The sequence below is a fragment of the Lygodium microphyllum genome, chromosome 2 (assembly GCF_053477565.2).
Source record: "Lygodium microphyllum isolate KBCC chromosome 2, Lygodium_microphyllum_v1.1.10, whole genome shotgun sequence".
NCBI lineage: Eukaryota > Viridiplantae > Streptophyta > Polypodiopsida > Schizaeales > Lygodiaceae > Lygodium > Lygodium microphyllum.
The window spans coordinates 113773790-113845878 of NC_141136.1; the positions used below are offsets into that span (position 1 = coordinate 113773790).

General features: G+C 42.2%; 1 protein-coding gene and 1 long non-coding RNA gene across 2 annotated transcripts; both read right to left on the reverse strand.

Moving 5' to 3' along the window:
- Positions 1-37933: 37933 nt before the first annotated feature.
- LOC148040201 (uncharacterized) lies at positions 37934-41980 on the reverse strand. The gene is made up of 5 exons (XM_087663295.1): positions 41797-41980; positions 41177-41677; positions 40997-41102; positions 38234-38368; positions 37934-38111 (listed from the first exon to the last, which is right to left on the reverse strand). The coding sequence occupies exons 1-5, from the start codon at positions 41978-41980 to the stop codon at positions 37934-37936; spliced, it is 1104 nt and encodes a 367-aa protein (XP_087519421.1).
- Positions 38874-39344, reverse strand: LOC148040202 (uncharacterized). The gene is made up of 3 exons (XR_015688575.1): positions 39241-39344; positions 39094-39166; positions 38874-38989 (listed from the first exon to the last, which is right to left on the reverse strand). It is a non-coding gene; the product is annotated as an uncharacterized LOC148040202 (long non-coding RNA).
- Positions 41981-72089: the final 30109 nt, after the last annotated feature.

Here is a 72089-nt window from a genome sequence, read left to right on the forward strand (position 1 = left end):
TTATGATATTCACATGGCCACTGACTTATCACTTATTATATTTAGTTTGTTACACCTACCTAGAGTTGGGAAAGATATAACACCAGTCGATTAGTGTAGTCAGTTATGCATTGTTTGACTTAGAAGGCCACTTTACTTTATGTTGTATCTTATCTACACTTTATGTATATTGTATAGTGTGTGGAAGAAGAAGAAGAAATCAGCAAGAAAACGTTTTGGTTTCTGTCTCTCTTCTTGTGTTCTTGAGTGAGCTTCCTCTTATGTATACAGTGTGTGTTTGGCGCAGCAGCTCAAGCACATCCCCGCATCATGCGATTCTTGACACACAGGGCACCCCATCGGCTTATTGTCGTGGCCCTACTACAGCTCTCCTACATCTTGGAGATTGGCCCCTCGATGCACTGCTTTCACATATAGACACATTTGAAACAAAATCCCCTCTTAGTGTCGATATATTTATCATTCCAGGGATGCACTGATTCTCACTTATCCATCCCCTTAGACCCACCGTCTAGACCTATAGCCGGGTTGCTCACTCTCTCTACGTGGGTCAAGTCCTAAAGAAACCAAGTGCTACGCATCCAGGAGCTTGTATTTGATACCTTTTAACGATGCTTGATGCAAATGTCTATATGATTAAGTGCTCAAAAATTGAAAAAACAGCCTCGTGCATTGTGCAAATCCATTCTTTTCATGTTTTTATACACTAACGCATAATTGCTGCAATGAGAGAAGACACTGAGTCTTACACTCGTGCTGTACTTCCCTTTATTTAACTTAACATCATCCTATATGAATAATGCAGTAAATACATCAGGTTTTATATTATATTTCAGCACTCAAACTTTCCCCCTTCCCTACTGTTTAAGGTTTTGCCTCGTTGCATAGGTAAATGGGTGATTTCATGTGTATTTCACACGAAATAAGTAGTAAGTACTCACAAAAACATATAAATGGAGATAACCTGAGGCAAACCCTCATGCTTTATCCTCATTATACACTCACAGACACATCCATAATTTTCCTCGTCCGTTCTCTATTTTTTCCTCTTTTAAAAAGTATTTTTTTCCACTTTTTCTTATTTTTTCTTATTTATTATCAATAAAAATGGAAGAAAATTAGCATTATTTTAGAGCTATGGCTCTTGATTCCTTGAACAGCAAACATGTAGATTTTATTGGTGTTTTGTTTCATGCTTTTCCCATTTTAAGCCCAAAAACCCCATTTTTTCTCTAAAAACCATGCTTTTCCGATTTTTTCCATTTATTTTCCACACTTTAAGTGTATATTTTTTTATTTTTTTAATTATAAAAGACTAAAATCAGTAGCAACAAACATGTCCATAAATTTTCAGTCCATAAGAACATTGTTAATCCCATAAAATGCGAAAAAAGAGCCATTTTCTTTGTAAAAATGCCATTACCGTGTATTTATTATTATTTTGGGTTTCGAAGCTTGTTGCGGGTCTGCAAACAAGGCCCCATTTGATCCTCAGCCTGCCTCCACACTGCCATCTTTAGCCCACCTTCGGTTTGGAAGCAATTCAGTTCTGCGCCGGCGGACGAGCATTCACCAATCGGGCTTCATTCTTCTTCACACACATGAACTGCCCCTTGTAGGAGAGAGAGAGAGGAGAGAGAAAGACTGAAATATGATCTCCATAATTGGAAAGCCATTTGACGAGCGGTCTGGAGCAATGGGGAGTGAAGATCAAGTCTAGATCATGTATCAAATCGATTAGGGGGGTTGCTTACAGCCCCCATAGCCTCCCTCAATCATCAAGAAGATGGTGCCTTCATCTGCACGGTGCGAAAAAAACGGGGCCCCCCCTCCCCCCCTCAAAATCGTTTTTTTGGTTGGGCTCCCTAAAGGGAGCCCCCAAGACTCATGTCTTTTGGACTTATTAAGTCCCTTCCCACTTGCCTTTGGTCCTTGGCCTCCCAGGCACTCCCTCTTCCGCCTCAGGTACCCGAATTGAAGTCTGAAAAAATCCTGGGCATTCGTCTTGAAGTCCTCCACTATTGAGCATCTCCTAGGGCCCCATATAACATGCCTAATAATTATGAAAATTCATCAATTGTCATCTAGTGGGTCTTTTAAGCCTTTTCCGGGGCATTGCCGCTTAAAATCGTACTGTTTGCCACCGCCGCCTTCGATGAAGTCTATTTTTTCCCTGAAATTCAAAATTTTGGGCTATTTTTAAGCACTTCTTCGAATCAAAAATCATCTGTCATTGGTGACGACGGGATAGGGAGACTCAGTCTATCGAATCCCACGAACAAATCTGCACATAAACACAACCACAAAGAGCATCAAGCTAATACAAAAAAGATACACAACAAAACACATCACAACTCTCACCCTACCCCCTTGTCAACACCCATATCTTGATCGCCTCTTGACATATCTTGATTCACTAACAACATGGCAGAGTATAAAGTACTGGTTATGGGATTGAATATTTCCTGCCCGCCTTCTGTTTCTTCTTCTGAATTGCCTTTCCTGTAACGTGTCCACCTATTATCTTCAGGACATGTCTTAGCAGTCCATCGGAAAGGATATCTAGAAAACTCCGCCCAGCACAGCTCCCATGGAATGTTACGGGGTTTGCAATCTAGGACTTTCTGCATCTGCCACGTAGTGGAAGTATTCTGGCCGTTCCCACTTAGGACCGACCTGAATTAGGATTTTTCCTAATGGTCATTTCCTAAACGGCAACTAGCGTCGAACCTGAGCGAACTACTTTACGCAGAAACGCCAGGTCCAAAGCAGATTCACGCTGCACTTGGTTCAAGGAGAATGGGAAACGAGAGGGATACAAGGCTCGACCTCTCTGCCATAAGGTATAGTCCCATTCCGTTCCCCTAAAACAGTGTAAACCGGGATTATTGTAACTTAGATTCTAGGTCAACTCTCTTGCTGTTCGTGTTCTTTGAACGATCTTTTTGCTATCCATCATGATTGAGAAAAGTTTCCGGCCAACCGGGACCACCCATCCATAGGGAGGACCCATGGCCACATCCACTGCACTTTCCTCAAGTTGTTTTAGTTATTTAATTACCTCCTATATTTAGTTGGACATGCATCAATCAACTTCCTTAATTAGCCCGTTAGGCACTGGTTCCTTCACGTGATCATAACACTTAACATAGAAAAGCAATGTCAAACAATTTCCTTTTCAACAGCTTATCATATTTATCTTTGGAATACATTTATAACATCCAACCCGTAGGCTTATCCATAATCTACCCAAAGGCTATCCAACAATCCACAGGGATTACTAATCCAACATTCTGCCCATAGACTAGTATGCGGGCCTCGAGATCCAATCCCGAGTCACATTGGCCTCTTGTGCAGGGCCCGGAAGGCAAGGGATTTATGGCCAGAGCCCCCTCTGGCACCCAAGTGTCCTCCTGCTCCAAGTAGCGCTCAACGGAGAGACCTCTCGCGGCGGATTCGGTCCACCTTCCCCCAGTGCGGTTAACAACCCCCTTGGTTAGGGTCAGGCATGTAGTTGGGGGTAACTGAAGCTGCCTCTCCCTTCAGGCCTTCAATCTGAAGCATTAGATATCTTTTCATCCTTTAATTCCTTGAGTAAACAAAGCAAACAGTGCTCTTTAAACTGTACAAGCACAATCATTTCCATTGGTCATTATTTTTGGCCAACTGCTAAGGAGTGAATCCTTATCTCCGAATGCATCTAACACTTGAACCGTGATCAATTGCGACTTGGCAAGTTTCCCAAGGTTTGTTTGTTAACCCTTATATCCTTGGGTTAGGATTGTACCCTAATAACCCAACTTAACCAGTACCTTAAGTTCTATTAGTAGTAAATATGTTATTCCAATTTATTGATTGGTCCTTTGCTTCCAAGCAAATATCTAATCCCCTTATCTTGGTCACTTTACCCAAGAAAGGTACTATATCAGGATGATTACTCATCCTCTTGCAAGATAAACTTGCGTAAGAATCTGCCAATCTTATTCAGAGAAATTGGCCATTCCCTTGTGATCAAATCACAAGATCATGTGATACTGCAACTTGTTGCATGAGTGTCGCATAAAAACTATGGGACTATTTTACCCATCGGATGGTGTCTTCTAATCATGAAATCATGATTAGATAGGAAATAGGGTTAGGGTGTCTTCATAACAATCTGTTCATGATTGCATTAGGCCGATATTGTCGGTCCTAAGGTTTCAAATTCAAATCGAGTTTCATCCTTTTAGCGAGCGATCCTTAGGGTAAAAACCCTAGATCGTCTCTCGCAAGTACGTCCTATTGTCCCTACATTCCGTGAATGTGGGCAAGTCATTAGGTTTAAGAGTTTTAGCTTTGGCAATAAGAGCGATTAGGCCATGTCTTCAACGTGCTAAATCCTAGTTAGCACTTGAGATAAGTTGCATTGATTTAACCATTTCCAACGAGTCCCTTGTGGTTTAGGTGTTTAGGTTAAATAAATTTACTTGTCTACTCTTGAAGATAATTACACTACCATTTTCATAACCACATGATTATTGCCTATGTATTGAGTAGATTTTTCAAACCCTAACTTTTCTGGTTAAGATCAAAGCATATGCTAAGTTATGGCATAATTCCAATTGATCCTTTTGTAACATGCATTCAAGATTCATGCTACTAAACTTTAGGGTTTTATGTGAACCATGCAGCTTTTTCTAACTTATTTTCTCAATGAGATATTCGTATGCTGAATGAGCATTACACAATCTTTCGTAACTTTTTTTGAGATTTAAGCCAATTGACTAGTGTTTAATCTACTTCATGCAGCTCAAGAACCATTTCCATGCCTTGTAAATTCCTACGGATTATTAGTGACCTTCTCTTAATCGAAGTGTACATCAGTAATTTTTGTTTTGTTTTTTTTTTAAAAGATGGGCCTTAGTTAATCTGAGTTCGTTACTTTGCAATGCATAATAACCACTTGCTAGGAATGCATAGAGATCTTATGCTCTTCATTTTCATTTGTTTAGTTGCAAAATACCAATGACCGAATTCTTCCATCGTAGGCTATTTCTTTTCCATTAGTCAAAGTATTTTAATCAAGAAAAAAAATGCATCCTATCTCTATAAATGATCCATGCAATTGAGTTATAACGATGTAAATCAAAATTAGGAAGAAAAACCTAGGCTTCTGGTGAAATGTCCACATGGATGCTAGGAGATGATCCTCTTGTGTTTGCGCCTTGTGCCTTCTTAGGAGCCATCGCGAATTTGTTCTTTTCATCTTGGATGCAGATTTATGATCTTGGTCGATCTCCTTTGAACGTGAAACTGCCTTTATGACCGCTTGCACCATCTTTCGGAGTCGGCTTTAGAAGGCTTTGTAGGTTTCCTCCTTAAACTTCAAGGAAAAAGAGGAAAGGTCGCTTTGGGAAGGCAAATAAAAGGGGATTTTAAAAGATCCCAGGGTAACAAGAACCCGCTTGAGAGGGCAACAGGGAAGGGGGTTTAGAACCTCGGCTAATGGGAGCTTGTGGGAACCTAAGGGGCAAAAGGGCTTAATGAGCTTTTTTAAAGGCCTCGGATAGGACTCCACGAAAAAGGGGGTTCCAAATGGTCTTTAGTGGGTTGAAAAAGGGGGGCAAGGGGTGTAAAAGAACTTTAAGAGAGATTTTTGTTGGGGGGGCGGGGGGGGGGGGGGGGGGGGGGGAACCCACGGGGGGGAGTTTAAATCCCAGGGAGGGGAAGGTTTTAAAATGCACATGGTGGACAAAAAGAGGGGGAAAGGGGGCTTAAAGAGCCCCCTTAGAAGCTTCAAGAAGCTTCCATAAAGCTTCTGGTAACGTGGAGAGCCCACGTGGAGGAAGAAGATGATTTCGGCGGCAGCTATGTGGACAGCGCTGGGGTGGCATCAGCTTCAGGTGCGACGGCGTGGTAGCCAACTGGCAGCTTTAATTCTCCCTCTCAACGGCAGCGTCTGATTGTCACGACCTTTTTCTCCTCCTCTCTCCTTCTCCGTCAGCGTTTCACTGTTCCCTCTAGCTCCCTTGGCCATGGTTTTTATAGGGAGAGGGGAGGGAAACCTCCCTCCCCCACACGGCCTTACACATGGCCTTTACCCCTTCATGACTTCCAGCATGGTGCTTAGTCATCGCGCCTCCCCTCCCTCTCCTCCAGCACGACTATCGACTGGGGGAAAGGAGGGGATAATTAAGAAAATTTGCCCTTATTGCACATTATTCTTTTGGCCTCCTAAGAGGAGGTTCTTATAAAGAATGTAGTTTTAGGAATTGGAATTATTGCATTTCCAGTGACCTCCTTTCTTTTTTTTCGTTCGGATTGAGCCTCCCGCTCCTCCTTCTTTGTTTCGATTTCTATCCAATCGCTCGATTGCTCAACTTTTTATGGGTCAATGACCTGTCTAGGGTCTCATCTACTCCTTTGCTTCCCTGTTGGGCCTCTTTCACAGCTTCCTAGATGATGGCCGTTAGTATGCTTCCATACCCGATGAAGGAGGCTTTCAAGGAGGGTTTCTTCCTCTCGGTATTCTTAGATGAGGGGGATTCTCCACCTACCTGTTTGTTGCTCAAGGCTAGTGCTTTGGCCGTTTGGTCTATTGTTTTGCACACATAGCCATTCCAATCCACCTCGTCCAAGGTGCGGGCTACCACATTCTCTAGTATAGGTACACTGATCCAGTGCATAAGGGAATTGTAGTGTTGGCTGGAGAAAAGGGCATGCACCAACTTTGCCTGTAGACAAATCTCAGCATCGGGATGTCTTGTAAGCTGATGCCATCGTTTGTCAAGACTTCTTCCCTATTCATCTTCAGTAGGGCATACACATCCCTTTTATGTTTTTTCTCCACCCTAGGTTCCAGTCCCAATGCTTTCTCCACCAAGGCCTAGGTTAACAGTACCTACACTTCCCGAGCATTGTCCCCCCTTCCCATCGTCACCATTCTACACTCTCGGTCGGCGTTGTATGTTCTCAAGAACTCCACACACTTCGTGTGGTCAGGTTCCTGTGCAAACTTCTCTAGGTACTTGTGGAGGTGGCACTATTCCACTATCCTCCTTGCGGCCTGCTCCTTGGCCACCATCTTCTCAAGGTTGTGAATGTTGCGGAATTTTAGCTGACTGCAAGCTCAATTTTCTAGGCTCATGTCGTACTGTGCTCTCTCTTCTTTTGTGAAGGGGAGTTAGTGGGCCCCGTCTTGTTGTGACATCTCTCGTTCCTGTCATGAACCATACTTCCACTTCCGCCCATTTCGCTAGGTAGTCTGTCACCACAATAATATATTTGGCCTAGGAATACTGTGCCGCAGGACTAATGGGTCCTACAAAGTCGATTCCCCATTTTTGAAGGGTTGTCATGCAATGATTGGGGTTAATTCCATTTGATCCTTATGAATCGGTACCTTTGTCCATTGACACTCGTCACAATGCTTAACGAATCATGCTTCATCGCGAAAAAGCGTGGGCAACCACAGTTGAGATTGCAGCACCTTACGGGCTACCATGTCTTTGCTAAAGTGTCTTCCAGCAATTTTGCTATGCGCCTCTGTGAGCACATCATGCACCTCATGCTCACATATGCATCTACGCAGTAACCAGTCTTGCCCTAACTTATATAGTTGGCATGCTAACTGATAGGGCTAGATTTTGAGGATGACTCGCCTAAGTCGGGCCTTTTCTATTGGCCGCTCTCAGGCAGTCGGTGCTCCAGTACATGGATGATGTCATCTGCCCAGTATGGTGTTAGATTAGTCTTGAATAAATATCTTTTGTTGGAAAGGTTGAGCAGATGGGCATCTGGCAATTCATCGGCAATGCCTTGTCCAACGGCCTCTCATGTGGGGATGAGTGACATGTGGTCAGCCATGTAGTGCTGCTTTCTCTTCCGTACCATATGGAGAAGTCGAATTCTAAAAGCAGAAGGACCCATCAAGATATGCGTCCTGTAGTGCAAGGTTTGTTCACTAGATATGGCAAGGCTTGATGGTCCACAAAGAAGGTAAAAGGCGTAGCCAAAAGATAATGCCGAAACTTTTTTACTGCAAATACCATGGCTAAGCCTTCTCTCTCAGTCTGTCAAGTAGTTCATTTTGGTCTCAGTGAGTTGTCTGCTAGCAAAGCTCACTGGGTAGTCAAGGTTGAGTTCGCCAAGTTGGCACAATACTTCCCCCACGATGAATTTCGAAGCATCAATATGTACGTGGAAGGTGACGGTCCAATCTGGGACTCGTAATATCGGTGCAGTAGTTTGAGCCTTTTTCAATTCCTCATATGCTTGTTGACATGCTTCCATCCATTTGAAAACAATCAATGCATAGTTCAGCACAAACCGTCGATAGTACCCCGTATGGCCTAGGAAGCATTGAACTCTCTTATAGTTAATTGGGGGCAAAAGATCAACAATAACCCTGACTTTCGAGAAGTCAGTGGCAATGCTGTTCTTTGACACAACATGCCCTAGGATGCACCCATGTTTCACCCAGAACTGGCACTTTAAGGGGTTCAGGGAGAGATGATATAGGTGACACTGCTCAAAAGCTACTTGAAGTTTGCCTAAGTGTTCTCACCAGGTTGAGTGAGCACACATTTCATCCACGAAGACCTCCAATTCCTTGTGAAGCATGTCTTTAAATATGGTGCATATGAGGCGTTGAAAGGTGTCAAGGGCATTAGTCAATCCAAGGGCATGACTATGTAAGCAAAGATGCCCCATTGGATGGCGAAGGCAGTCTTATGCCTGTTGGCAGGATGCACTTGCACCTGATTGTATCCAGAGAAGCTGTCCAAGAAGCTGTAGGCCTCTTTGCCTGCCATTCTTTCGAGCATGTGCTCGGTGTACGACGATGGGTAATTGTCTCTGTTAGTGGCAACATTCACCTTCTTGTAATTGACGCACACGCTAATCTTTCTGTTCTTCTTCATTATTATGACTATGGGCGACACCCAGTCTGTGTGCTTGATTTCATAGATGAATCCTTCTTTCATCAGCTTGTCAATCTCTTCTTTGATCGCATGAGTGTGTTTTGGATTCATCGGGTATGGTTGCTGCTTGACCAGTGCTGCGTCTGGTGTTATGGGTACGTTATGGGTCACTACACTCGGATCCACCCCCTTAAGCTCCTCCAAGGACCAAGCAAACACGTCTACATACTCTCACAAGAGAGCAACAAGACTTGTCTCCTCTTCCTTAGTCAAGTCATCGACTATTAAGATCGGTCAAGGTGCGTCCCCTTTCTGTGCTAGGTTCACCTCCTTGACCTTGGCTGGTCCCTCAATGGGTTCACTTGTTTGCCCTTAGCATTTGGCATCCAATAGGATGACTACCCTGTCACCCTTCTTGAACTTTATAAATCTCCTTGGGAGATCCTGCGGCTTCCTTTACTCCTCTGTTTGTGTGTCCCTAGGCTATTTTGCCCTATCTTCCTTCAACCATCTATGCCTCAGGTGGACAGGTAGGTCCCCCTTGGTGTGTCTGGTCTTGGATGGTCGAGGTATCTTCGGGTCACTATTTGAGCTCACTTCTGACTCAGAATTAAACTCACCATTTTTGCTAGAAGAGGTGGTTTCTCCTAGCGATCGCAGTTCAGAGGGTGACTCTGCTCTAAGCATTGGTGTCGTACCACCTGGTCGGGTTAGGCATGCTCATTCAAAATCTAAGGCTCCTGTGTGTTCCAATCATGCACGATCACATTCCATGCACATGACCCCTCGTTCCATCCTAAAGGCACCCTTTTTCTGTGGCTTGGAGTCTGCTCGTATCTGTTCTATTTCTCATCCCTCAGTGTCATATTCCACCGTGTCTATTTCGCCCTTACTTTTGTCACTAAAGAAATGATAGTCTTGGTACTCGTCCGTGGAATCATCTTTGTCCGACTGTTCATCGTCCACTAGGTTTTGGCACAACTCTTATATTTGGTTAGAGACAAGAGCTCAATTGTACATGAGGTTCAAGTCATGGACCTTGGTCCATTGCCACCTAGGTCCATCTAGTAGATCCTTGAGTGGCTTGAAGTTTGCTGTTGGATTGCCAGCTAGAATGCCAATCAAATACTCTAGAATCTCTTAGAGTTCCTTCTTGTTAATTGGCACTTGGAACGTGACACGCTTAGGTTGCCCACCAAGGGTTCCTGCCATCATAGAGATTAGTGTGGAGGGTGTGTCTGTCGTCCTGCCAACTGTCTAGATGGCTTGTTCGTATGCCTCATGATCTGAGAATGGCACGTTGATCATAGCAAGGACACGCATCCAATCTCGCTCATCCTCCGGGCATGGGATATACTTGGTCAAGGGCCCATAGGGCTTCTTGACCAAAGCATTACCCTTAAGCATTGCAGAGATGGCATTCAAGTTGACTAGTGAGGTTTTCCATGTGTCCATCTCTACCCTCATAGGTTCTGTCCTATTGCCCAAGAAGATTAAGCCGTTATGCCAATCCTCAATGACTCTGGCATTGCGCATCCAGGGTCGGCCTAATAGGATGTTGTAGTCCACTCCCTTCATGACTATAAATTCAACTGAGAACTGGACACCTCTAATCTTCACCAGCCAGTTTTTAAGTACCCCAAATGGTTTCACTTTCATACCGTTTGTTACTGTGACATTGAACCTGGCAGTCTCCACATGCAAGCTTCCCCATGTCTGAAGCACTATGTGGCTTAGTATACTAACCCCCACTCTTGTGTCTAGAATCCCCTTTCGAGTTGTGTCTCCTAGGGCTAAGACAGGTAGGACTGCATGCATCTCGCTGTCCTCCCAGAAAGCATTAATGTGCAAGGACTTAGGCATAGAGTGCAACGTCAGGCTTGGTATTTGTGTCTCTGCATCACGGTCGTGCAGGTCTACAGCAACTTGCTCTCGTGATCCTTCAATTCACTGCTTCAGGTCCTGCCATAGGGTGGAATGTAACCTAAGCAGGTCTCCCAGGCTCAGCGCCACAGGGCTGGTCACCAGCGTGGTAAGGAGATCGTTGACTTCTTGCATTTCTCCTATTTCGGATTGTCCTAGCCAATGGCCATGACTGATTTTTTGGCCTACAGCGTCGAGGATTTGCCTAAGCGATATCGCTTGCGGCGCAGTTGCATCTCTTGCTTTTGGTCGAGGGGGTAAGAATGGCCTGCTTATGCTGGAGAGATCCTTGATCTCGTCCTCTAGGATGGGCTCCACATCTTTTAGGTGCTCTTGGGACTCTCTTATCCATTCCTTCACTTTCTCGATAGCCTCTAGTTGGCGCTTAGGATGTCGGTAATCCCCTACCCTAGCACTTCCCTTTTCAGTCATCTTAGGATGTCGGTAATCCCCTACCCTAGCACTTCCCTTTTCAGTCATCTTAGGATGTCGGTAATCCCCTACCCTAGCACTTCCCTTTTTAGTCATCTTAGGGCTGAGGTTTCTGCCTCTGCGTCAGTAACCTTCTTTCCCACATGCAAAGTGGTGGCAGTCTCAATTTTTAGTGTGATCTTAGCTTCGGGTTTCTTATTTCTCCATCTATGGCTCTTCTTCCCGATCGAGGCTACAGCGAGGTTGCTCGGACCTAGCAATGATATGTTGGCATACTTTGTCTGTGCTCAGGTCATGACACGCAATGGGATAGGTGTAGCCTCCCCATCAAGATTCTCAATGTCGAACAACCCCAATGGGATAGATGGCATGTTGGCTGAACTTGAGGATGGTTTTCACTTGGGACAGTCAATGAAGAGGTGAGTGATTCTGCACTCTAGGCATCTTAGGTTTGCCTTATCTCTATTTGGTTGCTCCCGTTCAGGGGAATGTGATGAGAGGTGCCCTGGATGACTACAAGTCCAACATATGATTGGATCCTGCGTCTGCCCTCCTAGGCCTCTACCTCTGCCTCTACCTAACACCATCATCGGCACTAGCCGATAGTCCAAGTTGATAGTCCATAAGGACTGCATTTCCCTCGTCGCCGTGCGAAACGTATGGGTATACGTAAGTCTCCTCCTCATTTGGCTCCTCCACATAGTGGACTAGCATGTCAATTGGTGGATGAGTCACGTAGGGACCAGACGGTCTTGGTATACCTGTAGGATTTATGTACATTCTAGGAATAGCCAGTTTAACATCATTAGGTGCGGGAAGGGCCAATGGGGCCGCCCTTTTGAGTTGGGGTCTGCTCGCTAGGTATGGCTGGCTGTAGGGTTGTGAGTAAGGGAGTCTTCTTGGTAATCTACAATGCTCAACGTCGTGACCAAATCTACTGCAACTAGTGCAAGGTCATGACCTAGGGTCCTAACACTCAGCCGGCAAGTGGCTTCCGCCACAATACATGCATTGTATGTGCGGGTGCATTGGTCGTCTCAACATGTCCTGCAATTTGGCTATCTCCATTTTCACCTCAGTCAAGTCTTGGTTTGTCTCAGAGGCCTTCCCCTTGTCCTAGGTTGTTGGACCTAATCATTCGCTAGAGGCTGACGCTCTCTCCAAATTTTGTGAGTTGGTTTCTTCTGAATTTGAGCTCCTAGAACTTTGCTCTTTCAGCTAGTCATCCACTCGAATGGCCTCTTCAAACACCCTAGCTATTGAGTCTTGTTGCAAGCTTGAATTACCTACCAAGGCCTTATACAACTCCTCACTCCGTATTCCACTGATAAATACGGTGGACACCGCTCTCTCAGTAGGCCATTTGCCCACGGGGATTCTCTTGAAGAGGCTACTTACGTGGGTGACATAGTCACAAATGTCCTCTTTCTCCTTATGCTTGACATTCATCAGTTTCACTAGCAAATTGTCAGAGTATCCAGGCTCGGAGAACCTCTTGATGAACAGGTCTTTGAAGCCGTTGAAAGGCATCTAGACTCATGTAGCAAGTCCTACCCTTGTCGCCTAAGCAAAGCCCGAATTCTTGGGAGCATTGAGTCAAGTTGGTGAGGTCGTTGGCCTCACAAACATGCTCGAATTGCTCCACAAATCTGTATGGGTTGTTATGGGGTTGGTACTTGTCGAGTTGCTTTGCAACAATTGGGATTCTAGACTGGCCCTTAGAGCCTTGGTTTGTTCCTAATCCTGTTAGTAATGATGTCACTAGTGTTGCAGCACTTTGCTCTGCTGCGGTGTTATCGAGCAATCGCTTCATGAGAAGCTCACTCAATGTCAAGTCTCCTTCCAGGGCTCTCTCATGATCGGTACGATTCCCACCTGCCAGGTTTAGCACCCAATGTACCTCTCGCAATTTTGTATTCTACCTTAAGCTCCTAGCACGTTAGTCCTGGTTGTATTTCACTATGCCTTGCAGTGCCTTGTGGGCTAGCTTCCGTTCCTCCTCCAAGTTTGTTGTGATGGCTTTTGTTGTTCTATCATAGTGCTCATATCAAGCGTGTGTATCATAGCTACTTACCAGCTGTTGGATTGCCTTTGGAAAAGCTCCTAAGTCAAGTTTCTCATTCGGCTTGCGGTCTGAGCTTTCCTCTAACATGATCGCATTCTTGTGCTCCACCAAGCTATCGATCAAGTTGCACAAGATGGTGAGATCCACTTCTCTAGTGATGCTTGCTTGGTCCTACTCTGTACCTTGGTTGTCCGTCTATGTCTTGGGATCTTCTCCTACTGGTGGGTTCCTTGAGGTGCTTATTTGAGTGAGTTCCTTGACATATTGCATCCAATCCTCAATTTACCCCTCCTCAATGTGTGCGTTCTTTCCCCCTGCACATGTGCTCAATCAGGCTTTCCGCTATCCTTAAGTGTACTTCACGTGTGGAAATTCAGAGTGAGTGTAGAAAGCAAGTGTTTAAATGGCTTATGTATCCTCTCGCTCTGTTTTAGGCCTAACAGGCTCTTGGACCGAGGGCGGAATGAGGTTTTAGGCTGAGTGAATTCACTTGGATGGAATGGTAACTAGCTCGAATGGGCCGAGGGCCGAGGGCTGAGTCAAGAGGGCTGAGGCTAATGGGCCAAGGGCCGAATGGTATTGTAGGCTGAGTGGCCGAGTCAAGTGGGCCAAGGGCCAAGTGGTCTGAGGGCCGAATGGTGAATTCATCGGGCCGAATGTCAACTTGTTCGAGTGGGGTTGGGCCAAGTCAACAGGGCTGAGGGCCGAATTTCAAAGTTGGTCCGAATGCTTCACTTAGAGGGCCGAGTGAAAGGCGTCCGAGTGTAGTGGGCTGAATGGCCTAGTGGTCTGAGGGCCAAATGGTCAAATGGTTCGAGGGCCGAGTGGTCCGAGGGTTGATTTTGGGACTTGGCCCAAAATTTCCAACATTCAGACGTGCCAAGTCGTGCGCGACGATGGCCGCGTCAAGAATGATTTCGTCGAATCTAATGATCCTCACAACTGCCAAGCACAATGCCTTCTAGATCACAACAAATACATAGCAGAGAGATCCTGACGTACCTGAATCGCATGGAGAGCTCCTCAATGGCAAGATCAAATCAAATCAATGCTGGAAGCACACTCTCTTTCTCTCTCACTCTCTCTCAATGTCAGGGCATGAAATGAGCTCTTCCTAGTCCCCTTGGCTCTTAAATCCCTTGTTGCTGGGTAAGGTTTTGGTGTCCCCAATCACTCACTTGCTGACATTAACATCCCAAGCACTCTTTTTTCCCATTTTTGCATGACTTGTGTCCTGTTTTACCCTGTTTTTTAGCAACAAACCCTACGCTTTTCCTATCTAGTTTCATAATCCTATCCTACTCTAAATGCAACAACAATCGAAGGTAAAAAACTAAAATGATTTTTCCATCTTTTCCAATTATCAAATCAGCAAAATAACCCAAAATACTTACTTGTTTCGAAGATTAAAAAACCCAAACTTTCTATACTTCAAGCTCCGGTTCGGGGATGAATCCCTTACTTCGATGCTCGGTATGCAGCGTGTGAAGGTTCAAGCTTGAATTCGTTGGTCCCGACAACAAATCCAAAATGTGGGAGCTTTTGCTCAACTGCTATGACTCACGGACCACTTATTGCTTCAAGTGTTCCAAGAGAGCTCTCATGGCTATCTCTCACCTAACTGATGCGTCATCGATCCTCTTGGGGTGTAGTAAGCTTACCTTGATGCCAAAACGAGTTGCCTCCTCTCTCACACAAGCCAGTAGTCCCACGATCCTAGATGCTAGCTCAAGCATCCTCAAGCCTCCTCCATCTCGAAGCTCCATTCTCCATAGCCATGTGCAAGGTAAGTGAAGGGAAAGGACGAGAGAGGAAAAGAGAAGAGGAGATAGTGAAGAGCTTCACCCTCTTGATCCTCACTCCCTCACACTCTCACACTCCCTCCCTCCAGAGCACACACACTAGTAAGAAGAGGAGAAAAAGAGAAGAAGAGAGGACTCTTGTTAGCCACACACCAAAGAATGAGCTTTCATTCACTTTTTGAACTTTATATATACAAACCCTAAAATCCCCATGGGCACCCATCCCTTGTTACATGACCGGCCATTGTGGCAAGATCCCTTTTCCTAAATCCCTCTTCTTGCTTCATGCCTATACCCATCTATTCCTTTACAAGTGGCATAGGAGGGAGCCTGGCGCTCTTTTACAAGAGTTTTTAGAGTTTTTGAGGTGCCTTTTCTTTAAAATTGCTCTTTTTGCCTCAGTTTAGTTTTAGAGGCCACCTCTATGCTTTTGCTCTCTTTTTGTTCTTTTTGCACTTTTTCCTTTATTTTTTTTCCATTCCGATTTGAGGTTAACAATTCCCATTGCAGTCGAAGAGGGTACTGGTTCCGTAAGAACGGGAATTCAATTTTAGCAAGCTATTTCAACTCCTTGATTTGTTGGTCATGACAGCAGAAGTAGCTCGCTTATCATATGATGTAATGAGACGTTGTTTGATGGCTTGCTCTATAGACATCTCACTGTGGAGCAACTCTACATTTGAGTGGGGTGCTTTGACAAATGCGAATTCAAGTGTGTCCCATGAACAAGGCATTGTATGAACTTCTGTCACAAAGGACTCTTGCAATAGGTCCAAGTCTAAGTGGTCAGAGCTCAGAGCCAGCGACATGAATGTGGAATCTAACTATCTCAGACAAGCAATCACGTCATCCCCTATGTCTTTGGCTAGATCTACAGCCAGTGTCAAGAATGATTTCCTCTCATAGGAGGGTCTAATGCCTGTGCGGGTGGTTGAGGTTTGACAGAACTAGAGAGATTGGTAGCAGATGGTTGCGGGCTTGGTTGTTCCTGAGATTGTGGCTGGGTCCCTTGCACAACAGGCTGAGATAAGACTGCTAATGGGGCACCACTACTTGCAGATGCGGCGTCCTGAGTCTTGGTAGAGCTATGTGGCACTGATTCAAGAGAAGCAGGTTGAGATTTGGGCCGATAGACCTAGTCGGTCTTCATGGGCATAATCAGTTGTGAGTTGATGGACTTGGTGTCTCGAGGCTTCTATAGCTTTAGGCCTTGACACGTCGTATGGTTGGCTATTTTAGCCTTAGGGATACATATCCAGGAATTACCCTCATAATAGCCTTGCGCCTGTAATAGGGTCTTAGGAACCCATCACGGTTTGACCACACATCGCTGTTTCTGTAGCTTTCTTTTGGCCTCCTAGGTTTTCAGGTTGCGTTGTTAGCCTTGTGAAAGCATGACGGATTGCTTTTTGGTGGCAGGCTCTGATGTTTAGGTACCCACCTTAACTGGGGTTCATGAGCATTGACTTTGACCTTAGCATGTTGCTAGCATAGAGGCTTGGGGGGTTGTAACAAATCACAATCCCCCTCCTTGGATTTGGCTGAATGTATCTCTATCGATGACTTTGCAGGTCTTGTAGGAGTCGCACAACTCTTGCTGAAAGTTGCCACTATATGCGGACATTGCCAATGGCTAAATGGATCTGCTGCGACTCATAATCAACATTGCAGTGAGCTTGCTTTTTAAAGGTTCGACCCAATAGCAATTTTGTGCCTGCATTTTCAGCATTTGGCAACACATAAAATATCATTGGTATGCTCTCAAACTCGATAGAAATTGCGGCCCTGCATTTCCCTAGGAGTGCGTATGATCAACCCCCATATGGGCTCATTTTGGCAATAGTGGGCTGTAGTTGTGGTTTTCCAATATGGGTCCAATGATCATGGGTTAAGACATTGAAGTTTTCTCCCTCATCAATCAAGGCATTAATAGTGCATGTTTGCTTGGTAGTGACCGTGATGTGGAGATAAGCAAGTTCTATGGCTTCCTCATCTTCATCGTCAACCTCCGTGATTGTGGCTACTCATACTTTGACTAGGGGTTCTAACATTGGTGGTTCGTGCAAAGGATGTGTGGGAGGGTAGTACTTCTTTATGTGTCTACCATTGAAGAAGCCTATGCCCTCGCCTTCCAAAGTTTCGAGTTTAACATTAGCAGTTTGGTTGATGGCATGAACCTTGAAAGACCCTAAACCTTTAAACTTCATTTTCTGTTTATGCTCCTTAATGGAGTATAGGAGCACTAAGTCGCCTTGTTCAAAGTCATGCTGCTTGACATGCTTATCAAACCAGCTTTTGCATAGTGCTTTCTTACATATGAGCGCCTGGGTAGCTAGAAGACAAGTTTGCGAGAGACATTCAAGTTCAATTAGACGTTTTGTCCATGCTTCCTTTCCTTCCCATCATTCGTGAAGTGCAATCCTCAAGCTAGGAATGAAGAAATCTAAAGGTAGAATTGCTTCAGTTCCATAGGTCAACCTAAAAGGCGTCTAGACTATAGCCATTTGTAGGCTGTGTAGTAAGCCCACAAGGCTACCATCAGCTTGTTATCCTAGCCATTGCGCGAAGTAGAGACTAATTTGGTCAGGACATTTACTAGAATTTTATTTGTGGATTCCACCTTGGCCGTTTTCCTAAGGGTAGTGTGGCAGGGATTTTCAATGGATAATTAGAAAGGTGGATAGAAGATGTGTAATTACTTCATTAATGAAGTGTGTGCCCCAGTCGCTAACCAATTTGATGGGGTAGCCAAATTGTGAGATCACCTACTCCCATAGGATCTTGGCAGTCGTTCTCGCATCATTCCTTCTCTTAGCCCTTGCTTCTGCCCATTTCGTTAGATAGTCAGTGGCTACAATGATATACTTGGCTTGAGAGTATTGTGCCGCAAGACTAATATGTCCTATGAAGTCAATTCCCCACTTCTTGAAGGGTTGTTGTGCAATTATCAGGGTTAGCTCCATCTGATTCTTGCAAATCAGGACCTTTGTCTATTGACACTCATCACAGTGCTTAATGAATCATGCTGTATCACAAAAAAGTGTGGGCCACCACAGTTGAGACTCCAGCACTTGCGGGCTAACGTCTCTCCGCTAAAGTTTCCTCCAATGATTCGGCTATGCGCTTCTGAGAGCATTTCGTGCATCTCGTACTCGCATATGCATCTACGCAACAATCCGTCTTTCCCTAGCCTATACAACTGACCTACTATCAACTGATAGGGTTGGATCTTGAGGATGAGTCGTCTAAGTTGAGATTTCTTTATTGGTCATTTAGGTAGTCCATGCTCAAGCACTTGGACTATGTTGTTTGCCCAATATGGCGTCAAGTTTGCTCGAAATAAATCTCTCTCACTAGACAGGCTAAACAATTGCGCGTCTGGCAAATCATCTATGATGCCTTGTCCAATAACCTCTCCCGTGGGGATGCATGACATGTGGTCTGCCATGTAGTGCTACTTTCCTTTTCGTACAACCACGAAGAAGTAGAATTCTAAAAGTAGAAGGAGCCATCGAGCTATGCGGCCTATTTGTTTACTAAATATAGCAAGGCTTGATGATCCACAAAGAAGGTGAAAGGCATGGCTAACAAATAATACCAAAATTATTACGATGGTGGTGTAGAAGATTAGAGATAGGATATGAGAAAAAAGAAAAAAAGTCCAAAACCTCTCAAGCAAAATTTATAAGTAGGGCAATATATGAAGTGAGAAAAGTAAGATATGAAAACAACACAGCTAGACAATGCCACACAGAATGGTTGGAAACCCAAGAGAGAGATGGCAAGAAATGGAGACCTAGATAAAGATAATAATTTTGATGCATTTAGAGTCCACGAGAGAGCACATGTACTGAGGATATGACACATCAATACTCCTATCTTTAACATGAGATGTCTTGTAAATTTTGTTTAAATTTCGAAGGTTTGTCACTATGTTTTTCAAATTCGCCATTTTGAACTATGTTTTTTAATTATGAAAAGTTAATTTTGAAATCATAAGATAAAGATATGAAAATTCCAAACCTTGGAATATTCACTAGCTTAGAGAAAGAGGGGCATGAGGGGGGTGGTAGGAGACAGAGAGAGGCAAGATGGGGTGGAGAAATGAAATGAGATGATAATTTTAATGTTCATGTACACCACAATGAGTTTAAAAGTTTCATATTTAAGTAAAGTCTCTCCTTTTATTTTTTCCCATTACTCTTTACTCTACCCTCCACCTTTTTATCCTTCATAATCACAACCATGGCACGTTCCAAGCTTCCTATCAAGAAGGCACCTGCAAGAGTAAGAGCTCAACACTCTTTCGAATCTAGTGAGCATATTGTGAGTGACAAAGGTCCCCTAGTGGACAACAACGATGGCCCTACTGCAATTAATAATGGTGGTGCTACTGTGGCCAACAATGGTGGTCCTAGCATGGTCAATAATGATGGTTTGCCATTGTCCATAAATGGTGGTCCACATGCTCCAGTTTTGCTCCACCTCCCACTACTGCTCCAGCTAGTAATACATGTCCTCCAATACATAAGAAGCAAAGATGGAGACTAGGCATAGCTGTGCTATGTGGGATAAGGAAATTCTAGAAGAGTGCCAACTTGATTATTCCTAAGGCACCGTTCTCTAGGTTGGTATGAGAAATACTACAAAATCTGCAGTAAAGGCATCATCACAAGTTCTTTTCAAGGAATCAGGAATGGAAAATACCATGGCCAGACCTTCTCTTTCTGTCGTCAAGTAGTTCATCTCGGTCTCAGTGAGTTGTTTGCTAGCAAAGCTCACTGGATAATTGAGATTGTGTTTGCCAGGTTGGCACAACACTACCCCCACAAGGAATTTTGAAGCATCAATATGCACGTTATGCACGTCTAAGGTAATGGTCCAATCTGGGGCTTGTAGAATTGGTGATGTGGTCAGAGCCTTTTTTAATTCAACATTTGTGTATTGGCATTCTTCAATCCATTCAAATATAATCAACAGTTTTTACAAAGGTCTAGCAATCAATGCATAATTTAGCACAAACCACCGATAATACCTCGTATGGCCTAAGAAGCATTGCACTCCCTTATAGTTGGTTGGGGGTGGAAGATCAACAAAGATCTTGACTTTTGAAAGTCCATGGCGATGCCGTTCTTTGGCACCACATGCCCTAGGATGCATCCATGCTTTATCCAGAAGTGGCACTTTAAGGGATTCAAAGAGAGACGATATAGGTGACACTATTCAAAGACTGCTCAGAGTCTGTCTAAGTTTTCAGTCGAGTGAACACACAAGTCGTCTACGAAGACTTCTAACTCTTTCCTAAGTATGTCTTTAAATATAGTGCACATAAGGTGTTGAAAGGTGGCTGGCGTTAGTCAACCCGAAGGGCATAACTATGTAGGCAAAGACACCCTACTCAATGGGGCGAATGCAGTCTTATGCCTATCGTCAGGATGCACCTGCACCTGATTGTATTTAGAGAAGCCGTCTAGAAAATTATAGGCATCTTTCCCCACCACTCTCTCGAGCATGTGCTCAGTGTACGGTAATCGGTAGTTGTCCCTTTTAGTGGTAGCATTCACCTTCTTGTAATTGATTCACACCCTAATCTTTCTATTTTTCTTCATTACAATGACTATGGGTGATACCCAGTCTGTGTGCTCAATTTCGTAGATGAATCCTGCTCTCATCAGCTTGTCAATCTCTTCCTTGACTGCATGAGTGTGTTTTGGATTCATAGGGTATGGTTACTACTTGGCCGGTGTTGAGTCTGGCATCATGGGTATGTTATGAGTCACTACTTGAACCTATGACTATTAGATTAAAAGTCCAATGATCTACCTCCTTGAGTTCTTCTAAGGACCAAGCGAACAGGTCTAATACTCTCACAAGAGAGCAACGAGACTTGTCTCCTCTTCCTCTGTCAAGTCGTTAGCAATAAAGACAGGTTGGGGTGTCTCCCCTTCCTGGGCTACATTCACCTCCTTGACTTTGGCAGGTCCCTCGATGGGTTCACTTGCTTGCCCTTGATGCTTGTCATCCAATAGGATCACTACCCTATCACCCTTTTTAAACCTCGTAAATCTCTTAGGAAGGTCCTCTGATTTTCGTTGTTTGTCGTCCGCTCTTGCATCCTTAGACTATTCTACCCTTTCTTCTTTCAACTGTCTGCGCCTCAGGTCGACGAGTAGGTCCCCCTTGGTATGTCTAGTCTTGGGAGGCCTCAGTATTTCTGGGTTGCTCTCTAAACTCACTTCTGACTCAGAATCAAACTAATTTTATTTGCTAGATGAGGTAGTCTCCCCCGGTGGTCACGGATCAAGGGTGACTCCGTTCTAAGCAGCACTGGCGTGGTACTACTTGGTTGGGTTAGGCCTGCTTGTTCAAGATCTATGGCTCTTATATGTTCCATCCAAGCACGATCACAATCCATGTACATGACCCTTTGCTCTATCCTAAAGGTGTTCTTTCTCTGTGGCCTAGAGTCTACTCGTATATGTTCTATCTCTCGTCCTTTGGTGTTGTATTCTATGGTATCTATCTCACCCTCACTGAAGAAGCAACTGTCCTTGTATTTTTCGTCGAAAGCATCTTATCTCACCCTCACTGAAGAAGCAACCGTCCTTGTATTTTTCGTCGAAAGCATCTTTGTCTGACGACTCATCGTCTCTCCTAGGTCCTAGTATGTCTCGTGTCTTTGATCAGGGACTAGGGCCCAATTGTACCTGAGGTTTAGGTCATGCACCCTAGTCCATTGCCACCTTGGTTCATTTAAGAGATCTTGGAGTGGCTTGAAATTTGCTACTCTGGATCGCCAACTAGCTTTCCGATGAAATACTCTGAAATCTCATGGAGTTCCATCTTGTTGGTTGGCACTTGGAAAGTGACAGGGTTGGGTTTTCTGCAAAGGTTTCCTCCCATCATGCAGATTGGTACTGAGGGTGTACCCTTGGGCTCCCTGATCATTTTAATGGCCTATTCGTACTCCTCATTGTTCGAGAATGACAAGTTGATGGTAGCAAGGACATGCATCCAATCTCTCTCATCTTCAGGACATGGGATATACTTAAGATGAGACCATTCCCCCAGTCTTCTATCACTCTGGCATTGCGCATCCAGGGTCGGCCCAATAGGATATTGTAGCCCAATAGGATATTGTAGCCCACTCCCTTCATGACTATAAAGTCAACTGAGCATTGGACTCTGGCGATTTTCACTGACCAATTTTTTAGCACCCCAAATGGCTTCACTTTCATTTAGTTAGCTAATGTGACATTGAACCTAGCAGTCTCGATAGGTGGGTTGCCCCAAGTTTGGAGCACTGCATGGCTTAGTACACTAACTCCTACCCCTCTGTCTACAACCCTTTCCTTGTTGTGTCGCCTAGGGCTAAGACTGGTAAGACCACATGCATCTCAATGCCTTTCCAAAAAGCATTAACTTGAAAGGATTTAGGCATGGAGTGCAGCATCAAACTCAGTATCTACGTCTCTGTATCATGTTCTTGTAGGTCTACAACAACTTGCTCTTGTGACCCTTCAACCCACGGCTTCAAGTCTTTCCATAGGGACATATGTTGCCTGAGTAGATCTCCCAGGCTTAGCATCACAGGGGTGGTCACTAAAGTGGTAAGAAGGTCATTGGTTTCTCGTCTTTCTCCTATTGCAGATTGTCCTGGCCAATGGCCATGATTGGGTTACTAGCCCGTAGTGTTAAGGCTTTGCCTATGTGGTACTGCTTGTGACACAGTCGCATCTCTCAGTTTCAGTGGAGGGGTTGAGACTGACATGCTAATGCTGGAGAGATCCTTGATCTTGTCATCTAAGATGGGCTCAGTATCTTTCAGGTGTTCTTGGGCCTCCTTTACCCACTCCTTCAACTTCTCGATGGCCTCTAGTTGGCACTTTGGGTTGGGGTACTCCCTACCTTAGCACTTCCCTTTTCAGCCATCTTTGGGGCTGATGTCTCTGCCTTAGCATCAGTGACTTTCTTTCCAGCAAGTAGTGTTGTGGCACTCTCAATTTTGAGCATGAATTTAGCTTCAGGTCTCTTCTTCCTTTGCCTATGGCTCTTCTTCCCTATCAAGGCTATGTCAATATTGCTAGGACCTGGGAGTGATATGCTGACCTACTTTGTTTGTGCATGGATCATGACATGCAATGGGATAGGTGTAGCCTCCCCATCAAGATTCTCAACACCGAACAACCCCAATGGGATGGATGGCACGTTAGCTAAACTCGAGGATGGTATTCGCTTTGGACAATCAACAAAGAGATGAGTGATTCCACACTCAGGACACCTTAGGTCAACCTTGTCTCTATTTTGTTGCTCCCTTTCAGGACAGCATGGTGAGATGTGTCCTGAGTGACCACAAGTCCAACATATGATTGGATCTTGGGTCTACCCTCCTAGGCCTCTACCTCGTCCCTTACCCAATGCCATCACCAGCACTGATCGATAGTCCATAAGGACTGCATTGCCCTCATCGTCCTGCGAGACATCAGGGTATACGTAAGTCTCTTCCTCATTTGGCCCTTCCACGTAGTGGATTGGAGCATCACTTGGTGGATGTGTCACATAGGGACTAGGTGGTCTGGGTATTTCAGTAGGATTTATATCCATTCTAGGAACAAACGGCTTAACATCATTTGGCGTAAGAAGGGCCAATGGGGCTCCCCTTCCAAAGAAGTGTTACGGCCTATTCGATAGGTAAGGTTGACCATACAGTTGTGAGTACGGAAGTCTTCTAGGCAATCTACAATGCGTCATGTCATGACCAAACCTACCGCAATTAGCACAAGGTCGTGACCTGGGGTCTTGACACTTGGCTAGCAAGTGGTTCCCACCACAGTATATGCTTTGGACATGTGGTCGTGTTGGTTGTCTTAGCATCTCTTCCATCTTGGATATTTCCATTTTCATGTTAGCCAATTCTTGGTTGGTGTTTGCAATCTTTCCCTTATCTTGGGTACTTGCGCCTGATTGCTCGCTGTATGCTAAAGCTCTCTCCAAACTTCTAGAGTTGGTCCCTTCTTGGTTCGCGTTCCTAGAGCTCCTCTCCTTCAACTAGTCGTCTACTCAAATGGCCTCTTCGAACACCCTAGTTAACATGTCTTGCTGCAAGCTCGAGTTGCCTACCAAGGCTTTAGAAAGCTCCTCATTTCGTATTCCATTGATGAATACCATCGACACTGCTCTTTTGGTCGATCCTTTGCCCATCCGGATTCTCTTGAAGATACTCCTTACATGGGTCACATAGTGGCGGATGTCATCTTTTTCTTTCTGCTTGGCATTCATAAGTCGTATTAGTAGGTTGTTAGAGTATTCGAGCTTGGAAAATCTCTTAATGAAGAGGTTTCTAAGGCCATTGAAGTTTGCTCGATCTGCGGCATCTAGACTTGTGTACCAAGTCCGACCCTTGTCACCTAAGCAAATCCGTAATGCTTGAGAGCATTGAGTCAAGTTGGTAAGACCATTGGCCTCCCAGACCTGCTCGAACTACTCTATAAAGCTGTATGGATTGTCTTGGGGCTAGTACTTATCGAGTTGCTTAGTGAAAACTGGTATCTTATGCTAGCTCTTGGAGCCTTGGTTCACCCCTAACCTTGCTAGTAGTGACGTAGCTAATGCTATAGCGCTTTGCTGTGCTACTATGTTGTCTAGCAATCTCTTCATGAGAAGCTCACTTAGTGTCAAGTCTCCTTCTAGCGCTCTCTCATGGTTAGTTTGATTCGTGCCTACTAGGTTCATCACTCACTGTATCTCTTGCATCTCTACGTTCTGCCTCAGGCTCCTAGTTTGTTGGTCTCAGTTGTATTCCATTGCCTTGCAGTGCTTTATGGACTAGTTTCCTTTCCTCCTCTAGGTCAACTATGATGGCTTCTACCATTCTACCGCAATGCTCATATCGAGCATGAGAATTGTAGCTATTCACCAACTACTGGATCGCTCCTGGGAAAACTCCTAACTCATGTTCCTCATTCTTTTGCCTGCTGTCTGAGCTTCCTTCTCACATGGTTGTATTCTCGTGCTCCACCAAGCTGTCGATAAGGTTAAGGAGGTCAGGTAGATGCATGTCTCTGTTATTGTTCGCTTAGTCTTACGCTAGGCTCCGATTGCCCATCTATGTCTTAGGATCTTCTCTTATTGGTGGGTTTCTTCATGTTCTTTTATCTTAGTGAGTTTCTTAATTATTGCATACAATCCTCAAATTACCTCCACTTAGCGAGTGTATTCTTTTCCCTGAACTTGTGCTCAATCAGGATTTCGACTGTCCTTAGGTGTACTTCAAGTGCTGGAAGTCAAGGCGAGTGCGAAGAGCAAGTGTCTAAGCGGCTTGCGCACTCTTGTCCGCATCTTAGACCTGATAGGCTTGTTCAATCAATTCTTGGCTGTCTTGGTAGATTTTAGGGTTTCTTGCTACGCCTCTTACTTGGTTTAGGTTCGTTCGGGGTCTATGCCTCCACTAGCTACCATTAAGGCGTTGACTCTCTCAGCAACCTACTCAAGCTGCTAAGTAGCTGCGTCTTGCAAATTTTCCTATTCCTTGCCCTAGAATCGAGTTATGGGCATCGGGATGGCTCAAAAAGGTTGGCGCTGATGAGATCTAGTTGGGTTTGGTGCAAACTTTCACAAAATTTGTAAAATTTTGACTTGGCTCAACTCGTCCAAATTATAGGGGCCGAGTGATGGACTCCGACGGGCGGAAGGCCAAATAAGAACAATGGCCGAATTTGTGGCTCGAACGGCCGAATGGATGTGGCCAAGGTCAGGATTAGGTTAGTGAGTCGAGTTGTCCGAGGGGCAAGTGGGCCGAATGGTTCGAGGGCTAAGTGGGCTTAATATTAAGTTCATTTGAGTGGTCGATTCAGACAGGCTGATTGGAAATGGTTGAGTTAAGAGGACCGAGTTGTCCATTCAGACAGGTCGAAATGGCCAAATGCATGAGGGCCGAGGGCATATTTTGGGACTTGGCCCAAAACCAAGCCACTCAGACAGGCCAAGTCATGCATGATGATGGCAACACCGAGGATGATCTCATTGAAGCCAATGATCCAAGCTATCACCAAGGACGCCGACTTCCAGATCACAACAAATACATAGTAAGAAGGTTTTAATATACCTGAAGCATGCAAAGAACTCCCCGATGGCAAGATTGAATCGAATCACCAATGGAAACTCTCTCCCTCTCTCACTCACACACACTCTCTCTCACTGTTAGGGTGAAAGATGAGCTCTTCTACGGTCTCGTGGCCCTTAAGCCCCTTCCTAGACAAGATCTTGCTATCCTCAATCAATCCCTTGCCGATATTAATCATTCCAAACACTCTTTTTTTCTTGTTTACCCCGATTTGTGCCTGTTTTGCCATGTTTTACAACAGTAAACCCTATGCCTCTCCAATTTGATTTCTTAATCCTAACCTATGCTAAATGCAACAAGAATCAAAAGCAAATAGTTGAAATGATTTCCCCTTCTTTCCCAATCATCGGACAACCAAAATAACCAAAATACTTGTATTGAAGATCAAAAATCCCAAACTTCTTACCTATCTCAAGCTCCGTTTCAGGGATGAATTCCTTACTTCGATGCTCAATATGAGGTATGCAAGTGCTCAAGCTTGAATCTGTGGTCCCAGCAATGGAACCAAAATGTAGAGGGAGCTCAAGCTCAACCACCAAGACCCACGGACCACTTATTGTTCAAGCGTTCCTCTAAGCGCGCTCTAATGGCTATCTCTCACCTAGTCGACATGCCTTCGATCCTACGAATATAGTAAGCTTACCTTGATGCCGAAATGTGTTGCCTCCTCCTTCACACACACCGATAGCTTCACGATCCTAGATGCTAGCTTAAGCATCCTCAAGCCTCCTCCATCAAGCTCCATACACCATAGCCGTGCGGGTGCGAGAAAAGAGAAGAGAAGAGAAGAAGAGAAGGGGAGATGGTGAAGAGCTTCACCCAATTGATCCCTCACTCCCACGTGCTCACTCCCTCACACTCTCACTCTCCCTCTCTCAAGAGCACACACACTAGCAAGGAAGAGAAGAAGACAAGGAGAGAGATCTCTTGTTAGCCACACACCAAAGAATGAGCTTCCCTTCACTTTTTGAACTTTATATACAAACCCCAAAATCTCATGGGCACCCATCCCTTTTTGCATGACCGGTCGTTGTGGCAAAGTCCTTTTTCCTATTTCCCTCTTCTTGCCTCATGCCTTAAGCCTACACCCATCTATCCTTTTACAAATGGCATAGGAGGGAGCTTGGCGCTCTTTTACAAGAGTTTTTAGAGTTTTTTGAGGTGCCTTCCATTTAAAATTGTGTTTTTTTCCTCAGCTTAGCTTTAGGGGACACCTTTGCACCTTTGCTCTTATTCTGTCCTTTTTTCACTCCTTGCTTCATATTTCCTCCATCTCAAACTAAGGTTAACAAATATCCTCAATAGATTGAAATCATTGCAATGCCTTCAATCTTGGAGTCCATCTTTCTTCAAAATGATGGTAGATAGACTTTGAAGGTTGAGAATGTTGAGATGGCAAGCTCAACACGTGTGGACATTGATGATGGATCACCTGGCTAGATGAGTCCGCACATCTACACTTAGCACGTTGGTGGTTATTATGATACTCACATGGCCACTGACTTATCACTTATTATATTTAGTTTGTTACATCTGCCTACAACTGGCAAAGATATAACGCCAGTCGATTAGTGTAGTCAGTTATGCATTGTTTGACTTAGAAGGCCACTTTCCTTTATGTTGTATCTTATCTATACTTTGTGTACATTGTATAGTGTGTGGAAGAATAAGAAGAAACCAATAAGAAAACGTTTTGGCCTCCATCTCTCTTATTGTGTTTTTGAGTGAGCTTCCTCTTGTGTATACAGCGTGTGCTTGGCATAGCAGCTCAAGCAAGTCCCCCCACCACGCGATTCTTGACAGAGAAGAGCCAAAGATTGAAGAAATTGAAGCTTTCCTATCTAAAGCTATGGCTACCCTGCTGTGCATTAGGATCTCAAAGAGAAAATATGAAGATCAGTGACTTCAAGGCTTGTTCCTACTGAATACAATGCCAAGTGATAGTTTAATGGTTATGCAATCTCTAGGTAGATGATTATTACTTATTGTAGATTGTGGTTTGTGAGAAAAAAACCAGTGCAATTTGCAGTGCATTTTTTGGGTTGTTCCCTTGCCCCAATGCTTCATCACTTGTCACTCAATGGCGCTCTATCTAATACTCAAGAGTAAAGGATCATTACCCCATGGTTAGATAGGAAGAAAAGATGATTGGAGAGTAGGATGTTGCATTTCTTGGCAAACACCATGGAAGCTTCAGCCAAAAGCTTGAAAGAGAAGGAGAAGAAAGCTCTACTCCAAAAAGTAAATGAGGTTAAGCCAGTTTCTAGTCTAGTCACAGTACCTATTTTACCAAATATCTCCAAATTTTGCATGAAAGTTTAATTATGACTTGTTATTTTGTCCATCCACTGTCATATTGTCTCAAGATCTCCATATTTAATATATTTCCATCTGTGGATGTCTTGCAAGTCATTGCTAGTCATTGTCCATGTCTTATACCTATAGTACTTGTCTGAAATTGGTTTTTATTATGAAAAATTGGAATGAATATGAAGAAAATTGGAGAAAAATGGATCAAAGACTAATGATCTGATACCACTTGTCAAGGAGTGTACTGAAGAGAGAAAGAGGAGAGAGAATACTGTAGAAGAGAGAGAAAGAGAGTAACAAGGAGAGAGAAAGATAAAAAGCGGTGAGAAGACATAAAAGCTATGAGCAAGGTAATGAGGAAAGAGACAGTAATGTATTAATGTTTCAAAATATGTGAAAATTTACATGTCTCTCCCTTTCATACCTATGTGAGTGTGACATGGTATTACTATTATTTCTATACTAAACGTCTTTTCTTCCCAGCTTCTTACATATTCTTCGTGGTTCAATAGTTTGAAATCAAGTGATATGCATCCAAGAGATAGTTCTATTTATACCATGTTGATGCAATGGAATGCAAAGTGGATGACTATGAGTGTACAAACACTTTACTTAAGCAAAATCAACATTGTGAATGTGCTCAAACATTCTTTCCATGATTTTCTTTCACTAACAACTTTGCTGGGATGATAAGTGCTAGACTACTCCGTGCCACTATACCTTTTAATGCTTTAAATAAGATCAAAACCTATATAAAAAGTGCACAAAATATATCACATTTTGAACCATATTCATTAGCAAATAAAACCCCCTCTCTCCCTACCATTTAGGGTTTTTCTATACCATATAAAAAGTGCTAGACTACTCCATGCCACTATACCTTTTAATGCTTTAAATAAGATCAAAACCTATATAAAAAGTGCAATAAATATATCAGATTTTGAACCATATTCGACAAATAAAACCCCCTCTCTCCCTACCATTTAGGGTTTTTCTTACGATGGGTAGGTTAAGAGGTATTTCCATGTATATTTATTCATAAAATGAAAGCAATAAATAGACACTAAAACATACAAATAGAGGTAAGCTGAGACAAATCCTCATGCCTTATCTTCATTATAGTTGCACAACATGGCCCTAATTTTCCATAATTTTTCACATGTGATATCTAAGTTTTTCTCAATTAGGCATATATATACCTTGATGCACTACATTCCCCCTATGTCTCTATCCCCATGTGGCTTCTTCTAACCTCACTTTTCCACCTTCAAGAAAATTGGAGGAGGCTACCTTTCTTGATCTCATATAGCTACTACTACCCTATATCTTATGGGCCAATTTAGGCTCTCGTAACCATCATTTTGTTCACTTGCATTGTGTGATTATCAAAAGCATTCTCTAAGGGTCCCTCTTGCCATCTCTATCTCCTCCGCATTCCTACCTACCCTTATTGTTGTTGGAACATCCCAAATCATGGTCTTATTGGGGTGGTTTAGGGTAATCTTGAATAAAAACTCATTTTTTCTCTATTTTTCATATCTATTTGTAATTAAAATTCTATTTTTTTATGTTTTCTAATGTGAAACACATAATACTAGTGAGATTCATATTTTCTCTCCATGGAAACACAATTTACCCCATGATGGAACTCATAAAATTGACGATTTAGCATAAAATCGCACTTTTGCTTAAGACTTATTATTCGTGTTGATATTTAGGGGCAAAAAAGCTCAGAATCACAATCTAATTGGACATGTGACGTTTTGGTGTTAAAATCTATCACGCCTCTGTCACACATGCTTTTCGGCTTTTGGATCTGGTAGCTTCATAACACAAAACCTTCTGGGCATTAAATGGGGGATCACAATGACTTCAATTGACAAACAAATGCTTACATTGGATTTCCAATGTCGAAATGCATAAAGAGAAACTCTATCTCCTTGATACACAAATATCTCATTTTCCATGAAAATTGCCTCTTTTACAAGTCTCGTGGTCTTTTGTACTTACATCTCAACTTGAAAATTTGCTCTCATTGGCGACCATAGGATAGTGTGACTCAACCTATTGAATCCACAAACTAATTTGCACATATAAAATCCATACAGAGCATCAAAATACTGCAATGAAAACACACAATAAAACACAAACATAGCTCTCACCCTACCCTCGACAAAATCAAGGCATGAAGATCCACAATGAATAGTGAAGCATAATCTGAAAAAAATCTAGAGCTAGTCATGGACCAACTTCTCCAATAATTAATAAAGCAAAAAAAAGAATTTTAAATGGAGAAAAATATCTTTTATACACCAAAAAAATACACGAAATTCTAAATGTGTTTGTGGATGTATGATGGGCCTAAGGTATGAGTTTTAGCCTAAACTTAGCCCCATTTCCACGTTATATTATGTGATTTATTGCTTTTTGGATAAGAACATGGCATGAAAACATTCTTTACACCTACCATTGCAAGCATAACATTAAACGATAAGGAGAGAGGGGGATTTATGAGTGTTGATCATGGTTTTAAATATGTCTTATTCATTGTATTTTGCATATGTGCACTGTCATGATGCTATTTTGAATCAATAAAATGGTTCAGCATGACATATCATCCATTCTTGCATTGCATTCATTACATGGTATTGGAAATACACATCTTGGATGCATAGCACCTGCTTTTATGAATATTGACCCACATTGAGGGTGAGTCCCAAGCTATAGGAATAGTGATCTATTTCCTTTGGAGAATTTATTCAATGAGGATTATACTTTATCTCTTGGAACAGTTGATGATAAGAGAGGACCATGTATCACACGTGTTGTGTGTGAATGGCACATCTTGGGGCCAATCCCTAAGGTGTAGGAGAGTCGTAGTCGACTACGATGTCGTGATGCTGCGCATCCACCATTGCAAATCTGAGGGTGAAGTTTTTCACCAAGAATTTGATCATATTAGTCACTGTCATTAGGATTTTGTTTTCTATTGTGTGTGTATCTTTTTTGTTTTCATTTGGATGACGCACGAGCACTTGTAGTTAGGCTAGGAACAATTTCTTCAATGCATTCTTTTTTTTTTTTGTGGAAGCATCACTCGATTGATTGCATAGCATGGATTCTAATTTGCAAACTGCATGAGTGATTGGGCACGAAGTTCTTTTCCGAAGCATGTTCTTGATAGGCACAATTCATGGACAATTGGTTCACATGAAGATCTTCGTTTTGAAGACTCAAGGACCTGAGGAAAATATTGCAAAGTTGGTCCTTTGCTTTGGTCTTTTCCCATGTGATTTTTAATTCGAATGTTGCCAGCATAGATAGTCACTTCAAAAGTGAAATTTGTTTGAAAGTTAAAAGTTATTACCTTATATCATGGTCATTTAAGCAAAGTATTGCTACATCCGACATTTGCATTCTTTGTATACATCCAAGTATTATCTTCTTGGAAAAGTTTTATACAAGCTCAAGAGGGCCATGTAAACTCGGAAGTTATAGAAAATGCTTGTAAATCAAAATTACTGCTACAATTTATCAACATCAAGATTTGATGAAATCTCCAACAATGCCTTTGAGGAAGCATGGGCTGAATAACTCTTCTACTGGATGAACGTATTGAGAGGCCATGACTTGTGCTGTAGCCTAGAAGTTGAGCAATTGATTTATCATCAACCCTTGCTGCACCTGGAAATGATAATCTTCCAAAGGCAGAGGAGACTATAGACCCTTCTTCCAAACCACGGAAATAGAATCCTTTTTGGCAAAAAAAAAGCCACGGGAAAAGATACTAGAGGAGTAAGGGAAGGATTGGAGGAAGCTTGATGCAGATTTAGAAACAAAATCTCTTGACAGGGTGGACACTGAAGAGGAATTATCTCTCAAAGATGAAATAAAGGCCTTGCAAGCAGCTATAAACTATAAAGATGAAGGAACTATAGAAGAAGTGGAGTCACAATCATTACAAAATTTGCAAGAGAAGCTTGTTCAGAAGAAACTAGAACTGGAGCACCTAATGACATCATTGAATAAAAAGGCACGTTTATCTAGAGTATGGAATGGAAGACCATCCTCTCGATCCGGAATCAAAGAGATAGGCAGAGCTTGGGGCAAATCTCATGGTAATGGCTCACTAAGAATCGAGAGAAAGGGAGGCACAATGGAACCATGCATAGTGAACACTGCATGGATTGGAGCCCCAACAAGAGCACTTACCATGAACTCAATGAGATAGCTGAGCAAGCTAAGCACCGTGCTGAAATTGCAAGGCTGAAGGAACTCCACACTTTGAAAAGGCATGATGAGTGTGCTGTGAGGTTGAAAGGTCTGAATATTGATACTATACAACAGTCATATGCAGTGTGAGACCAAACGAGGAGTAGGCTGAGGGCACATGCTGAGGGCAGAAGCAATAGTCTGTAGGGTAGCCATTCGCTTCCCAGATGGTAAAAAAGGTCAAAGGAAGTTTATGCGTGCTGATCCTATTTAGCTATTATGGTTTTTTTTTCCTACTCCCAGGTCAAGGAAGCTGCTAATCGGAGAAATTTTCTTCTCACACAACCGATCCCAGGCCTCAGAGGTGGAGTACCCAGTTACAAGAGGAAAGTCAGTAGATATGATAACGGGATGAATAGCATGCAAGCAGAGTTAATGGCTTATGATGGTAGCCTAATAGGGGAGTTGCTCGACAGTTCTCAAAATGGCCTAAACATGATGTAGATCGGCGGCACGATGATGAAATCTTTGAAGTCGTTTAGAGATGCTTTTTATAAGCTTTTTGGAAACGATTTGATTGATGGCGCTCAATACCGAACACAGCAAAACATCATCATTTACGATTAAAAAATGACACTTTTCCTAAGCTTTTCTAAAGCTGTGATAATTCAAGGTGGAATATGGTTATAAAAGTGAGCAGGAGGGGAGCGACGAGGGGGGGAAATGACGATCTCAGCAAAAGATGCTAATACACAGAAGGTGACACAGTAAACGACGGAGAAGAAGCTATGAAGTCTAAGGGATCAACATGCAGTTGAAGAAGGAAAATGAGCAACGATGAACATGCTGAAGGAGAGACCGAGAAGAGCGAAGCTGAGGAGTTACATGAAAGTCAAAGGTGACGAGAGGAGGGCGACTTCTGAAGCGGCTATTCACAGAGCTCGCAACTATGCAATCAGGCTCGAAACATGGAAGGGAGTGAAGCTGTAGTTATCTTTCATAGCCGATATGTCATGAACTTGAAGGAGGTCTACTACTAACTCATGTAGAGAACATCATGACCAGCAAGCTTCTAGCTGTTGAAGGGTTTTGGCTACATTAAATAATCATGATTCTTCTGCAAACGTGTTTCCACGTGGTTTGACTTCTTGCTCAGCACCCTCCTTATCATGTTTCGATATAGAAGCATAGTGGTTTTCTCCCCTGAACCTTCAAACTTGGGAGTTTCATATCTACTTTACCAAAACACTTTAAATCACTTTTCTTTTCATGAAAAATATGCTCTCTTGTGATCAAACCTTGAAGAACTCTTGATTCAGTTATTTTCTTCTAATCTATCCTTTGCATACGTCAATCAAATAACCTATGTTATGATGTATTTCTTGTATTTCCACTTCACTTTTTAATGCCAATGTACGTATTAGTTCAATTATGAAACCCAAGCATTCTTTTTTCCATGTATTAATCTGAAGAAGAGTACTCTTCATCATCTTTTGCTCCCATCTTGCTAAGCGTCCCTATGACGAGCGACTTTCACGAACCCCCTTGTGCATATTCTAAGCGACACTTAGTGAACCCGACGTGAAATGTCACTTCTGATTGTCGAGATGGGAGACTCTTCAAATAATCCACCCACTTCATCATCGAGTGCTTCTTTCTTTTTGATCGATGAGATGAAGAATTTATTGCAAACTCTTTCTTCATCCATTATGATGTAGGATCAACAGATGTAGTTATCAATGCAGCAGCAACAACAGTTACATTGGATCAACAACGAATGTTGCATCAAGAACAAGAGCATATGCATGGTGCAACCAAAGCGACCGAGGCTATGGTAAGTGAGCGTAAATTATTTGAAAGCCAGAATGTTTCAGCCTATCTTAAAGCTTGTGAAATCCAGATGTGCTTCTTTGAAGTTCCTACCAATTGGAGCAACTATTTCCCACGGCTTGTCACGCCTGCCTTGCGGGTTAGAGTGATTGATTTATTTGTGCAAGACTCAAACTAGAATTTTTTCAAGAAGGCTCTCAAAGATGAATATTTTTTGGAGGATTATGGTATTGCTATGCAGAAGACATTCAGAGAGTGGGTCTATCAGCCCAATAAAGGACTTGTTGCTTCCGAGTTATTGCGGGAGTTTGAAGAACATTACAACTAGTTGGATGCACTAGAGCAAAGAACCCTAACCTCGAAGAAAGTGGAGTTATTCTTGCAAGTGGCAGATCCTGCACTTCAAGATTATTTGAGAGAGCTCCTTGAAGACCATACACAGCCTACGGGATTGAAGACTAATTGGCAAGATGCTGTGGATGCGATTTCTACACCGACAAAGAGGTGAAGATGGAAGGCTTGCTTGTAGAACGGCATGCAAACACCTCTAGCGATGTCTTCTCCTACCTGGACTTCTCCTACTTCTCATGTTGCTCCTTCCACTTCTTCCTCTATTACTCATCCTATTTATATGCCTACTTCCATACCTATGCCTATTCCTGCTTGTCAAGAATCGCGTGATGGGGGAATTTTCTTGAGCTACTGCGCCAAACACACACTGTACACACAACAGGAAGCTCACTCAAGAACACAAGAAGAGAGATGGAGGCCAAAACGTTTTCTTGCTACTTTCTTCTTCTTCTTCCACACACTATACAATGTACACAAAGTATAGATAAGATACAACATAAAGGAAAGTGGCCTATTAAGTCAAACAGTGCATAACCGACTGCACTAATCGACTAGTGCTATGTCTTTGCCAGCTGTAGGTAGGTGTAACAAACTAAATATAATAAGTGATAAGTCAATGGCCATGTGAGTATCATAATGACCACCAATGTGCTAAGCGTAGACATGCGGACCCATCCAGCCAGGTGGTCCATCATCAATGTCCGCACGTGTTGAGCTTGCCATCTCAACACTCCCCCTTAAGCTCAATTCTATCTCTGCAACTCCAAGTAAGCTTCGGAACTTTCGAAGCTTCTCTGCGCCCAATGCCTTTATGAAAATATCAACTATCTGATCCTATGTGCTAACATATAACAAGTCAATCTGTCTTGTAAGTACCTTCTCTCTCACAAAGTGGTAGTGCACCTCAATATGTTTTGTCCTAGCATGGAACATTGGATTCCTAGCTAGTTGTATGCTACTCATGTTCTCACAATGAATGACAACTGGACCATCTCCCTACACATCCAAATCACCTAATAACTTTTGCAGCCATACCACCTCACATGCTACCATAGTATTACCTCTATACTCAGTCTCTGTACTCGATAAAGTAACTGTAGGTTGCTTTTTGCTGCTCCATGTAACTGCTGCACTACCAAGGGAAAACATGAATCCACTTGTAGATCTTCTGTCTGACATGCTATTAGCCCAATCTGCATCTGTATATCCAAAGACATGTACATCCTTACTTGCACATTTTTCTCCAATGGTAGTGAAAGAGGCTTACATGTTGTCATACCATACTTGGATAACATATCCAAGCCATACTGCCTTTGGGATAGCCATATACCATCATCACATCTGATCACCTCAATACCAAGAAAGTATCTCAGCTCACCTAAATCTTTTATCTCAAACTTCTTCTTCAAGATGTCCTTAACTTCAGCATCCCATTGTCACTATCACCTACAATAATCAAGTCATCCACATAGATGACTATGATGACCAAACTTGCATCTCCCTTTCTCACATAAAGTGAGTGATCAACATCAGAAATACAAAATTCAATATTGACAAGATACTCTTAAATCTTGTCAGACCATGCTCTAGGTGCTTGCTTGAACCCATAGAGCGCCTTCTTTAACTTGCACACATATGTGGGATGCTCTAAATCCTCATAACCTGCTAGCTGCTCCATATACACTTATTCTTGCAATTCACCATGCAAGAAGGCATTCTTAACATCCATTTGCTACAAACTCCAACCTTTGGCTATTGCCAAGGCAATCACACACCTAACAGTTGCCATCCTAGCAATTGGACTGAATGTCTCTTCATAATATATGCCATATGTTTGAGAATCTATCCAAGTGGGCTCAACATCCTTAACTAGTTTCATCATCCAAACTCTCCAAACCACTAGAATCTCCTCAACATATGGCATACATTATGAAGAGACATTCAGTCCAGTTGCTAGGATGGCAACATCCTCAAAACAAGTGGACTCAACATCCTTAACTAGTTTCATCATCCAAACTCTCTGAACCACTAGAATCTCCATCAAATCCCAAATGACTGGTAGATGCATCAATACCATCCAGCACATTCTTCTTTTCTTTATCCTTCTCTGCAACACTTATAGATCCACCTCAAAGTGTGGGGCTACTCCTTAGTCTCCCAGACCAAGGGCTCACTATAGGTGTAGTATCAAATGATATTTTTGGTCCACTAAGACTCTGTGATTCTTGTTTATCTTTCTGCACATAGCTATCTTGATCATTATCATCATCGAAAACATCACCAGCAGGTGTATACCAACTTCCCATCTCATCAAAAATCACATCCCTGCTCACTTTGAACTCACCTGTGATAGGGTTATAACAAGGATACCCTTTCTGCTCTAAAGAGTATCCAATAAAAACACATTTTTCTGCCTTTGGATCAAGCTTCTTATGTAGCTCATCTGGCACATGAACGTATGCAACATAGCCAAATACCTTCAAGTGCGATACATCAGGCTTCTTGCTAGTAAAGCATTCTTGAGGAGTCATCCCATGAACTGCAGTTGTGGGAGTTCTGTTCATAATGTAAACAGTAGTATGGACAGCCTCAGACAAAAAATGTTTGGGCATATTCTTTTCGGGGATTTTATTTTTGCGGGCTTTCATTTTCGTTCTTTTCTAATCAATCTCTTTTTTTCGAGCTTTTTCGTGCAACATATCCATTCTGCATATAAATAGTCCTACTTAAGGAGTACGACACATTGCATTTACATGAACACACACACATCAAAAAAACAAAACCAACGGAAAACTAGTAAAATATATTCGTGTCAAATAGTTGCAAGGTACACTCTTCCTAAAAACAAATCAAAGATCCCAATGCATGTAATCTCTTAGACAAAATCGGGCATAGTCACATGACGAAGTGTATAATAAACATATATATAAAAGTAGTAACAAAATGAAATGTCTAGAGTCTCTCGAAAAAAAAAACACACTCTCTCTCAGCATGGTACCGGTCCACACACTATGGTGGACAAACACTCCCCATAGAGCACATCATCTATTTCTAGACACATGCAATGTCTCATCTCCTCTGCACTGGCCCGCGCCAAACCACCACACCCCGCAAACACATCCAAAACATAGTCGTAGCGTTTCGTAAATGTAGCTAGTAACCACCTAACCATATCACCAATCACATATCACCAATCAAGATACAGAATCTTTGCGGCCATGCAAGTAGAAACAATGAAAATACCATACAAGGTAACCTGAGAGCAAAAACATGCAAGACTACTTACCGAAAGAAAAGATGAGACCTCTCTGCTCCGCCTCTGACAATGACACCATCAACGTCCATGGGAAAGACACAATCATCCATCATGTAGCTACGATACGCTGGAAACAATCTCTCTGAAATCTTCTCCCCAGCCTCTCTGTCGTAGCAAGGCACAACATGACCAGCACGATGCCAAAGACACACAGTAAGATCAAGTACCTATTCACGAGTGGAATTAGAATAAGTGATCCATGTTTTTATTTAAAGCATGTAACATAAACTTTATTTAGAACATACAACCGTACGTTCAACGTATCCAACTTTGTTATCTTACCGCCTCTCTAGTAACGGGATGTCGATAAGCCTTGGAGTCACACATGAGTGTCCAAGTGCGGTGAAGCACAAACCCCACCCTTGCTGCATCCGTAATAAACTCACCTATATGCTCTGCTAAGCACATAGTGACTAAGAATCCCTGGTCAGCCAAATACTCGCGAGCAAGGTCCATACAACCCATAACTAGACCCTTTGAGAACGTGTTCCACTTGGGAATAGTCATGCCCTCTACAAACAACATTGGTATTATGATATATGAGAAGTGAGTTTGATGTAAACCTTGTGTGATAGAAAGCATAACTTACCCAAAGGGATGGGACCTAGAGCATCCACAAGCAAGCTCGTAGGAAAATCCGCAAATATCAATCGAGCCACCTCTTGACATGGAACTCCATCTTTGCTATAAAGATGCATCTTTTGTGTTGCCAAAAACTTGTTGATGCTATACACAAAACAACATAGTCATTAATGCAAAGTAACCGATGATGCAATGCTATATGCAACATGTAAATTGATGTTCTTGCAATATGTAGTTGTCATGTCTACCTATCAAGGGCAAATCTATCAATTTGGGTCACATCCACTAATAGAGCATCGACATATGTTTGATACTGGAACCCTGCAACAATTATCTCAAAGTAATTTATTTTTAATAATCATACACGAATTTCAAGTTAATATAAGACTTCTCACCTACTAAACGGGTCATAGGTCGCCTCTCCCAATTCTCTCGACCAAGAGATGAATCTGCAACAAAGGAGGTGGTGGGTGCCATAGAGGACTCTGGCACATTTTTTCTCCCTGGATTACCTTGAGTACCCTGGGTGGCACCTTTGGTAGCCTTGGTTGCTTGCTTCTCTACAGTGGTGGGTGCGGTAAGCGGTTCATGAGTATCAACTCCCTCCTTGAATCCTACATAGTATCATTCACCCTTAGACTCCCATGCATGAGCACAAAAACTATTGCTACAAAAGCGACAAGATGTTTACATAGATTGAAGTACTTACTGTCATGCAGATCTTTCTCTTGCTTAGGGATAACCCCCACAGGGTAATCTAGCCACCAAGGGCAAACACTTGCCTCCCATGCCGTCAATTTTCTATCACGTAATGATGGAGAATACATAGTGTTCTCGTCACGAACATCAATCCACTCTCTTGTGAATTGCGGAGCTGCATCTAGCCTCTTCTCTTCTACACATTGTAGTATCCACCTGCAACATTCTTGCCAATTACGCAAGCAAATGCATGCAATCTAATATGAAAATCAGACAATCTAATATGAAAATGCATGCTAACCTATAAATCACACGTTTGGCTGAAAACGTAAGCTCCGGCATCTTCTCTGCAACATCTGAAGATTTCACTCCATCCAAGAGGTGTACAAAAGCCTACACAAGTTTCACAAGCGCTTAACATTAGCACATATACATTTTAAGAAAGAACTTAAGAAAGCAATATGTTGGCACTGCATTGAGTCAACCTGCATGACATGATTCTTCATGTTAAGCTTAAAGAACTCCTCAAATGAATCTGGTAGCTGTGGACCTTCTACTTGTATCCTATCAATCTGAAGTAGTGCCTCCGAATGCAAGTGAGCCCAATATGTCTCTTTCTTCATGTAAACCCGAAAGAGCTTATAATCACCAAAATGCGGGTATTGGGGGTCTTTGGCCTTTGTGAGACTCATAAGATGCAACAATATTTTTTTCCTGTGATGCACAACAATATACACAAATAGAAAGCATTGAAGAAAAAAGCATCACATACACACACCTTGCGTTATATATACAAATTACCTTTCCGCAGGGATTTTTGAGCTTGTGAGACAATACAGCTTGTCTCTTGTGATCTTGAGCATGCTTGCATCATCCCACTTTAGCCCAAATAACAACTTAAAGAACTCATCACCATTTTGGGGATTAGCAATGGATAGGTATTTGTAACCCCTATCCTTAAGGCGCTCCTCTTCCACCCTTGTAGCCTTCTCCAAACGTTTCTTCCTCTCTACCTCATCTAGACCAAGAGCCTCAAGCTTAGCAGTTTCTTTTGAGATGAAGACATGAAATTCATCCTATCATTCCAAAAAAAAAACTAAATTAGAGATAGAAAAGCACATCTCATACAAGTGAGCCATAGAAAGAAAATCACCTTCCATACAAGCTAAGATATCAAACCGCAAGGAGAGTTATACCATGGAGCAACACCATGATAATACCTTGCCTCTATACTCATCTCAACCTCAGCCCACTTCCTCATGGCCGGACTCAATCTATCTAGAATGGAGTCTTTGTTTGCAATACCAAACTTTTGAAACATATACACCTCATGCGCAATATTTGGAGTAACATGAGCTCTGGCAATACTATTGAAAACGAACAAAAGCATAATATGAGAATGTAAGTGTAACATATTACAAAGAGGAGCATAGTTAAAGGAAGAAGACTTACGCGTTGGTGGTGTCTAGTGCGAGTAGTAGCTCTGCTTCCTTTGCCTTGGGCACCTCAATGAATTGGCACCGTACACTAACATGGTAGTGAGCACAGTCGGAGTACTCTGTAATTGAAAACCAACAAACATAAGAATGGGATACGAACATTCAATACTTGTATGTATAGTGGACAACTTACTTTCCTTGATGCGTTTCCACCACGTTTTAAGCCTGTGGTTTCCATCCCAAACCAAGAACTTTTTACCCTTAAGGTCTTGCCACTCTCTTCCAAGAGCCCTCTCAAAATCCTCATTTCTTTGACGCCATATTGGACCCCATTCATCTAGATTGCTAGCTGTCACAGACATGGTCTCCCCTCTCGGACCTTCAACTGACACAAGGAAGTGTCCCATAGTCTCAAGATAACCAGTGGAATCAAAGGAAGGAATCAACCACTGGGCATCATCCGTAGCAAATCTGACTGCCTCATGAGCCACTAATCTGCAAAGAGGCACAAGAGGAGGTAGCGTCCTCTTTTTTATATAAAATTGACTCAGCACATCCTTCATCAGTCCTAGAGAGACTTGCTTGCCTAAGTTCCTTGAGTGCTTCTTTTCTTTTTCATCATCATTCTCCCTTTGATCACTATCACCACTCACCTCTTCTTTGTCATCTAGACTATCATGCTGCACATTAGTCTCTGTAGGAGCAGATATTAATAAGTAAAAATTAACAAAAGTAGCATTAAACCAATCATATTTAATACATAACACTGAACAAAGCGTCATATGTAAATGAAATGGACACATAAGTGACTACCTGTGTGCTCCGCAACCCCGTCAATTGTATTGGAGTCCCCATCCACTTGTGCTTCGTCATCAATGTAGACACATCTTTTTGGACCACGTCCTTTCTTTGTTGAAGGAGTGTCCACTGATCTCAAACGCGATGATGCTTCTTGCTCTAAGATCCGCCCAGGAACACATCCTGAACGTAGCTTCATACAGACTTCACGGCTACTATGAGGTGACACACATTTCTTTCTCTTTTTAAGCACTCTTTTAGGTGCCATAACTTTCTCTACACACTTACAAATAGATACACAATCAACCTCTTTAAGATTAACAACACAATCAATCTATTTAAGGTTAGCAACACAATCAATCTCTTTAAGGTCACGGGACAAAGCCACGGACGAAGCCACACGCTTGTGCATAAGCCCACGGATCGTCCGCGCGGACGCGGACGATTGGGGGGTTCAATCTCTTACCTTATTCTCACGAAGCATATGGGACGAAGCCACATGCTTGTATCCATGGGGGGTTCAATCTCTTACCTTGGAGGCCCGTCGGACGGCATACGGGATAGTTGCCATGGGGCATAAGCCCACCCATTGTCCGCGTGGACGCGGACGATTGGGGGGCTTCAAGGTGTTACCTTGGAGGCCCACACGACGGCGCATACCAAATGACGGGGCATAAGCCCACCCATCATCCGTGTGGACGCAGACGATTGGGGGGCTTCAAGGTGTTACCTTGGAGGCCCACACAACGGGACGGCATAACCAAATGATGGGACGACATACGGGACAGTTGCCATGGGGCATGAGCCCACCCATCGTCCGCGTGGACGCGGACGATTGGGGGGCTTCAAGGTGTTACCTTGGAGGCCCACGCGACGGCTTAGCCCACACGAAGCATGACCGAATTAACACAACGGCTTAGCCCACACGAAGCATGACAAAGCGTGACAAAGGTAAACCAAAAGACGAAGCTTAAGCCCACCCATCGTCTGCGTGGACGCAGACGATTGGAAGGCTCAAGATAATACCTGGGACGGACGAAGCGTCACGGACGAGGATACGAACAGTCGCGCAGTGCTGCAGGAGTTACGAACAGTCGCCACGGGGCATGAACAGTCGCGGATGCAGGAGTTACGAACAGTCGCGGATTGGGAGGCCACCGTCGTGAGGCACTGTCGTTAGTCGCTAGTTGTGGGGCTTTCCCTCCAGCCCTGTTGGTTTCTACATACACAAACACAGCTTGGTGCACTTCTAGTAGGTCATCATATTACTCTTTAACCCGGCAGGCTCTTATTGATGTACATAGACAATATTGAAACAACTTGTGAGCACATCTTACTAACGTTGCAAAAGAACTTGTGATCACGTTAATACTAAACCCTAACCGAAGCGACACAAAGATTAGACTGTTTACCTTCATGTCACCATGCATTCAACCTACCAACTAGGATATGCATTGTTCGACCTACGAATCAAGAAATATTGAAATAAACAAGGGAAAGGGCCTTCGGCCGAAGAGACAGCTAGGGAACAACCCACGAAGCGCCCCCCCTTCTCTCTCTCTCTCGGTGTTGCCCCCCCCCCCCCCCCCAAAAGAAAAGAAGAATCAGATTTGAACGCAAAACTGTCACATGCCAAAACTTCATGCAAAAATATCATGCAAATTTATAAAGAGGCTCAGCACATGCCAAAACTTCATGCAAAAATATCCCGAGATGACCCATCGTCTGCGTGGACGCAGACGATTGGGGGGCTCAAGATAATACCTGGGACGGACGAAGCGTCACGGACGAGGTTACGAACAGTCGCCACGGGGCATGAACAGTCGTGGATGCAGGAGTTACGAACAGTCGCGGATTGGGAGGTCACCGTCGTGAGTTGTGGGGCACCGTTGTGAGAGAGAGACGGAGAGAGGGAGAGAAGGGAGAACAGAGAAAGAGAAGAGAAAGAGAAGGGAGAAGGGAGAACGAGAGAAGGGAGAGAGAGAGAAAGAGAAGGGAGAAGGGAGAAAGAGAAGGGAGAAGGGAGAAGGGAGAAAGAACGGAGAAAGAGAAAGAGAAGGGAGAAAGAGAAGGGAGAAGGGGGAGAGGGAGAAGGGAGAGAGAGAGAGAGAGAGGGAGAAGGGAGAAGGGAGAAAGAACAGAGAAGGGAGAAGGGAGAAGGGACAAAGAACGGAGAAAGAGAAAGAGAAGGGAGAAGGGAGAAAGAGAAGGGAGAAGGGAGAGAGGGAGAAGGGAGAGAGAGAGAGGGAGAGGGAGAAGGGAGAAGGGAGAGAGAGAGAAAGAGAAGGGAGAAAGAACGGAGAAAGAGAAAGAGAGAAGGGAGAGAAAGAGAAGGGAGAAGGGAGAGAGGGAGAAAGAGAAGGGAGAAGGGAGAGAAGGGAGAGAGAGAGAGGGAGAGGAGAGAGAGTGAGAGCAAAGAGAGGAGAGAGTTGAGAAAGAGAGGAGAGAGTTGAGGAGAGACTTAATAACCCTAATAAAGAAGTTAGCCGTTGATTGCGTAATTAGGTAACTAGTTGGCCGTTAAATAATTAATACAACATAAATAAATTATGAGTGCATAAAGGTGAAGGATGGTGGGTGGTTGAGTCGTAAATTTTTCTATTGATTTCTCTCCGCTTGTAGTGACGGTGAACTGTTGCCTTCTCTTCATCAAATACACACTATGAGCTATATTCAGAGTTTTCTTCTCTTCATCAAATACTAACCCACCAGAGGGCACGACATGTCGAGTTTTGCTATTTTGACATGGAGACTAGCCAGTGATTGCTTAGAGCACAGGGTTTCATTAAGAAATGGGGAGATTCTTTTGAGTGAGTACTACCTACAGAATCTATTGCCTCCAACACAAAAATTCCAGGGGTTGCAAGCCGTCATAGAGAATGATGGTGGAGCAAACAATGTCACCGTGTCTCCAAGATGGGATCATCAAGGGCATGCGCACTATTTGATTGATAGTACATTATCATCCACCTACTCTATCAGGCACTCAAGTAACTATGTGTGCATCTCTAACAGTATTGAGTCAATAGAAGATGAGATTGACAACTACATTGATTGTACTCCAGGTTGTAGCAAATCAACTCCAGTGTGTCTTGACGTACACTCAGATAACAAGAAGGATGTTGATGACACAAATGTCGGGGAGGACCTATGTGTGGGCAGCCAAAGCGAGGACTTATCTTCCTATGATAACTCGATTGCAGCCTTCATTAAGGAGAAAGCTAGAACGGGTAGATTGAAAAAATTACTAGCGCTCTGTGGACCTCCACGAAGGGTGGATGAGCTCCCAATCGAGTATAATGGCACAATTGCTTTTGAGCTTCCAGCCACAGATAGCAAGAAACGAATGATGGGTATGGAACAAAAATATGATGGTCACCTGTGGTCGCGGCCCTCACAGACAAATATGGCAATTGAGTGCACTGTGCGCTTGAGCTATTGTCTTGGAAGTCTTCAATGTCTTAGGATCACTTGTCCTTACTACATAACAGAGGGAAAGTACAATGATGTTTTTTTCCATGGTCACTTGGATAGAACCGTGAGCATGGGTTATCCTGCAAGTGAGGGAAACTCCAAGATAACATGTCACTATTGTCTTAATGTTGCTACTTGTGTAGCCATTTGCAAATGCATGATCTATTATGTGTTGCCGCTGGATCCTACAATGACACGTTTGGTGATCCATGTTGGGGAGCATGCTCACAGTGTTCAACATGGCACTAAGAGGGCAACCCTTGACAAGGTGCGGAGGCTTGTGAGCACGGTCCTAAAGATCGAAAAGGGAGGCCCACGAAAAATACAGATGCTAGTCGCTCGGCAGATGTTGTTTGAATCTTTAACAAAAGAAGACGAGTCGGAGGCGACAGAGGTGGATCTTAATCATTTTCTAGAAGAAATGATGCCTCTTGTGCAGAATAAAGGGTAGGCTTGTGCATTATTATTTTCTGCTTACAATGTATGTCTTGCATTTGAAATAACCCTCTAATAAACACATAGGTTCAAAGGCATTGTTTCACAAGAAAGAGCCAAACAAGGTCAGGTGGTTGGTGATGGGTATGACAACATACTTCTTTTGCAAAAACGTTGTGTCTTCCCATTTTTCCATGGAAGTAGATTTCCAGGACAAGGTGATGCCAAGGAGAAGTGCTACTTGTTTAAAATGTCCACCAAGGGACCAGCATCAGGGGTGGACTTAGTGAATCGTATGAGGCGAATTGGGACTGGAGATTTACGACGTGCATGGGTGCACTTTGATCATACCCATAGGATTGATGGGTGGGCAACTATGTCTTGTTCAGTTTATGATCACGGGTATGTGGCAACATAATGAAAGCTTTTATTGAAATTAAATTGTTGTTGATGAACACTATACTAATGTATCAATCATGAACTAGCATGAGAGCATTGCAGGTAATTGCAATATGTGAATTTAAAGAGGAGGATGAAGAGTCTCAAATCCTGTTTTGGAGAAATTTGAATTCTGTCATGGTTCAATGTGGCCATGATCCACCTGACTTTGCTGGATTTATGTCCGATGAGGCAAGTGCGAATTGGATGGCAATAAGGGCTGTGTACAATGGAGGGCCTCATAACATAATGGAAGGGAGGGAGCGTTCTTGTCTTTTTCATTGGGAGCAAAGTTTGCAAAAGCATACTAAGAAATTAGTCCCTGTGGATAAACAAATGCACCACATTGAATTGTGTGAAGCATGGAGGCTAGCAACGACAACTCAACTAGCCTCACTTCAGGCCTCTGCTATCCGAGATTGGTGGGCACGAAATGTCAACAAGGAACACATCAAGGCTTTGGATAGGTGGTTGAAATGGTGGGAGCAAAGAATTGCCCACTGGGGAGGAATTGAATCTCATGTAAGTGTGACATTTTTTCCAGGTCCTTAATATTTGTTGCACAATGTAGCAATGGGGAGAGCTACTGATTCTATTTTTGGATTTGACTCCACAGGCTAACAAAAGTCCTTGGGAACATGCTCAAATTCCAAGCATAAACTTATCAGAAAGTGTCCATGCTAGTTGGTTAGCAGGTGAGGGTGGAAAACGAAAGATATCACTTTATGATGCATGTGTTAGTGATGTTTTGAATGCATATATTCAATGTGCAAAGAGGTTGGGCTATACCACGGGGAGGTTTATTGGATCTGGGCCTTCTATGGAGTCTTTGTTGGCTAGTGCCAGCAAAAGGGAATCCCCAAATCCCTCCTCTGTTGCACGGGCGTTGCAAGGTGTTGTAGCTGGAAGTCCTTTGTACGAGGAGCCTATAATGCAAGGTGATAGGGAGACTGTGCAAAGAAAAAAGAAGGGAGGTGGAACAACTGTAAGTTCTCATAGACCGGGATACGTGATGGAGTCAAGGTAAAGGAAAATTAGGGGCAGGCCGCGGAGTATACAGTTTGACGATGGAAAGATGGAAGAGATATGTATCCAAGAGGATGAGGAGATACCAATCAAGCCCTTTGCAAGTGGAGTAAGTGCACCAAATGCGGAAACGTCAACTCACGTAGAAGAGGTAGAAGTGGCACAGGAGGAGTGGGCTTTACGAAGGACACCACCTAACTGTGTGAGAAAGTGTTTTGGTATGGAGGGTAGAAAGAATTGCAGTAGCAAATTACAGAGTCGGCAAGTGGGGTTAGTCGCCCCATGCTTTTGGTCTGAGAGAGCCTATAAGAACAAGGCCATTGCACAATGGATATGGTTTTGTAATCATGATGTCAAGCATACAAACGCTGTGCAGAAACAAGTGATAGCATCACCAATTGTTCCATCTTTGTGGCCAGTTGATATAGGAACAAATATATCGAAGGAAGAGTGTAGCAGCCTAAGACAGGCTGGTTTCAAGTTTTCCTGCTTTAGCTTTACAGCACCACCAAGGAACGAGAAGAGCAAACCTCCTATTTCTACAGAATGTGGTTCAAGCGGGAGAAGACGCAAGTGGAGACATGGAATTTCCAAAGATGCACAAAAGAGAATAGAGGCAGCTGGTTGCATGGTTGTGACATTCTTGGAGGAGGTAGTGCAACTTGAGAGACAACATTCAGTATTTCGAGTCTTGACAGAGAGTGGTTATGATGTGCACATCAAAGAAGAGCCTAGGTGCACTTGTCCTGATTTTCAAAAAAGAGAATCTAACCAAAAGGCATTTCTTGCTTGCAAACATATGTATTATGTGTACATGCACATACTTGGCCTTCAACCCAAGGAGCACATGGTCATACATCAGCCTGCACTAACCCCCACAGACCTTGCCTTTGTGTTAGGGCAAACACGTAAGATATGCCCTGTTATGTAGGAAGCCCAACGTAAGCATGGCTCATTCATTGTTCTAGAGGACTCATCATCATGCACTTCATTAGGGTGTGACATGTCCTTTTTGTTACATGAAGATCTTGGAACCTTTCTAGATATTGTACTCCTTTTGGGTAATGCAAAACTTTGGAATGTTATTATTTGTTGTGATCAGATATTGTACTCCTTTCAACACCATTGCTCCCTTTATTGTGAATGGGTTAGTAATGCATGATGCGCAATATATTTTTGACATGTCATTTGTACAAAGCATCCAAGGTTGTTTCAAAAAGCTCTAAAAATCAATTTCAATTGCAAAAGCACGAAATCAAAAGCTTGCAAAAATAACACACCCATTCTTTTCAGCCATTAATGCCTGTGCAACTTCTACAATATGCATGTTTTTTCTTTCTGCAACACCATTTTTCTATGTGGTATACCTGCAAGTAAATTGTCTCTTTATCCCATGAGTCCTCAAGAAGCCACTGAACTCATTAGAGAGGTACTCTCCCCCTTCATCTGATCTCAAGCACTTCACTTTTAAGCATGTTTCTATTTCAACAGCTGCCTTAAAAGATTTGAAGTACTCAAACACATTACTATTTTCCTTCATGAAGTATACCCATAACTTCCTTGAATAGTCATCAATAAATGTGACAAAGTATTTGCTGCCACCAAGAGATAAATTCTGTGTAGGCCCCCAAACATCTATATGCACTACATCAAGCATTTTTCTACTCACTTCTCTATCATGCAAAAAGGGTCGTCTTGCCTGCTTACCAAACTGGCATGCTTCACAGACTTTATGCAATTCTACAAATCTAAAAGAAAGAAACCCTGTAACCAATCCTCTGGACTTCATTAATTTCAGCCAACATTTGTATGTCCAATACGTTTATGCCATACTTTAATATCTGCAACTACTCCTTTTTCTTTAGCATACATAGCAACATCCATTGCAGGAATTCCAGCATCTAAAGTGAACATTCGGCCAACTCTACTTCCTTTTGCGACCAACTTGCACTTATCATTAAAGTCTTCTACAAAACAACCTTTTGCATTGAATCGGACCTGCAACCCTTGCTCTACCATTTGGCCAATAGATACTAGATTCTTTCTAATTGATGGCACATGTAATACATCTGTCAAACTCTTTATCTGGCCATCATACAAGGACAAGGGAACCTTTTCAATGTGTGAAATTGGGTGGCATGAATCATCACCCGTCTGCACATAACCTGGGTTTTGTAAGTCCTGCATCTCTCCAAACCATTCAACATGACTGGTCATATGATTAGATTCACCTGAATCAACATACCATACATCATCATGTGTCCCCTTTCCTGTAACTGCATTCATCATATGCTGCATAACAAACAGACGCTCATTTTTGTCTTCATTCTGTCGTGAAGACGATGCATAGTTTCCTTTGCTGCAATTTACCACTGCGAATATTATCCTTCTTAGCATAACAATTGGCCGCAATATGTCTTGTTTTGCCACAATAATGGCAAACAATAGCAGAATTTCCAAAGCCTGTGTTCTGCCATCCACCTTTTCCTCTAGAGCTCCCCCTACCTCTAAAGTTTCCTCTGCCTCTCCAGAAACCTGCATTTCACCAAACTATTGATTGAACCTGTTTTGTTGGTTATTGCCAGCACATCCCATACCATGGCCTCTTGAAGAGGATCTTCCATGTCCCCTTCCTGAACTCGAGTAAATCACTTAGACCTATTCACCATTTATTTCAGATGAATCACCCTGCATATTGATCTCTTCAGTAATCATGAGAGAGATCAGCTCATCAAAATCTAGAAATGGCTTCCATACATATCTTGAAGTAACAAATGATTTCCATGCCTTCTCATTGTTCAGGCCACTTAGAGTGGATGAGACCAAATCATCATCATCCGGCATTGCATCAATTGCTGCTAAGGCATCTGCAATGCTCCTCACCTTCAAAATATACTCATTGATAGACATTTTTCCTTTCTTCAAGGCATTCGACTCTTGCTTGAGTTGAATCTTTCGTGCCTTTGTATTTACTAAAAACATGCTCTCAAAAATTGTCCAAGCTGCATGTGAAGTTTTTGCATTCCTGATATGTCCCAACATAGTATTATCAATGACTGTAGATAGCCAATATATCACATTTTTTTCTTTTGGATTCCACTCTTTCCATGCTTTTAACTCATCTGCAGTCGGAGGGATATCCAGCTCTCGCTCCTTTTCTTCACCGAAGACAAACTCATAAAGGCCCTTTCCAATAAGGAAGTTCATCACACAGAACTTCCATGAAGGGTAGTTGTTCTTGTCGAGCTTCTCAATAATTGGATTTCCACTGTTCTCTACCATTATCACAAACAAGGATACAACACAGCAAGCTAGTTTTCTGTGATCTTTCACAACAAGTGCACAATAATACACCAAGCAACCTTTTTCACTGATTACTCAATAGTACATGTAATCTGCAACCTATTTGCAAATAAACCTTATGTTTTCTTCCTGCAAATACCTCAAAATTTACAGATTGGTAATCTGTAACCTATGCACCCACTTTCGGTCAATACAGCCAAAATCACAGTGTACCCTAAAACTGCTGTCTGCAACCTTGCGGCTCTAAAACAAGGCCGGAAATTGCCTGAGACGCCCAAGATATCTACAAAAAAGGCCTAAAGGGCATATTTGCACACCAATCTCACAGCAATCTGAGATTTTTGCTCGACCCTGCTTCCAGTGCCTCCACTCGCACTATCCAAGAGAGAGAGTGGAAGAATTGGAGAGCTTCTTACCTGTTGCTTGCTTGCTCAAACCTTGCTTCTGCTCCTTCACTCCAGTCTTTGAAATCAGCCTCTCTCAGTGGTGAGGCTCTGAGACCATGTCAAGAATCGCGTGTTGGGGGGACTTTCTTGAGCTGTTGTGCCAAACACACACTGTATACACAAGAGGAAGCTCACTCAAGAACACAAGAAGAGAGATGGAGGCCAAAACATTTTCTTGCTAGTTTCTTCTTCTTCTTTCACACACTATACAATGTACACGAAGCATAGATAAGATATAACATAAAGGAAAGTGGTCTACTAACTCAAACATGTTGATGCCAGGAGGCATATTCCACGGTGGATTCCGTGAGGTTTTACGGTGGATTCCGTAAACTTAGATGACCGGGGCTCATACGCAAAGAGGATTCTTTGTGCGAGAAGTTGATGGGGACGCCTGTCCTTTTCGGGCGTTTCATTAATTTAGTGTGTACATGGGTGATTCCATAGCGGGTGATTCCGCAAAATGCATATTAAATTAATAAACGTTTATGAGTTTAGAGTGCGCACTCGTAATAAATTAAGGTTAGGATTTATTTCTAACCAGTTGATTTATTTATGTAGCTGAAGACTGCTAGGTATTCACTTTTGTCGGTTTAATTGTGTTATTTTACTAACGATTGTGAATGCTTCAGTTGATGTGTAGAGATAGCAGGAGTGGCGGAGGAAAGCATTGGAGTCTAGCGGGTTTCCGACCTTTGGATATATTTTGATAGGCGCCACGCCTATATTTTGATTATGTCTATAGAGACATCGACTATTTATTATTATTTTGTATGCGCTTATGCGCCTGGATATGTTATTTTTATTTGGACATTGAGATTGGGCGTGCCAGACTCTTTGGGCACCGTCCATTAGCTTTATTTTCCTATTTTTGGTAGAAAGCAAACTCAAAAGCTAAAAGCTTGTATATTTTTGTAATTGGGCTATTTTTGAGCAAAAAGATTGAAAATATATATTAAATACATGCTTTGTGAAGCGCTCACACAAGGCATGGGGGAGATTCAACCCAATTTGTCTCTTGTCTCATGTCGTGCTTGCTTTCACATTGATTTTTGTGCTAAAAAGTAGAGTGCTTTGTTCTTGAGGACCTTTGGGAATTCACTACGGGAGCTACCTGCGTCTGATCTGCGCACCAGTGGTATCAGAGCGGAGCAGAGATCAAGGGCTTCCAATCGCTACCAATCTCGGGCGAAGGCGGAGCTCCGGGAACAAACGGCCTCTACAGTCAATCTCGTCGCGAACCGTCGATACAGGCAGACTTCTGGCGATCAAGAACCCCTATTTCTACTGTCAGATCGCGAAGGACCACTCTCTGTCGGCGGAGGACCACTCCCTCAACTCCATGAACAAGTCGTGATCAACCAGTGAGAAATCTCTAATCTACTTCATTAAAAAGCTTAGTTTTAAGCTTAAGAAGCTTATAAGCTTCATAATCTTCAACTCGTCGCCAAGAGGAGGACCCCCGAAATTTTCGGCGGAATCAAAAACGGCCCCCCCCCCCCCCACGATTGAAAAACGGCGGACTTACTGCTGATCCTCTTAAGCTTATTAGCTTAAGCTTATTTATTAAGCTTAAGTCATTAAACTACTCTCAAGTCAGACAAGGCAGAGAAGTCACCAAACTCCGGGTCCTGCGCATCAGAAGTCAAGTTTCGCAAGTCGACACTAATCAAGTACTGCAAGTCCTGCAAATCGGCTAAGTTCAGCAAGTTCATAACCCTGCAAGTCTGTTAAGTCTGCAATTCTGCAAGTCAGACTAAATCAGAACTGACTACCGCTCGAAACTCCTAGAAGACTTGTTCGTTTGCAAAAACTCAGAACTGGAAAGTTGTTCGCAGCAAGCTGTTTTACCTATCTGCAACTTCGTTGAAGTACTTTCAGCACACAGAGACAGAAATATTTCAGAATTTCTGAAGATGACCGGGGCTCATACGCAAAGAGGATTCTTTGTGCGAGAAGTTGATGGGGACGCCTGTCCTTTTCGGGCGTTTCATTAATTTAGTGTGTACATGGGTGATTCCATAGCGGGTGATTCCGCAAAATGCATATTAAATTAATAAACGTTTATGAGTTTAGAGTGCGCACTCGTAATAAATTAAGGTTAGGATTTATTTCTAACCAGTTGATTTATTTATGTAGCTGAAGACTGCTAGGTATTCACTTTTGTCGGTTTAATTGTGTTATTTTACTAACGATTGTGAATGCTTCAGTTGATGTGTAGAGATAGCAGGAGTGGCGGAGGAAAGCATTGGAGTCTAGCGGGTTTCCGACCTTTGGATATATTTTGATAGGCGCCACGCCTATATTTTGATTATGTCTATAGAGACATCGACTATTTATTATTATTTTGTATGCGCTTATGCGCCTGGATATGTTATTTTTATTTGGACATTGAGATTGGGCGTGCCAGACTCTTTGGGCACCGTCCATTAGCTTTATTTTCCTATTTTTGGTAGAAAGCAAACTCAAAAGCTAAAAGCTTGTATATTTTTGTAATTGGGCTATTTTTGAGCAAAAAGATTGAAAATATATATTAAATACATGCTTTGTGAAGCGCTCACACAAGGCATGGGGGAGATTCAACCCAATTTGTCTCTTGTCTCATGTCGTGCTTGCTTTCACATTGATTTTTGTGCTAAAAAGTAGAGTGCTTTGTTCTTGAGGACCTTTGGGAATTCACTACGGGAGCTACCTGCGTCTGATCTGCGCACCACATGTTGAGAATGTAAGCTTCCGTATTTGCGGGTGTGTATTATGTGAAAGCACTCTTGTGTGCTTAAGATTGTATGGTGCATGAATATGGATGAGAGATGTGGAGTAAAGTGTGCCACATAGGGCACACATGTAAAGTGTGGGTTGTATGGTGTCACATGGGGACACACATGGAAAGTGTGAGGCTACATAAATGAGGCCTTATCTCTTCTATAAAAGTATAGCCATTGTATGCAATGAATAATAAGAAAAGAACATTTGTTGAGTGCGCATATTGTTTGCCTTCTCTTTGTAGCCATGGAGTTCCTTGTCTATTACAATCCTCCGTGATAATGTATCAATCATTTTGTACACACCATGATCAACCCCACATTGGGATTCTTGACATGGTATCAGAGCCAAGGTTTAGGGCTATTGATCATGGTGTACTTATATGTGTAGATATCATTGTATGTGGTTTTCTTGAATTTAGCCTTAGTATGTTTTAGCCATTCTTTCCTTAAAAATCTTGCACACTCATTACTATTATGATTGCAAATGAGGGAGCTGAAAATTTTTAGGATTACAAAGAGGCCATCAACATCAAATGAAGGAGTTGTGAATTATGGAGGCTGAAAATGGAGCTTTTCAGCACAAGTCGTAGAGCCACTGTCAACAAAGAAGCTACTAATAGAAGTCAAAGGTATTTGGTCATTTTTCCTCTTGATTATTGTTGTTGAACATGGAACAATGCTCAAAGAACAGAAGGGTTTCTCTTTGTGGACATTGTTGTCCTATTGGCTCCTGCTATTGAGCAAGGAGCATGTAAAGGTGCATATGCTTGCTGTGGAATGGCAAGTGGTGTTTGATTGGCTAAAATCCAAGATGGAGCAGGTCGGCTGAGGCATGTCTCATGTGTATGCTCAAGGAAGAGAATTCAGAGTGGAAGTAAGGAAGGCTTTCACATGGTTGGCACCTTGGAGACTTATCAAATAGAGAAGCATGGTAAAAGCATCCTTGAAGATGCATGCTGAAAAGATAATAAATACCAAAGCAGGTGGATGGAATGACCGGGATGACGATGCAAGGATTCATGATGATGTCTGCATGCAGACTGCACAAAGCTCCAAGAAAACAGCATACAACACTATTCAGAAGGGTGAGAACGAATCGAATACTATTCACAAGACCTTGCAGCAAATAGGGTTGCAAAGGTCAAGAAATTGATTGCAATTGAGTGATTAACTCAAGAAGCGGCAGCAACGGAGGCGGCAAAAGAAGAAGAAGAAGAAGAAGCATCAGAGAGGTGTGTGATTGTGAAGACACGATGGCCACAGCTCAGGCAGCTCTGGCCTTGCCCTCCTCCATTTCCACCTGTGACTTCCGAGGCCTCAAGGCCAGCAAGACCAGCATTTTCTCCTCCTCCTCCATTCCTGCGTGCTTGCCCTCTCTACAAGTGCAAAACAAGGGAGCTCTTTCGTGTGCGCTACAACTTCATCGACTCTCCAACTAACCTAATCATGGTGGCATCCACAACAATGATGCTATTCGCAGGAAGGTTTGGATTGGCCCCTTCGGCGAATCGGAAGGCCTTTGCAGGCCTGAAGTTGGAGGATCGTGACTCCGGTCTGTAGACCGGCGACCCTGCGGGCTTCACCGGCACAGACACCCTCGCCTATGGTGTCATGGGGCATGCTTCTCCACGCCTGCCTGCAAGGTAGCCTCTTGCTTTGGCGTCCACTTCTGCTTCCGAGCCCCCATCAGACACAGAGTTTTGCTGCTTCTCTTCTCCTCTTCTGCGTTTTTCACAGGCAATCTACCTCACAATCCTAGACGACTGTACATAAGCTTGATCATGGCATCCCTGGTCATCGAGTTGGTGCTAGAGAAGCTTTCGATTTTGAGAATATATAATTGATAGCAATAAGTGCATTATTGAAACACTCTAAGCAAGGCACAGAGAGAGAGAGAGAGAGAGAGAGAGAGAAAGAGCACAGAAATGAAGAGTCGAACAAAAAAAAGAAGCTTGCCAGTGACGATGGGGCAAAGGAGTTGCCATGTGGCAACCTTATCTTTTTTGGGTTTTTGGCATGTGTAAAGCCCCATTCATACACCAAAGCAAAAGTTAAGTTATACATTCTAAATATGTTTGTGTGAAACAATGTGAAAAAATTCACATTTGTATTGTGGATAATGATAGCTGAACTTGAGAGTTGAAAATGAAAAATTGTACTTCATCCATGGTATGAGGGTACTCTACTCGAGCCCACCTAGAGGCTCAGAATGAATGTATCTACATGCATGTGTGTCTCAAAAGAGTCTATTTGAGATGAGGTTGCACAAGAATTGGCTTGTGTGAGGGGTTCTCTGCCTGAGATTGAGATCTCAAAAAGAATTTTGCGAGTGCGTGGTGTGTGCACATGACTGTTGCACCTTGAGGTTTGTCATACCTTTCCCGAACATCTAGGATTGTTCAAAAAGGATGGGGTAGGTTCACCCGAGCACATGGTGCTCAAAAGAACATTGTACACGCACATAAAACATGCATATGGTGGGCTAGAAGTGTCTAGTCATATAAACACTCCAATATAGCATTGAGGGGGAGTGTTAAGAAGTAGCAATTGCGGTCATGCAATGCTACATTGGATGGGTGATAAGGTAAAGTAAACACCTCGCTTAAGAGCGGGTGTTGAGAATGTAAGCTTCGGTATTTGCGGGTGTGTATTATGTGAAAGCACTCTTGTGTGCTTAAGATTGTATGGTGCATGAATATGGATGAGAGATGTGGAGTAAAGTGTGCCACATAGGGCACACATGTAAAGTGTGGGTTGTATGGTGTCACATGGGGACACACATGGAAAGTGTGAGGCTACATAAATGAGGCCTTATCTCTTCTATAAAAGTATAGCCATTGTATGCAATGAATAATAAGAAGAGAACATTTGTTGAGTGTGTATATTGTTTGCCTTCTCTTTGTAGCCATGGAGTTCCTTGTCTATTACAATCCTCCGTGATAATGTATCAATCATTTTGTACACACCATGATCAACCCCACATTGGGATTCTTGACAAAACAGTGCATAACCGACTACACTAATCGACTGGCGTTATGTCTTTGCTAGCTAGTAGGTGTAACAAACTAAATATAATAAGTGATAAGTTAGTAGCCATGTGAGTATCATAATGACCACTAACGTGCTAAGTGTAGATGTGTGGACTCATCTAGCTAGGCGGTCCATCATCAATGTCTGCGCGTGTTGAGCTTGCCATCTCAACACCATTGCTGCATCCCAATGAGCATGATCAACATCATCCTCAAAACAAGTGGCCTCAATATCCTCAACTAGTTTCACCATATAAGCATAATGGTGAGCTGCATAACCTTCAAAACCAAATCTTTTAATAGGGTATCTGACCCTGCTAGATCTGTGTATCACCGGATCACTCAATGGAGCCTTTAAATTACTATGAGCTCTCTGCACACCTGGTGTCCTAACTAAAGGAATGCCAAGCTTATCATCCAAACTCTCCAAACCACTGGAATCTCCGTCAAATCCTAAATGACTAGTAGATGCATCATTACCATCAAGTACTTTCGTCTTTCCTTTGTCCTACACTTGGTGTCCTGACTGAAGGAATGCCAAGCTCATCATCCAAACTCTCCAAACCACTGGAATCTGCGTCAAATCCCAAATGACTGGAAGATGCATCATTACCATCCAACACTTTCTTCTTTCCTTTTTCTTCCATACAACACTTATAGATCCACCTGAAGATATGGGACTACTCCTTAGTCTCACAGACCAAGGGCTCACTGTAGATATAGTACCAGATGATGTTTCTGGTCCACTAAGACTCTGTGATTCTTGTTTTTCTTTTTGCACATAGTTGTCCTTATCATTGTCATCATCTAATACATCACCAATAGGTGTATAGCAACTTCCCATCTCATCAAAGATAACATCCTTGCTCACTCTGAACTCACCTGTGAGACAGGGTTATAACAGCAATACCCTTTCTGATCTAAAGAGTATCCAATAAAAACACATTTTTATGGTTTTTCAATCTTCTTCTATAGCTCTTCAGGCACATGAACGTATGCAACACAGCCAAATACCTTCAAGTGCGATACATCAGGCTTCTTGCCAGTAAAGCACTCTTCAAGAGTAATCCCATGAATTGCAGCTGTAGGAGTTCTATTCATAATGTAGACAGTAGTATGGACAGCCTCAGACCAAAAAATTTTGGGTATATTCTTTTCAGCCATTAATGCCCGTGCAACTTCTACAATATGCCTGTTTTTTCTTTCTGTAGCACCATTTTGCTGTGGGGTATATCTGCAAATAAATTGCCTCTTCATCCCATGAGTCCTCAAGAAGCCACTGAACTCATTAGAGAGGTACTCTCCCCCTCCATCTGATCTCAAGTACTTTACTTTTAAGCATGTTTCTGTTTCAACAGCTACCTTAAAATATTTGAACTGCTCAAACACATCACTTTTTTCCTTCATGAAGTATACCCATAGCTTCCTTGAACAGTCATCAATAAATTTGACAAAGTATTTGCTGCCACCAAGAGATAGATTCTGTGTAGGCCCCCAAACATCTGTATGCACTACATCAAGTATTTTTCTACTCACTTCTCTATCATGCGAGAAGGGTTGTCTTGCTTGCTTTCCAAATTGGCATGCTTCACAAACTTTATGCAATTCTGCGACTCTAAAATAAGGCAACCATGTAACCAATCCTCTAGACTGCATTAATTTTAGCCTTTGCACATTTGCATGTCCAATACATTTAAGCCATATTTCAATATCTGCAACTACTCCTTTTCCTTTAGCATGCACTCTACTTCCTTTTGTGACCAACCTGCACTTATCATTAAAGTCTTCTACAAAACAACCTTTTGCATTGAACCGGACCTGTAATCCCTGCTCTACAATTTGGCCAATAGACTCTAGATTCTTTGTAATTGATGGCACATGTAATACATCTGTCAGACTCTTTGTCTGGCCATCATACAAGCATAAGGGACCTTTCCAATGTCTAAAATTGGGTGGCATGAATCATCACCCGTCTGCACATAACCTGGGTTTTGTAAGTCCCGCATCTCTCCAAACCATTCAACATGACAGGTCATATGATTAGATGCACCTGAATTGACATACTATACATCACCATGTGCCCCCTTTCCTGTAACTGCATTCATCATATGCCGCATAACAAACAGATGCTCATTTTTGTCTTCATTTTGTCGTGAAGACGATGCATAGTTTCCTTGCTACAGTTTACCACTGCAAATATCATCCTTCTTAGCATAACAATTGGTTGCAATATGTCCTGTTTTGCCACAATAATGGCAAACAATAGCAGAATTTCCAAAGCTTGTATTCTGCCATCGACCTTTTCCTCTAGAGCTCCCCCTACCTTTAAAGTTTCCTTTGCCTCTCCAGAAACCTGCATTTCACCAAACTATTGATTGAACCTGTTTTGATTGTTATCGCCAGCACATCCCATACCATGGCCTCTCGAAGAGGATCTTCCACGTCCCTTTCCTGAACTCGAGTAAATCACTTGGACATATTCACTATTTATTTCAGACAAATCACCCTGCATATTGATCTCTTCAGTAATCATGAGAGAGATCAGCTCATCAAAATCTAGAAATGGCTTCCGTACATATCTTGAAGTAACAAATGATTTCCATGCCTTCTCATTGTTAAGGCCACTTAGAGTGGATGAAACCAAATCATCATCATCCGGCATTGCATCAATCGCTACTAAGGCATCTCCAATGCTCCTCACCTTCAAAATATACTCATTGACAGACATTTTCCCTTTCTTCAAGGCATTTAACTCTTGCTTGAGTTGAATCTTTCGTGCCTTTGTATTTACTGAAAACATGCTCTCAAAAATTGTCCAAGCTGCATGTGAAGTTTTTGCATTCCTGATATCTCCTAGCATAGTATTATCAATGACTGCAGATAGCCAGTACATCACCTTTTTGTATTTCGCATTCCACTCTTTCCATGCTTTTAACTCATCTGCAGTCGGAGGGATACCCAACTCTGGCTCCTTTCTTTCACCTAAAATAAACTCATAAAGGCCCTTTTCAATGAGGAAGTTCGTCACACAAAACTTCCATGAAGGGTAGTTGTTCTTATCGAGCTTCTCAATAATGGGATTTCCACTGTTCTCTGCCATTATCACAAACAAGGATACAAGACAGCAAGCTAGTCTTCTGCAATCTTTCACAACACGTGCACAGCAATACACCAAGCAACCTTTTTCACTGATTGCTCAATAGTATATGTTATCTGCAACTTGTTTACAGATAAACCTTATTTTTTCTTCCTACAAACACCTCAAAAATTACAGATTCGCAATTTGCAACCTACGCACCCACTTTCGATCAATACAGCCGAAATCACAGTGTACCCTGAAATTGTTGTCCGTAACCTTGTGGCTCTAAAACAGACCGAAACAACCTCAAACGCCCAAAATAACTGCGGCAAGTCCTTAAGGGCTTATCTACAGAATATACAGTGATCTGCTCACACACCAAATCTCACAGCAATCTGAAATTTTTACTCGACCTGCTTCCGATGCCTCCACATGCATTATCCAAGAGAGAGAGTGGAAGAATGGGAGAGATTCTTACCCGTTGCTTGCTTGCTCAAACCTTGCTTTTTTTCCTTTACTTTAACCTTCAAAATAAGCCTCTCTCGGTGGCATACCATGTCAAGAATCGTGTGATGGGGGAATTTGCTTGAGCTATTGCGCCAAACACATACTGTATACACAAGAGGAAGCTCACTCAAGAACATATGAAGAGAGATGGAATCCAAAACGTTTTCTTGCTACTTTCTTCTTCTTCTTCCACACACTATACAATGTACACAAAGTATAGATAAGATACAACATAAAGGAAAGTGGTCTACTAAGTCAAACAATGCATAACCGACTACACTAATCTACTGGCACTATGTCTTTGCCAGCTATATAGGTAGATGTAACAAACTAAATATAATAAGTGATAAGTCAGTGGCCATGTGAGTATCATAATGACCACCAATATGCTAAGTGTAGACGTGCGGACCCATCTAGCTAGGCAGTCCATCATCAATGTTCGCACTTGTTGAGCTTGCCATCTCAACACTGTTGTGGTTGTTAAACCTTATGCCAAACCCACTATTGAAGACATGGTGGAAGAAATTTCAAAGAACTTGAAAGATCTTCAAATTAAGATGACCAGAAGAGAACAGCAACTACTTAACCCAACTCCAATTTTAGCCCCAACCTCTTCTACTCCTATGATTTCTTCGAGAAATGATTGTGTTCGCCATTGCATGTGGTGCGATAGTCCAGACCTTTAGCGGAAGGATTGTCAAGACTTTGAAGAGGCAAAAATATTGAAGTTGATGGTTTGGAAGGACAGGATGATATGTTTTGGAGATACAGAGCAATCGCCTAAAATGATTTTCGACAAAGGAGGTATGAAGAAAGTATTGGAAGAATCTCTTTTATGCTCTTCTTATGTAAAGCAAGAGGTGGCAAGAGAAGTTGCTGCCTATGGTCTTCAATTGGAGCAGTTGTCAAAAGATAAGTCTCCTTTACGATCCTATGCACTGCATGCAGAAAAGAAAGGTAAAGCTTCATCATCAGAGCTTTTATCCATAGGAGATGCAATTAGAAAAGGGATTGGATGGAATGATTGTGTAGATGTTTTCTCTATCTATGCATACATTGCAAAATCTCAAGGATTTGAAGTGCTTGTTGAAGAAAAGCAAAAAAGAGATAATGATCAACCTGAAGGATCGAAGAGGGCGACTAGGAGGAGTGAGCCCATTCTTCAGCCTTCTTCTTCAGCTCTGGAGTAGAGTATGGCCGACATGCAGAAGCCAAATGTACAAGAAGATCAGAAGGCCCCAAAGACAAAGGATTCGAAGTCGAAAAAGCAATGTGGATTCAAGTTGCTATACGACATCGAGACGACCACAGACTTGAAAAATGTACTTGAGGATTGAATTCTTGATTGCAAAATTGAATTTACACTTGGAGAAGTCTTGGGGATTGCCAAAAGAGAATTTCATGATGTTATTATTGACATCATAAAAAGAAAACGACAAGTTATTGAAGAGCCAACGTAGGATATAGTCCATCGAGATGCTTTAGCTGTTGTCGAGGCTATTCTCTATGGGTTTCAGATTGAGGAGATTGATTTTGAAGAGGAGACTATTGAGACGTCTATAGATGGACCTCTAGGTATGCAATCCAAAAAATCTCTACATCCTTTGCTTTAGCCCGTACAGTATGATGAGAGTGAAGATGCACCTAGATTGGTGCCTCATAGCCAATTTTCTCAAAGTCACTGGGCTTGTGCAACTATAGAAACTATCGTCAAGCTTGGTGAGACTAAGACTCCTTGTGTTGCTCTTTTGGATCATGGTTTCGAGATTAATGTCATAGTGTGAGGTTTATATGATACTGGTAGATGGCAAGTTGATATGGATCATGGTTGGCGCATGCGTGCGGCCAACAACACTGCAAGAGATTTGTATGCTGCTTGTCCAAACCTGAAGATTTCTATTGGAGATGTGGGTGAGTCTTATCATTTCTTTGTACAGAACTCTTGTTCTTATCCTTTTATTTTGGGGCGGCCATTTATTGCTGAGTCTCGGATGGAGACTAAAGTTCTGGATGATGGGTCTACCTATGCACGGATCCGAAGCAAGGATGGAAAGAGAGCTCTCCAGTTCATGACCGTTTGTATCAATCATAAGTGAAATAAGGATTCCTTGAGGGATTTCTCTCTTCCAGTAGGGGAGCTACATTTTTGTTAGTTAGCACTGTCTTGTGAGATGATAGTGGTACGATTCAGGGAAAGCTCTTGCCTCCTGACAGCGGCAGTTTTTCCTCATGTGTTTATGGTTATCCACAGAAAGTACTTTGTGTTTTCAACATATTTCTGATATGCCTAGAGCTGCCAAGCAGTATGTAAAAAGAAAAGAAAAATAATAAATGATTGCATGTGTCTTGCAAGAAGAAGACAGGATAGATGGTCTCTATGATGACCTTTCATGCTAAGATACCATGGAAGAACTTTCAGTATTGCTAAATGCTAACAATCAAGAGTTGCCATATGTCTTACAGGTCCATTCTCTGGCAATGTATTGCGAAATTGTTAATTTCATGCTTCAAAAGAATTTGGGTGCCAAGGATTCTCAGCAAAAAGTATTCTTTGCTAACATATTTTAATGAAAAGATTTGGGTGTTGCTGTTTATACACAGAAAAATTTGTGTTTACCAAGGTATTTTCACCGAGGGGTGAAATTTCCAGGTTGTTCGATGTTAATAACCTTCTTTGCGAGATCCTACAAGCATTAGACATAAGTTTCAACTAAGACATTGAAAGGGATGAAGATTGGGACCAAAGATTTTCTGCTTTTTGAAGAGGTAAGATGTTTGGAAGAGATGTTATGCAGACATGAAAAAGTTTTTGCTTTCTTTCCACATGAGATTGGATGTGTTGATCCTAGGGTTGTGAGGTCTATGGTTACTTTTACCATTCTGCATGTCCCTTGGAATCTATAACCTATTCATGTACCGAAGGCTCACGTCCAAATTGGTAGAGCTTTTGAATGAGCAAATTAGGATGGGGATTCTAGAGCAATCTTCATCTCCATATTCCAACAGATGGTTCATAGTTCCTAAGAAGAATGGGACACTCAGATTCATACATGACCTACAACGAGTAAACAAGGTCACTATTCGAAATGTTGGTGTAGGACCAATTGTGGATGAGTTTGCCAAAGCTTTTGCTGGGCGTGCTATCTATTCACTTGGTGATCTTTATTTCAGATATGATCAATTCCAGCTTGCCCTTAAGAGCAGAGATTTGACTACGATGAAGACACTTCTACGCCTTGTTTGAATGTGTACGCTTCTGTAAGGAGCTACTAATTCCATTGCCCATATGATGAATGGGATGAACAAGGTTCTACAAAATTTAATTCCTGAGCTTAATATGCATTTCATTGATGATTTACCTATCAAGGGTTGCTTGGAAGAAGGAAAAGATGATTCTTTAGACGACCATGGATACAGGTTCTTTGTGGCTTCACATATTAGAGATGATGAGGAGAATTCTTTGCAGATTGGAGGAAGTGAATTTGACCTTTCAGGGTTGAAGTCAATTTTTGGAGCGAGAGAAGTTATGATTGTTGGACATATGTGTGGATATTATGGTAGAAAGCCTTCTCCTACAAAGGTTGATGCCATAGAGAAGATTGTGGAAATTTTCTTTTCTACTTCGGAAGCTCGCAAGTTTCTTGGGGCTTGTGTGTTTTATCTTATTTGGATTCCTCATTTTGCTCATATTGCAAATGATCTCTACTAGCTCTTGAGAAAAGGGCAATGCTTTTCTTGGGAGTTAAAACATACTAAAGCCATGCAGAAACTAAAGAAATTATTTAGAGCTACTCCAACTCTTCGGAAGGAAGATTATGAGTGTGGGAGAATTATTGTTCTTACTATTGATACAAGTCCTATTGGCATTGGATGGGCTATTGGCCAAGAGGCTGCAGATGGGAATAGGTATGCTATTCAGTTTGGGGCGAAAGTCCTAAACAAGCAAAAGCAAAGGTATTCACAAGTTAAGAGAGAGCTCTTGGGAGTTGTCACAACTCTCAAGAATGACAGAGAGTACTTCATTGGAGCTGTTGTGGTGGTTGAGACTAATTTTTTGCCTCTTCTAGATATGATCACGAGTTATTCTACTCTAGATATTGCCATGCTTAGGTGGATTGGATACATAAAATCCATGAATCCTTAGTTCAGGCACATAGCAGGTAAAGACAACCCAATAGCCAATATGCTTTCACAAGTGAGGTATGATGATATGGATTTTTCTTGCATTGATGATGCTGATGATGGGGGTGATCTTTCAGTCATGCATGCTGATCATATGTGTCATGTGTCTGCTTTGGAAAGCTTTGATGAGTCTTTGTATATAGAAGAGTATTTACAAATTGGTCATTATGTGAGTACCATGTCTAGACAGGATGGATGGACTCACGCAGACTTCAAGAAGATTAGATGAAAAGATTATGGTTTCTTTTTGCGAAGTGGGCTACTTTGGAAGCATCCACGAAAGCGAGGAGGACAGCCATTCAGAGTTGCCAGTGATAGTGCTTTAGATGTGTGGATCATGAAAGAATTCCATGAAAGTCTTTGGACTAGCCATCAAGCTATTTGGGCAACCTATGAGAAGATCAAAGAGCGCTATTGGTGGGGAGGCATGTATAGAGATATCTCACAGTTTGTTGAGACATGCCCTAATTGTCAATTGTTCTCTTCAGTGAGGCATAGAGATGAGCTTCATCCTACCTACCCGATACGTATTCATTTTAAGTGGGTTCTTGATTTGAGTACTATGCTTGTAGGTTTATGGGAGATGTGCTACATTGTTTTGGCACGAGAAGTTCTCACAAATCAAGTGGAAGAAAGAGCATTACGAACGAAATCTACTTCAGTGGTTTGTAAGTTTTTATTGGAGGATGTTATTTGCAGGTATGGATGTATTGGAAAAGTTACTGTAGATAGAGGTGAGTTGGATGTTGATGAGGCTAGGGAATTTTTCTCTCACCTTGGCATTAAACTTGCTTTGACTTCAGCATATAATCCAGAAGGCAACGGAAAGAGCAAGAGAGGCCATCCGCGAGTTTTGAAAGCCTTGGCCAAAGCATGCAGTGGATGGGTTTGAGGTTGTTGCTTTATGCCTTATGGGCTGATCACACTACTCACAGTGTGACTACAGGTTATATGCCAGCTAAGTTGATGTATAGTCATGCCTACAGAGACACGCACACTTACTTGGAGTGCTTTACCATGGTAGCAAGAAGAGATATCCAGAGAAGATCTTTTGACTCTTTGTATTTGTTAGCTGAAAAGAAGACCTGAAGATATTGAGAGAGAAATTCAAAAGCTCAACGAGGCCAAAATTCCCAACAAAGACCACTTTGATACAGACATAGATTGAGGCCTCAAGAGATCAAAGAGAAAGACTGGGTGTTGGTCTATGATAGCAATCTAAACAACCAATATAGTGCTATCCTCAAGGTTTCCAGATGATGGTTTGGGCCCTATTTAGTGTAGCATGTCCATGACAATGCTACATATTCCTTAGCAAAGCTTGATGGTATGGCCTTGCGGATTCCGATTGCATAGAAGAGAATCAAACTATTCAAGAGAAGAGATGATGTAGCCTATGCAGTTGGGGAGTTGCATGAAGGGATTTATGATGGACTTGAGCCAAGAGATGATGAAGATAAAGATGAGGACATTGCAGATGCTTTTAGAGAAGATGAAGAGATTGGATTGACCATCGACCTTGGCGGTGATGAGGATGGGTAGGTGTGGCCCATTCGGAGGATGTGTAGGTTTGGAGGGGGTGGATGTCGTGACATTGCACGTCCACCATTGCAAATTTGAGGGCAGATTTTTTTGCCAAGAATTTGATCATATTAGTAAGTGTCACTAGGATTTTGTTTTCTATTGTGTGTGTATCTTTTGTGTTTGCATTTGCATGACACACGAGCACTTGTAGTTAGGCTAGGCACAATCTCTTCAATGCATTCTTTTTTTTTTGTGGAAGCATCGCTCGATTGATTGCATAGCATGGATTCTAATTTGCAAACTACATGAGTGATTGGGCACAAAGTTCTTTTCCAAAGCATGTTTTTGATAGGCACAATTCATGGACAACTGGTTCACATGAAGGTCTCCATTTTGAAGACTGAAGGACTTGAGGAAAATATTGCAAAGTTGGTCCTTTGCTTTGGTCTCTTCCCATATGATTTGTAATTTGGATGTTGCCAGCATAGATAGTCACTTCAAAAGTGAAATTTGTTTACAAGCTCAAGAGGGCCATGTAAACTAGGAAGCTATAGAAAATGCTCGTAAATCAAAATTCTGATAAATTTATCAACATCAAGATTGGATGAAATCTCCAAATATGCCTTTGAGGAAGCATGGGCTGAATAACTCTTCTACTGGATGAACGTATTGAGAGGCCACGACTTGTGCTATAGCCCAGAAGTCAACCAATTGATTTATCATCAACCCTTGCTACACCTGGAAATGATAATCTTCCAAAGGCAGAGGAGACTATAGACCCTTCTTCCAAACCATGGAAATCGAATCCTTTTGGACAAAGAAAAGCCACGGGAAAAGATTAGACGAGAAAGAGAAGGATTGGAGAAAGCTTGATGCAGATTTAGAAACAAAATCTCCTGACAGGGTGGATACTGAAGAGGAATTATCTCTCAAAGATTAAATAAAGGCCTTGCAAGTAGCTATAAACTGTAAAGATGAAGGAACTACGGAAGAAGCGGAGTCACAATCATTACAAAATTTGCAAGAGAAGCTTGTTCAGAAGAAACTAGAACTGGAGCACCTAATGACATCAATAAATAAAAAGGCACATTTATTTAGAGTATGGAATGGAAGACCATCTTCTTGATCCGGAATCAGAGAGATAGGTAGAGCTTGGGAAAATCTCATTTTAATGGCTCACTAGGAATCGAGAGAAAGGGAGACACAATGGACCCATGCGCAATGAACACTACATGGATTGGAGCCCCAACAAAAGCACTTACCATAAACTCAATGAGATAACTGAGCAAGCTAAGTGCAGTGCTAAAATTGCAAGGCTGAAGGAACTCTACACTTTGAAAAGGCATGATGAGTCTGTTGTGAGGTTGAAAGGCATGAATATTGATACTATACAACAGTCATATACAGTGTGAGACCAAATGAGGAGTAGGTTGAGGGCACATGCGGAGGGGAGATGCAATAGTCTTTAGGGTGGCCCGTTCGCTTCCCAGATGGTAAAAAAGGTCAAAGGAAGTTTATGTGTGCTGATCCTATTCAGTTGTCTCTGCTATGGTTTTTTTTCCTACTACCAGGTTGAGGAAGTTGCTGATTGGAGAAGTTTTCTTCTCACACAACCAATCCCAGGCCTCGGAGGTGGAGCACCCAGTTACAAGAGGAAAGTTAGTAGATATGATAACGGGATGAATAGCATTCAAGCATAGTTAATGGCTTATGATGGTAGCCTAATAGGGGAGTTGTTGGACAGTTCTCAAAATGGCCTAAAAAAACGATTTGATTGATGGTGCTCAATACAAAACGCAACAAAACGTCATCATTGACAATTAAAAAATGACACTTTTCCTAAGCTTTTCTAAAGCTGTGATAATTCAAGGTGGAAGATGGTTATAAAAGTGAGGAGGAGGGAAGCAATGAGGGGGGGGAAAATGACAAGCTCAGCAGAAGACGATGGCACGCAGAAGGTGACATAGTAAACGACGAAGAGGAAGCTATGAAGTCTAAGGGATCGACCTGAAGAAGAAAAATGAAGCAACGATGAACATGTTGAAGGAGAGACCGAGAAGAGCGAAGCTGACAAAGTTTCATGAAAGTCTAAGGTGACAAGAGGAGGGTGACTTCTGAAGCAGCTTTTCACAGATCCAGCCGCTATGCGATTGGGCTTGAAACATGGAAGGGAGTGAAGCTGTAGCTATCTTCCATAGTCGATATGTCATGAACTTGAAGGAGGTCTACTGCTAACTCATGCAAAGAACATCGTGACCAGCAAGCTTCTGCCTTGTTGAAGGGTTTTGACTAGATTAAATAATCACGATTCTTCTAAAAACTTGTGTCCATGTGGTTTGACTTCTTGGTCTACACCCTCTTTATCATGTTTTGATATAGAAGCATAGTGGTTTCCTCCCCTCTATGAACCTACAAACTTGGGAGTTTCATATCTACTTTACCAAAACAATTTAAATCACTTTTCTTTTCATGAAAAATATGCTCTCTTGTGACCAAACCTTGAAGAACTCTTGATTCAGTGATTTTCTTCTAATCTATCATTTGCATACGTCAATCAAAGAACCTATGTTATGATGTGTTTCTTCTATTCCCACTTCACTTTTTAATGCCAATGTATGTATCAATTTGATTATGAAACCCAAGCATTCTTTTGTTCCATGTACTAATATGAAGAAGAGTACTCTTCATCATCTTTTGCTCCCATCTTGCTAAGTGTCCTTGCGGCGAGCAACTTTCACAAACCCCCTCATGCGTATTCTAGGCGACAGTAGTAGTCAGCTGAGGGGTGCTCTTTGTGTATGTAATACGAGGAGCTAGGCACCATTATCTTTGGGTACTCTCTATAAGGAGTTAGAAAGGGATCCGTTGGACTATAAATGATATAAACATGCATTTAAGTTAGATCAACATGTGTAGCCTCTGAATTCTTCTAGCCGCAAAGCCGTGGGTGTTTTGGTTGAGCATAGAGGCCTAGCTAGAGCCTTAGGGCCAGTGTCAGCAGGTCCGTTTTTGGTCATAAGAGGTTGTGCTTTGCCAAGAGATTCCCTAATAAGTGGTGGTATTTGAATCTTGATCTATAGGGACTAGTTGATTAGTGTATGCCAAAAGGCAATGAAATAGATCCAAAAGGTTGCTAAGCTAAGCTTTGAAAGTAAGAAAGAGTTGAAAGGGCTAGACGGAAGGCCAAATTTATTTGGAGGTATTCTCCTCAATGGAGTAGTCTAATATCCCTACAAGGGAGGGATCTTAGCAACCCTAGTTCTACAAGAAGTTCTTTAGGAGGAGGAGGAAGCTCTAGTACTTCCCCTCTCCTAGTCAGTCAGTCCACTTTGAGAGGGATAATAGCTCCAATAGTTCAGAGACCTTTAGCAAATCCGGTCGTCATCATGGAATAACCCATTGCAATCCCTAACACGGACACCAAATTTTCCAACCTTAGAATTTCCTCAACCCACTGTTAATGGGTTAGCAAAGGAAGATGCGGAGCTCCACATTAATGAGTTCCAAAAGTTAATGTTCAATTTTCAAATCCAAGATGAAGGACATCTGATGATGTTCTTTAATATGACTCTAAAAGGATGAGCTACAATATGGTATCACAACCTAGAAGCTAGAACCATAACTACATTTGATCTATTTTTTATGGCCTTTTGAAAAGACTTTGCCCCTAAAAGAGATGGTCAGTATTGGCTATGTGTTCTCAATGTAACATGTCAAGAACCTTATGAGAATGTTCGAGGGTATGCCAATGGAGCCCCAGGAGGAACACCAAGGAAGAGGAGATTCTACTGCAAGAAAATCTATCTTGTAACATCAACAAGCTTTTATTTCATTCTTTTGATGACCAAAACAAGGAAAACAACAAATCTTCACGTAGCATCATAGTAGATATCTCCCACGGATTTGATAGAATCAACCATAATCTTCAAAATCTTCATAGAACCCATCAATAGAACAATGACCATAAAAGAATACACCATTTTTGAATCGAAATCAATCACATAATATTCATCTTCAATGTCTTCATAGTTTTGATCAAATGTATATATGTATATATGTATATATGTATATATATATATGTATATATATATATATGTATATATGTATATATATATATATGTATATATGTATATATATATATTGCATCATCTCCTCACTACAATACTTAATAATGACTCTCAATAATCCTTCTTAGGTCATGGATACACCTCCCAAGAGGTATGTCTGATGCGAAGAGGCACCAGAGCCACTACAGTGTCTCTTCATAGCTCACTACTGTCACTATCTCTCCAATCTTCTCTTCAGTCTTCACAGTAGCTGCTTCTTCCATTTGTTTTAGCTCTTTTGAAATTAGATTCATCCTTTCCAAAAGTTAGAAAACTTTTCCAAAGTCACACATATATTCCACATAACACTTACAGAAGATCTACAGAACAGAACAGAACAGAAATAGAGCAGATACAGAACAGAGACAAAGTAGAGACAGAAGCTCTACAGAAGGTTTACAGAGGGTTACAGAAGTTCATCAAAGAATAGGAAATCCTCATAACTCGTACTAAAACCATTCCAAACTATCAAAAACTATTCAATAAGCTTCCAAAAGATTTCAATCTTCATCAATCATCAATTCATGCTTCATACAAAAGAAAATCAAAACAAAATAGAAGCTATACCAGAAGGTATTAGAACCAATCAAAACCTCAACAGAACCTATCAGAATATCATAGAGCTTCTTATTTCTACTAAAAATCATTATGAACTTCCAAAACATAATCAATATCATCCAAAAAACTCTCAACCACTTCCATTATTAACCATACATCACTCTAAATCCATCAAAAATCAATCATTCAGTCCTCAAAAACAACAAAAATCAATAAAAAATTCAGTCTTTTTCCACTCTCAACATATCCCCACACTTAGAAAGGAAGCGTCCTCACGACCTAAGGAAAAGAAGAATATAAGTTCAGTAAAGAGCTCAATTTGATCTTCTTTAGTATCTTCAATGATCACTCCACCACGACCCCAACTTATCACCTGTATCTCTAGAAAAGAATACTACTAAAGGAAAACTTCATTATTCATTAACACATCTGATAATCAATAAAAAGTCATAACAAATTTGTAAATGATATAAGAGGTTCTTCAGCTTTCCATCGTAGGCTTGCCATCCACCATCAGTATCAATAGTTGAAAAGAGAGCTCTCGAATAAATTATTCAACCAGCACGAACTCATCACATACAAATTATTACAACACACACACACAAACACAACCATCTAAATGGCACCTCCAAAAGATGTCTCATTAAGAAGCACAGAAGATACATCGAGGGGTATCAATGACGATGATCCCTCTTGAAGACTTGATGATTACGAAAGTGATCCAGGGATAAAGACTCATCTACAAAAGATTTTGGAGGATTCTTAAAGAACTAAAGGTAGCACATCCGTTCTAGCAAAACAAGGTATCTGCTGGGTAGACAAAGGGCATGAAAATATAGGACATCCAACTATTAGGAATCAATTTTCACATCGACATTTATACAAAGATTTGAAATGGCCTTTTGATCGTTATGGGAATGCCTATGCATATATGCTAGGTACCAAGCAAAATGGGCTATCAATCTTACTGAAGGATCCAGAGATTGTGAATATTGTTGAGAAAAATGGAAGTAATTTTGTATGCTTAACTAGCAATTGTCCAGTCCCCTGGAATTAATGGCCAATAAATCTGTGGTCCGGATGTCATAATGTTATGAGGACATAGTGTGAAAATGTATGGAATGCATCATCATCCAACTTCTCTATTGATCTAGAGAGTCAATGTGATCTGAGCCATTAGTACTAGTGCGAGTTGCATGAATTATCCAAAAATACTAGATTTTTGGATAATTTTAGTCTAGTTTTTATATTATTTATTGTAAAAAACTGAAAAAGTTAGAAACAGCTTCTAGATTAGGATGGCATGCAAAAAATCTAGTTGCTTTTTCAGCCAGTTTAGGGGATTTTCACAAGAAGGACAGATTGACAAAATTGTAAACAGGCTGAAAACAGGCTGAAAACTGCAGATTGAAAACAGGCTGAAAACTGCAGATTGA

Excerpts from the sequence above, each read along its gene's own strand:
- LOC148040201 (XM_087663295.1), bottom strand. The coding sequence starts at position 41,980 with ATGAAGCTACGTTCAGGATGTGTTCCTGGGCGGATCTTAGAGCAAGAA. Across the intron at positions 41,678-41,796 it reads CGGGGTTGCGGAGCACACAG|AGACTAATGTGCAGCATGAT; the intron begins GTAGTCACTTAT and ends CTGCTCCTACAG. Across the intron at positions 41,103-41,176 it reads GTGGAAACGCATCAAGGAAA|AGTACTCCGACTGTGCTCAC; the intron begins GTAAGTTGTCCA and ends TTTCAATTACAG.